A 72,089-nucleotide genomic window follows, 5' to 3' on the forward strand; every position below is an offset into this window, starting at 1 on the left:
CAGATGCTAATTCTATTATATCATGTATGCCAGGATATTAGGAGACACAAAGGTCATTAGATCGTGTCTTCCTGTTTTTGTTCAATAAACAAAGGCATATACTCCGAAAACATTTGTGAAATGTTGAACTCAATCACGCCTGTGCCCCACTGAAATTCCCAATACACATCCCACACATTTCAATGTTTATTAACCCCTTCATGCTAAAGATATTTAATGCCCTAATGACAGATTGTAATTTTATCAGATTTTTTTGTGTACATAAATACATAGTTTTTTTGGGGGGGGGGTTGGCACAAATGACACTGATTTTTATTTTCAAAACTTTGGGTTGGTGTCAGCTGAAGGTTTTCTTTTTTAATTTCATATTTCTATGATATAAGGTCTTTAGGTATATTTTTTGCACAGTCATGTGAAAAAGAAAGTACACCCTCTTTGAATTCTAAGGTTTTAGATATCAGGACATAATAATCATCTGTTCCTTAGCAAGGGACACATGGCTTCTCCATTTTGGCTTTATTTTTGTTGAATAAATCATGACAATGTGTAATATGTCATGTATTGTTGTTCCTCTGAGGTTGTGTTTTCCTATTTTTTAGACATTCTAAGGGGCAGAAGATTGTTGTGTCTTGATATGTAAAACCATAGAATTCAAAGAGTGGTGTACTTTAATTTTCACATGACGACTATGTATAAATGTAGCACAGTTTTTTTTACTAGAGATCCTTATCCGATCGTTGCAGACATTAGGTAACTTTCATGTAACCAAACACTACGCCTTGTCATGGACCTCACTTTTAACATTTAAATGTTGTTGTTTATTTTTATTTCTTTACTACGTTTAAATATTTTTAAGAAGGAGAAACTCTGCTGGTTCCCGTACTGATGACCAGCCAGCAGGGGGCAACTATCACATACAGGAATACTGTGATCTTTGCCTGAAGACAAATAATTTTTAATTGCCTGTATTTTAACAGACTGATGATTCACTGGACTGGTTACAATATAATACATTATAAATAGGAGATACCTAGGCACAGCTACATGTGTATTATTAAAATGTAACATGAATGGTATCCTAGGCTGACATCTAAACTTTGTTTTATATAATTCCACCTGTAAAATGCATTTTGTGAAGATTCAACTTTATACTTACCTAAGCAGTCAGTATCAGTATGTGTTTGTAGCACCAGATCTAAGAAGGTAAACTTTAACAGCAATCTATATGGCTAGATCCAGTAGTAGCCTATTTGCACATAACCTGTACTAACCGTATCCGATTGTGTTTCAATTTAAGGTTTAAAAATTCCAGGAAATTGTGAGCTGGTGGTGGGTGGAGAACCTCAATGTTGGGCTGAAGGACAGTGTCTTCTGTTTGATGACTCCTTCCTGCACACTGCTTTTCATGAAGGTAGGTTGACATTTCTATCAAAACATACCACTCTGTGACAGTACTGTCCAAGAAATCCCCTCAAGGAATCTGACTGTAGTACTTAGTCATTCTTTTTTTATCAAAAACATAAACATTACAATATGGCACAGATTAATTTTTTTTTTAAAGTGTCATTAAAAAGCAGATGTGTCAAGACAAACCAAAAGCAATATTGATAAAAATCTGTTGATATTTTTTTTTCTATGCATTTGCAGAGCGCTTTGAGATTTATTGAATCTTACAATTATGATTGGCTTTTGCAACCTTATTGATGTGTGAATAATGAATACACTATCCTGTGGGTTTAAATGCTTATTTGCGTCCTTTATTTCTTAGGTTCGCAAGAAGATGGTCCTCGAGTGATATTCATGGTTGACCTGTGGCACCCCAATGTGGCAGCAGCTGAACGCCAAGCCTTGGATTCCATATTTGCTCCTGGACGCTGAGCCACTCTTGCAGCGAAACATCAATGTTCATTGAAAATTGCCTCAAAAGAAAAAGCTTGTCTCTAACAAAACCCATTCTTTGTATATGAATCACATCTTACTTTATCTATTTAATCATTGGCTTCTCCATAGGTTTATATTGTAGATTTGATGTGAACGGGGAGAATATTCATCAACTTAAAATCCTCTTGCACTCTACAGAGGGGAGCATGTGATGTGAAAGCTGAGGACCTATAGCACCATATCAACTATAAACAGCACAAACCAGTCTTCAGCTCAAAGGCTTAATAATGAGATGACCCTCTGAGAAATAAGGATGCAGAAGGCTAATTCAGGGAATGGCTGGCTTTCCACCACACTTCTCTCTTTTTTGTTCTTCCTTTCATAAATAAAAATTGAGGATTGTATTATCTCATGTTACAGCTAATGCCATATTCTTAATACCCATTCTTAACTGAAATGCAACCCTATTATATAGTATGTGTCATATTGCTACTGTATATTTACAATACTCTGAAATTAAAAAAGGAAGTGACAGAAAGCAATGTATTATTGACTTGCACAATATGATGTCTTCTTCATCAAGTTCATGTCAACACCTGATCGCCCATACAGAATCACGTTCTGGCTTAGTCATACTTGAGGTGGTTATGCCTTAGTTATACATGGGAGTCATATTGGAGAAGTTTCACTTAATCAAGACTTTCAGTCAAGTCTTTTACCAAGCAAGCTTCCTTATTGCATTCTATGACATATGTACTGGGTTTAGCCATGTCTCTTGAATGCATTTGCTGCAGAAAAAAATATAAAAACGTTTTGGAACGTTCTTCAGTAGTCCAGCTTTCTAAGGAGACTTCTTTTTGAACTGATGTATAAGAACACTTCTAAACAGGTCTTTAGGTTTATCTTTAGATGCATAAGTACTCACTCTGTATTTGTGGGCATTGGAAGGGCTTGGTCAAGGTTACTTTTTAAGGAATTTCAGAGATATATTTATCTGACCAAAGCTTTGTCTTTTATTTTTTTTATTATTATTATTATTATAAATTCTGTTTTGTTTGTTTAAGGGGACATTTCCAATTTGTCTGTCCGGGCTCCAAATTTAAGGAACTCTGTTTTTGGTGGTTGTAAAGCAGCCATTTTGTCTTTAATGTGGAAATCAATCCCTTTTGTTGTCTTGTACTTTCTCAGTGCAATAGACCCCATTTTGTTCTGTAATAAAAGAAAAAAATATGTCTACAACAAACAATGTGTATTTTTTATTTGTATTTTTGGGTTGAGGTGTATATATACCACAATAGATTTATGTAGGGCAAAATGTTAAGGATGCTACATGGTAAATGACTGTAAAGATTGTGAATATGCAAGTTATCTAAGGAAACATGATTTAAAGCAGATGTTTAATTTTCAAAGGAGAGGAGAAAAATTAAACAATAGATCATAATCTAAACCTAGAAGATCGAGTACTAGATGTAGTGTAAACAATTTTTACTGAGAAGGCAGTAGACAGACCCACACTGGGCAAATGCTCGGTGGGCCACTGGCTATGGGATCTGCCACTGTAGTAGCAGATCGGGTGCTGCAGCAAGCAGTCAGCAGCTGGATATGCCTGGCCGCGTGCTGTATGAGCATAAAAACTACACCTACCTCATCAGCTGGCTGCTTGCCTTAAAGTGCCAGGGCCACCTCATCAAGCCCTGTCAGTAGGTAGTGTAAGTGTTTGAGGCTGATTGATAAAGTGATGGAATTTAAACATGCGTGGAATAGGTGTAAGACGAGACCAAGGACTGATTAAATTCTTAGTCTTTACAACTGGAAAAACAGGCAGACTAGATGGGCTTAACAGTTAACCACCATCAGTCTATGTGGTCTATTCATTAATGGGAGAGTGGCATCCAGCACTTCAGGTATAACATTTGATTACATCTACCATCTGATACGAGAAAAGACAGACACACGTAGTAGCAGTAATTTAGGTTGGGGGGAAAAAAAGACCATCAAGTTCAGCTCAGCTCTTCCTGCTGGAGAAACCTTACAGTGTTGGCTCTTCATAATGAATGATGATGAGAGGTGAAACTCTCCCTGTTCAATCTCATTAGCTACATATGTAGATCTACCTAAGTTAGGTTTTACCGTGGAGATGTTTTGTGAAATGCGTATGTTTGCGTTTTTTTTGTCTGTTTAACATGCTAGGCTAATATTTTTTAATTAACTTAGGCATTATGTGCATTATGCTTAAGATTTTATGGTAGATAACGTTTGTGCAAACGAATGCTAAATTATCAAATCCTGCTGCTTAGCTAAACACTTTTAGCATAGACAAGTATAGCTATATGTATATATAAGTGTGCAATCTTTAGACTATGCATTGGGCCAACCTAGAAAAAGATGGAGAGTCACGATAGTTGGTAGACTAATATATTGAGGTCATCAATATGTCTTAAGTCCAGTTTCATTAAACTGTGATATTTTGGAGACCCCGCTTCTGCGCTAACTGCACTCTTATGCCAAGAGTACAATACCGGTATTTGTCAAGCAAGTACTTTGAATCCAATGGGAGTACTTTCTGTGGATATACTCAGTGGGTCTCTCTAGACCCCTTGGAAAGCTCATGCTAGCCAGTGCTGGAGCTAGCTGTCGGAGAATATAGCTCACGATGAGCTTGAGGTGGATTAATAATGCAAATACAATTAGGGGAGTTTGATAAACCCATCCATGCGTATACACTGGGGGGAAAAAAACATTAATTTAAAGCTGACACTTAGCATTAGCAAATTATAGCTGGAGTGTCCCTTTAAGGATGCATTAGCTTAATTTATGAGATGTTTATTTTTATTATTGTCTTTGGAACATGCATCAAAAATTGCACGGTGTACTTGCATATGAAGTTACCAGCGCAAAAATAAAAACTCACACAAGGCATTTCTATAGATCACTTATGAAACTGATTAATGAGAACAATTTTATTGCAATTCTTTTACTTAATTGCACAAATTTTGTTTTTAAAAAAATCAAGTAGCGCAAATTAAACACCAGCTCAGACCGTATATTAATAAGTTGTATGAAGGGGGTGCTCAAGCTCAAGTGGAGCATCCACTCCAACCATAAAGCAAATCAAAAAGTGAAACGCTGACACTCTATGAGGATGAAATAATCAAACAGTTCATAAATAAGAATTCCTTTATTTGGATTCTTGATCCAGTATTTAAAAGTTCAAAAAGTATCCAAAGTATATAACAAAAAAAAGGTCTAGACTTTACATTATTGTACCAATGTAAAAAAAAAAAAAAAAAGGATTTGTTAAAATGACAATGCATATTAATAGTATTAAAACATTTTATTAATTTCCACCTCAATTAAAAATACAAGATAATCTACATAAATATTTACAATTTTTCAAAAAGTGCACAGTTATACATTATTTTTCAGGTACCACCAGACACAATATTTACATCCTTAAAAATACAGCATGTAGTGACTTTTTTTTTTTTGGCTGAAATGCAAGATTTATTTCTGGTAACATAAAGCAACAGCCTCTTCCTGCGTAATATAGGACATTTTTAACTCCGCCCTAACTAAATATTCCATTACTCCCTCTTTAAAGGTAGGGAGTCTTGCCTCTACTGGAGGCTTATACCGTAGATGTACTACTCTTTCACTAAAGTTGCGCCTTCAAACGTTCACTGTTAAATTAACATTTTATGTCAGAACACAGGAGCTAGAACGTGAAGCCTTGTTCCGAAGAACTAACGATAGAAGTGGTCAAGCACTATTTTATTGAAAGTGCAGTTGATATATGAAATAATCAACCAACAGAGGTTCAAGTTGAAGTGGAAATGCAACAGAAATCTAATTTTGATATATATATATATATATATATACAGTTTTCCTGGGAAAAATATGGTGGGCATTATATTATACAACTCCCCCAAATGTTACACAGTCCCATTCTACCTGTGATCAGTAGGTGGTACTGCTTTTTTTACATTATTCCAGTACCCAAAGTCAATTTTTATTTATAGTGAAGCACTATAAAAGGGTAGCGAAGAAGAGAGATCCCATGTAGATCACACGGTACGTGGTACCCATTCTGGATGCAGTACAACCCAAGGGTTAACTCCGTCACTTCTTCTTCATGTATCATGTTTCCGGTTTCTACCTCCTTCAGCATTGGCAATAGGAACCTTACATCTAGTACAAGATCGGTGATTTTATCCCTCCTCAACGGTATAAAACTGAAAAAAATAAAATACAAATTAAGAATTGTGACCCCCGATAGCACGACTGATCTATACAAAAAAAAACGGAATGCTTTTATGGTAACGTATTTGGATTTGGCGAAGGGATGAGCAATTACTCACTTTTGGCAGTAGTTTAAAACATTTGTGCTCTAGACAAAAAGGTGTAATAGATGGGATACATTATCATTCTACAAATACACATTCTGAATAATGGGACGGTACAAAGAACAAAAAGTAAAGCAGCAAATACATTCATTACAGTACACACAGTAAAGATGTGGAATCCACTACCCACATACGCTGTGCTATAAAATCCAATGGATGCATTTAAATACGGAATGGGTTATGTTTTATTTTGTCAAAGAAGGATACCCAGGGACATAAGTGGTTATAAGGACATTTTGGAGTCAAGAATGATGCTTTCCCCTTTTTGAGGCACAATAGGAAATTGATTCAATATGTGTGTTGTACTTTCTTCTGGATCAAAGCAGGGTTGAACTTTATGGACTTGTGTCTTTTTTCAACCAAGATTATTGTTACTTTTATACGCCTGTCTTCTCTCTTCAGATCATAGAATAGAGGTAAGTCGGTTGTTTTAAAACAATAATACAAAAGAACCTAATTGAAAATGTTATACCTGAAGTGTTGGACACCATCAGTCGTCAAGACAGGAATCACGGTGAGCTGGTCCGAGGCAGGAACCTCCAAGTGCAGTTCAGCTTGGACAACGGTAGCAGTGAGGACTTCAGGGTCCAAGAAAAATTCCACCATGTATCCTTCATCACCTGCACCAAAGCAAACAGAAGCATCTGTTACACATACTGTAACATATAACTACACTTAGCAGCACGTTTCCCTGCATACATATATATATATATATATTTGTGGTACTGTCCACCGGGAAGAACTTTAGGAAGGAACGGTCATGTTAAAAAAAAAATGACCGCTCCTTCTTTGTTGCATCCTTATGTTTTTAGCCACCGATAAGCAAAGAGAAATATGTTTTAATGATGTAATTGTAACAGTAAAAGTTTTCTTGAGGTTGAAGAGCAAATATTCACAGGTTTTAAATTTCAAATGTTTTCACACAAAAAAACCAGTGGCAATTCCTCCACATTGCTTTTCGTCCTTACTGAATTGCCCTTGAAAATCTGTACTAATAGGACCACTGGAAAGTCGGTAAATGAATAGGGAGTTGCCAGGTACGTTTAATCATCTATAATTATTTATAACAATTTATTACCTGGTGAATTATGTATGAATGTATCTAAGAAAAAAGGGCCACACGTCTTCAATATGACCTACATTAAGTCCTTAATATGAACAAACACTTGTTTTTTCAGCAAGCATAGGTTGCCAGAGGCCTTGAAAAAATCAAGTTGAACTTAGTATTATTTCTCCCTCCTAATAATGTCTGCTATGTTTACCATTTAAATTTTTTTTCAAATGAATTAAACCTTTATTTTACTTGCAATACAATGGGTTTTTTTTCTAAAATCCGTGTTTTTTTGTTGCAGGGATGTCATTTTTATTGTAAGAATTATAAAAGCCAACATTCACTTACCTACATCCAGTGTCCCTTGGAGTCCTCTTACAAGGTTGCAATTGAAGCCAAGTTTACAGCACTTGTAGACCCTGTTCATGTATTGAACTAGGTTGTAATGAGGAGATATTGGCCTCAGAGGACCTGTGAAGACTTTCAACTGGTATGTGGTGGAGGGTTCCTGGCTGTAAATTGTGTCTTGCCCCCTTGTCCATGCTTGGCTCAGGTGGTTGCACCGGGATCTTTGGTGCTTTGGAGGATTTTGTTCATTTGGCCACTTGCCAGCCCCGAGGGTCTCAGATAGACTTTCCACCTTTTCTAAAGGTTGACTCTCATTCTTGATCTTCTTGATTAAATTGATTGCGTCATCTGTCCTCTCTGGGTTGTTCCTCGCTGACGTGTGTATGTTGATTCTAGAATTCAAAGTCCAAGAAACCTGAAAAAGCAGGCATACCCATAGCCAAACTGTACTCATCTCTCCTCTTCTTGCAAATAACCCTTAGTGATTTGAGCTTCAACAGTCTGGCTTTAAATACCCAAATCCACATTTCCCCTTCAAAAGCCCCCTTCTCAGAATGTTTCAGAATCCATTGAATGGAAAAAATGTCCTTTCATGTTGTAGGAGATGATGGTGTCAAATCTCTGAACAATGTGTTTCCCTCCTGCTGAGATAATGACCTCTGTTTGCACAGAGACCATTATGTTAATGAGAATCCTAAGCTATTTACTAAAGCCACAATACATGAAAGAGATCAAAATAAAGCTAAATGACACTCAGAACATTATTCAACATCAATATTCCAAATATTTGGTTTAATATCACATATTTTAATAGCACTGGTACATGCAATTAATCAGCATTCAAATAAATGTTTAGCTTACAAGATAAAAGGGGGGGGGGGTAAATTAGGTTCTGTTAGGTTCCTAGCACATCTGGTGCAAGGTGGCTAAAGTGGAGCATTCAGCAATAACATCCTGTCAGTTGCTATGGAGACTGCTCCATTTAGCTGTTTGAACCCGAATTGATTTACACATGTATACATATTGTTTAGATGCCATGGCACGGATTCTTTTCGGTAAAAGTGTGGATTCCACTCACCCATTTTTAAATATTTAGACACTGAAACGATTTAAGGCTTTGATTATTCTCTCTTTGATTGATATATTCACATTCTCTTGCGGGACCCTTACACATGTTCTTACAACGATCTGATGTGTGCCATGGACTGGATGCAGCTGTATTCACTACAGTAGTCTTCACGACCTGCTTAGCTTGCAGTTTCCCTGCCTAATTATCTAGTACGGAAAACCAGTCTTAATTATACCACAACACGTTTATCTGAAACTCATATTGAATAAATATACCCTTTCTAGAGTTCAAGGATCCATTTCCAATTAGGGGTAGGCGCTGGGGGCATTGTCTACAGCTTCTTGGTGGACAAGTGGGTTAATGACCGCTAATGACTTCTGTATTGCTAGAGTAAGCGGTGTGTTTGTTATCCTATGGCTGGCTTGTTTCAGGTCAAAAATGTGCGTACATTTTCATGGATGTCCAATGTTGTGAAACACTGCTATTAACAATCTAAAAGGAAAAAGAAAACATATGGTGCCATACATATAACATAGTGTGTTTATTAGACACATATTAAAGTGTTGCTATTACTCAGCTTAATTCTATCAACCACAGAAAGAATGGAAGGCAGGCTGAGTTAGTCGGGAGACCAGATCAAATCCTCACTTTTCTCAAGAAATTGGCTATTTTCTAGTACTCTTGTTTTAATCACTAAAGAGGAAGTTTGCAGGAGATTTGGCATTTTGGATCCATAAATTCGCTCTGTGTTGCGAAATGGCCATCCCTAAATTTCCCTGCAAGGATGACAGAGCTGGCCCTGCGTAATGCATTGTTCATTCAGTGAGGTTGCTTGAGAAATCTTGGTTTAATTTTTCTTACATTCCGTATACAGATTCATCTAAGATGTTCTTGGAGGAGAAGCTTGCTGGGGGAGATACCAGGTAGATGAAACTGCATCCCGTCTGCCACTTACCTCTTTAGTTAATAAGCCCCCTTGTGTTTGTGTACTTCAGAAGCATGCAATTACTACTTGGAGATCTTGATACTATCAACAAATTGACATCAAACATCTTAATCTTTCCTTCAATGTGGGAGAGGTGTGAACAATGTAATCATAAAGGCAATGCTGCTTTGACCTCTCAGGGACGGAAGTGGTTAAACATGGCAAATGTGCATTTTAATAGATTTCGGTGGGGAGTCGCAATTAGTTTTGATCAAGAGAGGCAGGGAATAAATTAGCAAACAATAGATGCTCTTAATGTCCAAGTGATTAAGTTTGAAGGTGAACGTGTCACCATTTACACCTACTTTGTAATCCTGTCACAGTTACAATGCCGGTCAAAGTTAAGAAAGGGCAAGAAAAAAAAATTGATTTGAGTTGTGATTTCTCTTAATCTCAGTGGAATCGACTTCTAATGATAATACGTCAACCGATGGAGGATTGTGAGCATCTTACCATTTAAAATAAATACTATCTTATGGAACAAGCCTTTCTAGCACCATTGTGTTGTACTCTGTATAACACACTTAAAAAATGTTCTTTTACATAAAAAAATCATATACAGTTAAATTAATACCGTAGATGTGATTAAGGTTATCATCTTCAAATAATTAAAGGAGGGGAAGACTATTAGGGGTAACATCTTATGTCATCATATATTGTATAAACGATAATGAATGGGATTTACATAGGTTATAATAAATTCTGCCATGACAAATCTAATATTTAAACCTTTGACACCATAGTTTTTTTCTATTTTATCTGTTACAAAAATCCCTAAAATCAATCATTTACACTATTTTTTTTAATTTTTTTTTTACAATCATGAGCTATGTCCTATATTTATTCCATACACATGGTCCATCTCTGTAACGTCAAAATGATGTTTTCAGAGAGCGCTAACTTTTTTGGAGTTTGCAATCAAAAGTTCTTTGAGATGCAAAGGGTTTTTGGGGATGATAAAAAAACTTAATTTAGTGGGTTATTTTGGAGAAGTCTGACAATTTTGTGACACTTGTGGCTTTTATGTCTGTATATCACGTATACACAGACATATATCAATTATGAAAATGCCAGTTTCTGCGATTCTGAGATAAAATCTATATCTCCACAGATAAAACAAAAGACTGGGTTCATTGACCCAGTGGTCTTCAAGAGCTGAGCATTTTAAAACCCCTAAAAGAAGAGAAACGGATCACTTCTGTCAGGAAAAGCTCACTTTATATTCTTATTTATCAAGTTAGCATCACAACCAAATAAGTTATTATTACTCTTAAATACTGCTTCACCATGGGGTTTATTCACTAAAGGAGGAGTTTTCAGGAGAATTGAGCTTCACGTCACTGACTTCACCTCACATTACGAAGGACCGTCTCAGCTCATCTTGCAGAGACATCGGGCAAAACATACTCAAATAAAGCAAGGCCAGGCTTTTTTGGTGTAGAAGTTGCAATAAAAGTGCACATCAATAAGCAGAAATTTCAATAACACGTCCCAAAACATGAGTATTTAAATAAAAAAAATAAAAAAAGGATATATTTGTGACGCTGGGTCCATCAACACAGCTTAGGGGGGCTTGAATTAGAACACATGTACCATATGTGTTTACCATGTTCTCGGGACCTGCATGATTATCCTTTCCCATGAACTTATCCAAATCCAATTGTTACGTTTCTGATTGGTCCAGGTATGCTTTGTGAAGATGGGTGAGGAGAAGGTGGAGACGTTTGATGAAATAATGCCTCAATCTCAGGTGTCCCAAACAATACACAGGCTAACCAAAATGTACGAGCTAAGGACTGTTTTCATAAAAAAAAAGAAAAAAAGCTTAGTTATGCCTAAAAGTCGTAACGGTGACAGTTTCACTTTAAGCAAAGATGGATGAATGCACATACCTTAATCTGCCTCCTGGACATTAAATGCCAAACAAAGCGTTCATGATGTTATTTTAATGACAGCAGCAATGATGACATTTTAACAAGCACTTAAGGCACAAATTGGTCCATCGATTAAAAAAAATAATAATAAAAAAAAAAAAAATCTAAATAACTATAGAGTCCACCAAGACTTTTTGTTGTTGTGGATAAACAGCACAAAAGAAGCACAGATGATTTATAGATACTCCAGCCCCACGTTTATAGATTTTTATATTCCAGCCAAGTCAGTAGGTCCCTATACCTTAAAGTCTATAGACATGCAGCCATAATACATGCAGACGAGGCAGCGGGTTACAGTAAGTTAAAGCCGTGCTTGAGGAGTTTCTGTTTTGCTCTGCCGGGTAGAAGGAAGGCCGTGTCCTGCGGGTCTGGAATCCCAGAATTCCTAAACGGAGGCCCCAGTTGCTGAAAGTACGTTTGATGGACCACACTCTGACAGGCATAGAGGGCAGACGAGGCGTTTCTGGGAAGGTTGCCAGAGCAAAAGGAAAACGTCAGAATTTTATTTAAGTGTATTTGCATAATAACAAGTATAACATTTTAAAACCATAATAAACTAACTACATAAATTAAGTACCAGGACACACATTCAAAGGGAGAATAGCCCATAATCTAAAACTATGGCTTAAATATGATATTAGAAAATAGTTCACTGATGGGATGGTAAACTAGTGAAAAGGTTAATAGAGTGACACATGCATGGGGCAGGGATAAGGCTATCCTGACTATAAGGCAAGAACAAGGACCAAATAAAGGTTGAGTTTTTTTCACTGCAACCGCTAGAAGAATGGGCAGACTAGATGTGCTGAACAAATTATTTGCTTGTGTGTTTCTTCTTTCGGTGAATGGTTCAGCCGCTGTAGAAGGATGCGGATCTCGTTACAGGATCAAGGAGATCTTAATCAGCGCATAAAAAGGATCCCGAGTGAGACCGCGCTCTTGACTTTGGGAAAAGAATGTGAAATCATGTAACGTGAAACACTCTTAGACGACCAAAGCAAAACGAAAAAGACGACCAAAGCAAAACTCTGCATTATTTTTGTTAATTAAAAATAAACACTTTTTATTCTTTGTTCTTTACAATAGATTCTCCTCCTACAGTTACGCCAGGACTATGACACCCATTTTACTAAAAGCTTTTGGAACTTTTGAATGTAACATTTAACACATACTGTTTACAGTAATGTTTAAAATGGATAACTCACTCTAGTTCTAAACACAATGACCGCCATATAATTATGAACGCCTTTCAAATAGAAACAAGGGGAAACGCTTAATATTAACTGTTATAATCAGATCCAGCTACAGAACATTCCCAAGAACAGCCAAAAAATGAACAAATAACTAGTCATGTCACTGAGGAAATGTCAGTTTTATTTCTTTAATATTGGTTTTCTAGTGAGTACGCACTCACCTTACAGTCATTTCCTGAAGAGATTGATGACAACTGAAGTCAGAGTGGATTAGGGTAGCAGCTCGAAGGAAAAGCCGGTCATGTGTGTTTGAGACAGACGGCAGGTTATCTGGCGAAAAAGAGGGTGACAACATGAGTACAGACATTTGGTCAGGAAAACTTGCTGACATGAACCAAAAAAACGCAACAAAACAACGTAACGGATATTATAATCCGCCGATATATATATATATATATATTTATTTATTTTTTTTACACTTTTTACAATAAAAGTGAATTTCAGAGATTCATAAAAGACCAATGGTTCAAAAAGGTTCATTTATTTATTTTTTTATGAAATTGTCTGCCATTTACAAGTGTTAACTCACACGGGGAGATGATATTTCTATTAACTGAAAAAGAAAACTAACGTATTTATTTATTTGGCACTCTGGGATAAACGCATTAAAGGACAACTGAACAAAAAAACCCCCCCAAAAAAACAACAACAAAAAAACCTCATTGAATCAGATATAATTCCCACATTTGGCATTAAACAAGATAGAGTATTTGATTTGCTGCCACCTAGTGTAACATGAAAATACACAGTATGTACTAAAACAAATAAGACAATGCCATAAATATGCATTTGCCTTAACTTCAATTTTAATACAGTCAGAGCCACAATTGCAAGTGATACTTCAAAGACTGTGGGTGATATATATTTATCTCCCCCCCCCCCCCTTCAACCGCTTTATAGATCATAAACTTGCAAGAGCAGGACCCTTTATATACAACATATGTATATGTCATTATTGCTACAGAACCTAGTGTTGCTCTACAAATAAACATAATGTAAAAAGGGAATCCAATGCAAATAATGAAGAACAATCTATAGAGTACCAGTAAGAATATTCTGAATTGAGTCATAATGAGTGAAGTTGTAGGCCGTCTTTGTGACATTGTTATTTTCTGCAGGCATGGTTTCTTTTAGATGAACTTCCAGTCCATTGAGTGAAGCCAAGGTGCTGTCATACTAAAGGTAACCAAAAATACAGACATTAAAAAAGGGAGATTTGTTAGTCTCAGTCTTTGTTTCATGCACAATGGTTATAGGATATAAAGTATGAGGTTTCCTCGCAGTAGAGTAACCAGATGTCATTGAGCAAGAATACTATAGAAGTGCTCTGCACAAGGGAGAGCCGGGGGCATTGTGCTACATTAACTATAGGACAGAACCCCTAAAAAAAATACATTGTTAGGTGCCAACGTCTGCAACAACCTGATGAATTGTGGTCAGACCTGAAATGAATTTTAGGGGTTGCATGCAACAACGAGGAGCGGGATTATTAAAAAAAAAAAAAAAAAAAAAAAAAGTTTCGATTTACCACATCCTGAATGGATTCTTTGTTGTACTTGAAAGGCCATTCTGCCATTAGAGAAAGCACCAAGCCTTTAATATTGTGGACGTATAAAACCATCTGTACCAGTTTGGCACTGCTAGCTGAAGGGGAAGGGTCAAGGGTTAGCGTCCAATCTGTGATGCTGGATGCCTTAGCGGTGAGATTAACATTAGTGCTTTCTGAGGATGGAGGTATCAGTTCTGAGGTTCTGGTATCCTTCTCATTGGCTTCTGATTCTGCATCTGTAGCATCTGTTAAATCACTAATATTATCTTTAAATCGTGTGCTATAGTCACATTCTAACTGTTTTTCAGGAGTGACAGTATAAGAGATATCTGGGCATATGGCAGCAAATTGATGGAAGCCGTCTTCACTGATGTCCATGCTGGAGCACAAAGAACCTTGGCTGCCTTTCTTTAATTCTGTTGTAGAATCACATGTTACAAAACTCCCAGTGGACCGACGCTCACTTCTTATTTCATAATCACTCTCGGTAATGGGTAGACCTTCATTCTGCTCCAAAACTCGGAGCAACAAATTATCAGAGGTATCGTCGGGGAAAACTTTCGGAGGACTGTCCTCAGTTAACGTAACTTGATCAACTTCATCGGCAGGATCACATTTACTTAAAGCGTTCAATGATGAACTTCGTAAAGGAGTGTCTGGCAAAGGCCCGACTAACGACTCTTCTAGAGGCACACCTCCAGTATCCAACTCTTGCCTTGTGACACAAGCCAAAGCTGGTTCTGCTGAAAATTCGGACTTTTGAGAAGCCGCCTTCCCTCTTTCCTTCTCTAGTACCATGTCGTCAGAGCTATTAGACCGATTATTGTGTCCTTCTTCACTGAGACAATGAGAGGCACTTGAAGTCTTTCTTGAAAAAGTAGGTAACCTATGACCACACGATACATACGGTATTAGCAATATGTGTGCACGTAAACAACTGCAATATCACATTTAACCGATTAAACAGGGCACCCACAAGAATGTATTGTAGAATTTGTGAGTAAACAATAACGTACAGATCACATGCGCAGGAACATGGGTGTCTGACTGGCTACAAGAATGAGGGACAAAGAAGAGAGAATACGAACCCCTTTTTCAACAGACTGATCAGGCAAATTGCATATGCACCACTATGTAACTTCTACATCATATAATATTTTAACTTTTGCTGGAACCGTTTGCTTTGTTTATTCAGATAGAAGCATTCTAGTACCAAAGGGACACCATATTAATTGAAATCCTGTAACGAGGAGAATAGGATGGTGACAGGGGTGATCTGCCTGCATTACCTCGTCATCCACTGGGTAGGGTATTGGCGAAGCGCAACTGCTTCCTTCTCCATTATGTACACAGGGAGCATGCAGACATTATCTGGTAAAACGGGATCTGATAACAAAACAGCCGGTCATTGTAAGGAGCAGTGAACACTTCGAGATAAACACCCTGCATTAATGCTAGTATCCTGCTACATCATAGTCCATTCAAGTCCTACATGCTTGGCTCCTACAACCCCTGCCATGATAACACAGGACAAAGTATTCCAGCCCACATGGTCAGCAGAAACAGGTTATTTTTATAAGGTTACACTATGGAGCTGAAGATCAGAATTCAATACTCGCACATTCTAAGAAACACAAAACCTAATTGTCCATATTTTCTATCAGCTTTAAGAACTCTAAGACTCTTGCATTGTCTTATGTGCAGAATAGCCTTATGCCCCTACAGCTTAAGATCCTTCTATGAATTTTTATATATATATATATATATATATATATATATATATATATATATATATATTTTTTTTTATTATTTTATTTTTATTTTTTTCAAGGGGCTAGACTAAACTAGAATTGACAGACTAGAGGAAATGGGATACAGAGAAACATAAGGTATGTGTTAACCTCTACCACTTATGCTGAAGGGCAGTTTCAATTTATTAACTATCCTCATGGTAAAATCATTATCTATAATGTGTCTAACCCAGCCTCAAAAGACCTACACTGGACATGGAAGTTGCAAAGTAGTGATGACAGATTAAATTCTATAATTATGACATAAAAGCACATATATATTTTGGGGCGTAGAACATATCTTATCTCATGATAAGGTTTGGCGTCAACCTAAACTGTTGAACACAAATACAAATTTAGAAATGAAAAGCATTTTAAAAGTTATTATTTGTTTTAAATCCTTGCATAGCCTTCCTTTAATGTGCAAATAGATTAACAAGATACTTGCATTAGCTATGATCTTACCGCTACTTTGGAAACTGACAACTGAAGGTGGCTGAAAAAAAGAATGGAAATAAATTATATTGCAGCAAAAATATTAAGCGGAAAAACAAAAAACACACAAAATAAGCCACACCAGGTCTGCATGGTTATCATTTGCATTCGACCCATGAGTCCTGAAAGTTCTTTGTTGAAGAACCACTAATATTAGCGTGTAACATTTTTGCATAGGCTACTGTATGGTTACAAATGTATTATTGAGTGATATGAAAGCAAACGAAATACTGCTGCTATCTAAATGTTCTTTCATGCATTTTTTGTGCCACTGTTTGAGTTGAGATGTACACAGCCACATGGCTTGCCAAAAAGGTTGATGGGATTACTCTTTCTAAACTAATTGAATAGGGTAACAATGAAACTGCACAGAGATGTCCCAAATGTTGTTTTCAGTTTAGAACAATGCCTCTCTGAAGGTGGCTCAGTAATCACGGATATAGGCCAGTAATGAGGTGATCAGATTTATAGAGAACGCACAAAGCCCAAAGAGAAAACAGCACAATGACAAGAAAGGAGATGCAAATGAAAGGGTGGTAATTCCATTAGCCGTGAAATACACATCAAAGATGTGAAGACGTTACCAAGATAAAAAGGATAGGAGATTTCATTATGAGGCTTTCTGCACTTTGAACCTGGCAATGCCACTCTTTGTAAAACATATTCAAATTCACGATGGGGAGTACCACCTAAATATACAGCGCCCTGCAATAGTATTCCCCTAAACAACTGTCTTTTATTAATAAGTATAACATTTTTCTTTTGTGTTCACATTTTTTTTGGGGGGGGGTTGCATGTCTGTTTTTTTATGACTTTTTAATTGAAAAATATGTATCTTGATGGACCTTTTTCTTCAGGAACTAAAAAGACCTCAGTGGAGCTGGAACACCAAAGATTTGATTCTTTTGGTTGTCCTTCAGTGCTCTTGGATCTCCTTGAATACTTCAGAGGTTCCTCTGTTCAAGAGAGGCCAAGAAGATTCGGCCCTCCCGCAGGGGGGGCTGCATTTTCTTTTGGGGAGTGTGGCCCTAAATATGAAGATTGATCTGGTGATATACTACAGTTCCTCTGAACACTTTCTTATCCCTTCTGCTTCTTTATGAGAAACGGATGGCACTTGCACCTCGGGCTCCATAAAATTAAAATACATAAAAAATGGTACAGTTTAATTGTGTTCTGTATTTTAATACGTGAACTCAATTAAGATTAATATAAGGTGACATTTTATATATATTTTATTTTAAAAAACCCTAAATATATGTTGCTTGACTTAACCCCTAGTGTGCAAGTTATATATATGTCAATTTAACATACTACACTGCTTTTTGGTTATTTTTGAATGTTTACTTTTTTCTTTTTATAATTATTAATTCTATTAAGAATGAAAGAAAAAAAATATCTGGAAGCAATAGCACACAGGCTAATTTAGCATAGAGAGCTGTAAATGTAATACACGGGAAGACCAACAAATAAGCATTTAGTATTATTTTGATGTTCTGTGGGGTTAATAATAGCGTAATAGCTGAGCTTTTAAACAAATCTGTTTAATACTCACCCTTCGGACATAGCCAATCCTCTGAATTAGAATTTTGGATGTAAGCGTGGGGGGCAGCTGTGTACTCACTATCCTAGAGTTAATGAAAAGGTAAATACTTGAGACCACATGTTTTCACGGAAGAAAAAAAGCATGAAGGTGAAACTTGACCGCATGGTAAAGAGTTTAAAAAAGGCTAATACTAATGTGGAAGGATGACAAGGGATTAGCTAGAAAACAGAAGAGAAGCATTACAAAAATGTGATTTGAAACTAGATAGTTGTAGAGATTATCTAAGTGAACATAACAAGTCGGTACATCCAGCTGGGACCGCTCAAGCTTACAGCATTCAGAGCAGTCTAATTATGGGGAAACAGCTTAGTGGCAAAATGTCATGATCACATGACAATGCTATAAAGACTAGTTAAAATCTGATAACAAGAATAAAGTTATATATATATATATATATATATATATATATATTGAATTTAAGATAAACTGTGAGATCACTTTAAGGACTTTAAGAATATGGCCACAAGCGTCAGACACTCAATAATAAATCAAAATATGTGCTGTGAGAGCTGCTGTAACAGTGCTGGGTACAGACCACAACCTCATCCATCAACTCTGAACCTGTAAATTAATAGCAGCAGCCAGAAATCCATATCAACGTTCATCGCGTTCCTATTTTTACTTATAGGGGGTTGATGACAATTGTCAAAACCCTTGTACGATCACCTGCAGGGATGCTGTGTGGCTTGCTGGGATAGACCAGCCACTTCTCAATGAGGCTACTGCCAACTCACTGACACAGAGGTCTAAAACTCTACCTGTACTGAATTAGGTGCCCTTTTACAGAGTGACACTGAACCTGCAGATGACAGCTTTCACATAACCACTAAACAAAATAGGTATGAAAACACACTTCGGGACATTAATATAAAAAAAAAAAAAAAAAAAAAAAAAAAATCTTCTGGCAAACTTACCGATTTTTATACAAAATACAACCAGCAAGTACATGAGGAAAGCGTTGACAGGTTTGCAAAATAAGTGTTGCCTTTAACAAAAGTAATGGATCTACCTGAAAACAAGAAAAAACAACAGAAAAAGGTATTTACTGTATACTACTTATACGTCAAAAATTTAATAATGAAAGCATATCCGACATTCAGAAGTGTGTATACATATTTCCATTTTTGAGATAGAATTTGACCGCCAATGAGAACCACTCTTCCCATCTAGTTTGCCCATTTTTCCTGATGTAAAGACTCCAAACTTAATGAGTCCTTGGTCTTGTCTTAAATTCAGGATAGCCTTATACCTATCCAACGCAAGGTTAAATCACTTTGCGGTGTTAACCGCTACCACTTCTGCTAGGCTATTCCACTTATCTACTACCCTGTCAAAACCCTGCATTATTTGCATAATGCAGCCAATGAGGTTCTAACAGGGTAATTCCATAAAAGTAGCACATTAGTAAAATGTAATTGTGTTAATTAAGGAGATAATGAAGTAAAAGACTGTCGTATACTAGCTTTCCACGTTCGGACCGAAGTACAGCGCGGGCAGTGGAGTAAATGGGACAATGTTTGCTTCACAGAGGATACGTCGTCATACCTTGGTTTTGTCTACGTGAATCAAAGCGTTGAAGATTCTGTGCAGGTCAGTGGTGTTGCTCTGAATGTGGTCTATGTAAATGTTCCATTCCTCGCTTAAGTCGCTGTGAGGATATATCTGGGGAGGCAATGGTTAAAGCGTATGGATTCATTTTTTACTACACCCAAACTGCCTTCCAGTAATGCGATATGCCACAGTGGCAAGGAACATTGAACGGACAGAACAGATTTTACAAGCAGAACAACAAAATACGTTTTTCTAAAATAATGCGTAATGCAGATATGTATATCCATCTAAAACATATTATAATATATGCGATAAAGGATCATGTTACGCAGGGGCTAGTTAAAAGCATATTAATATTTTTAGATATGAAGTAATATAACACCCACCCTCTGAGTACTTTTGAACTATACTGATATGTTAAAAAATATATAAAAATTACTCGTCTGGCTCCTTTTACTGCATTTTTTGTAAAAACTTGACATTTCTTTGCAGAGAATCAAAACGTAACTGAATAAAAACCCGTTACAGTTCAAGTCACCATGTTTTCGTGTACATCTAGGTTTCTAGGACAGTTTACCAATCTTATGTAAACATTTGAGGGCCACACACACACACACTAAAGCTGCTAAATTCAAACCAGAATGCGAAATATCACAAGTTCACGTCACTCATTTGGTTTGTAACCAGCACTATATTATAATATACCGCATTACTAGCCAACTCTGATATTAAGTACCCTGTAAGCTCTCCATAAAGGTCCATTATAAAACCGGAAAAGTCCAATTAGATCCTCCAAATAGCGTTTGCAGCTGATGTCACTGATATCTACAGAACATCCGAGAGCCTTGAATAGAAAAGATGACATCGTAAAACAAAAACGAGGACGTGAAGGACATATCTATATTACGTAATGGCAGCAGCCAGTAAAACACTTACCCACAGGTAGTCCCCGTGCACCTGAATAGCAAATTTCAGTTTCCTCAGTCGCATAAGTCTGGGGGGAGAGTTGGTGATCTCAGTCATGCAACGGACAACGCCTGCAATTTGGCCACACAGTAACTCTTGCTGGTCGATGATGGTCTACAATATAGAGGTCAAGGGGTTATATTTAAAACAAATACCAGTATAAGAGTAATAAGCAAGTCAAGAAGTGGCTTGAGAAAATGTGAGTTTAAGTCTTCAAAATGACTACAAGGACCTCTGTAGAGGCACGCAAGCAAGACTCGTGCACCTTCGAGCCACTGCATTTAAGGCCATGGAGATTTTACATTTGAAATAATAGTATGGTGCGCTGAGGATTTTTCCAATTACCTTTTTAGTCACTTATTTACCGGTAGATACTTTTTTTTTTTACCTGTGGAGGGTGAAAATAATTAATTCCAGCTCTAGTGCGATCACTTTCCCCCTTAACTTTTGAACCATCGTAGAGAAAAAAATAGTTCAACCTAGAAAAGAGAAATATTTAAACAGGTTTCAAAAGAACAGGAAAAACTCTGGGGGGGGGGGGGAAACAGAAAACCTTTCTGAAACTGAGCAGACTGTATCATTTGTTGCATTGAGGGGACGAAATGATTAACATTCTGTTGTCTGTTCCACAAAATACCACCACATATTGGGTTTTCTCAAGCAATTGGCTTGAATAAACGAATTTTCTTCTATACCGAATTTCACCATTTGCTAGCTATTAGAAGATTAAGCCATTAGTTTGTCGCGTCGCGCATTCCAGTGAATGCACAATCCAAAGAACACATCGATGTCTTAACAAAAGAAAGTAATGCATCTAGCTGTAAAGTGTCAGCAATATTAAAGGTAAAGTCCTACGGGACTTTGGATCAACCCAATCACTTATACAAAGGGAATACCCCTGAAATTAAGCTTAGTAATTATTGCCAACAATATTAAAACATAAAACTTTTACTTTTTAACAATTAGCGTTGTTTGCTATCTATAACAAATACATCTAACAACAAGCACGGTAAAGCAAATGTAACGCCACGCGTATTAAAATAATAATTATTTCGTTGATACTACATAGACAATCTCATTATAATGTTTTATGCGAGCGGTTAAGTGAGGAAAACAAAATAATTTCATAAATTAAAAATAATTGCACCTTCTAATAATATAGCAGTGAATACGACTTGAAGATCTAACTTCAGCACAACCTAAAAATGGGAATATTTGGTGTGCAAAAAACTGGGCTAATGAAGTCATCTACCATTAGCTTTATATGCAGGCACCTACCATCATATATAATAAATGGTGGATAAAAGCTAAAAATACAGAAGCAGCCCCTACTCAAGAAACCTCTGGGTCTTATATACTTTGGATGAATGTGCACTGATAAGAAAATTACTGTTGGACAAAGAATTTGCTGAAGTTACTCTCGCCAGTTAATGCAATTATTTAAAAACAAAACAAATAATCAAAAAATAATTAAATAGTTTTTTTTTTTTTTTGCAACAAACATTGGCCACGTGGAAAGAAGTATTTACATAGAAGGAATACGTACCATGATGATGGTCTGAGCTCAGCAGAAGCTGCAGATGCCATGGGATTACCACACTGTGAATCTCTCCGAAAATATCACATCCATAAATAGCCTCACAGCAACGTCATCCTTGTTACGCAATCACCTGGAAAAGTAAACAGAATACAAAACAAGAATAAACACATCGGTGGCAATGGTTACCATAAACATAAAACATGTGCACGTTAAATTATCAGTCATTGTTCACAGGTTTTGTTGGCAAGAAAGATAATGTAGGGATTATAAACTTAATTCTTAATTTGATAATGGCAATAATGATTTAGCAAATAGCCACACCTTGCAGAGCAAAGAAGTGGAGGGGAAACACTTATTAGCCAAAGTTTTTATCTTGGTAATGGCTTCAAACTATTTTAGTGCTACATGTGCAGCAAATGCATCCCTCTTATGTGTTATAGAAGCACCAAATGCAAAATGCACATAACTACATCAACATTAGTTCGTCACTTTATCAGGTGATAATCATCGCACAATGGTGCCTACCTTGAGAGAGCGAGAAAGAAAGAGCGCAAGAAAGAAAGCGTGCGAAGAAGAAAGAGCGAGAAAGACAGACAGATGATGATCTATATTGCAACTAAGGTAATAGATCAGACATATATCTAGTCAGTTACTATAAAAGACATTACCTACATAAATTGTCCAAAATAAATCCTTTATCAAATGTATTTCCTAGATGGAATTGCTTCTTGCGAGTGAGGTCAGAAACAGAAGAAGAGGATCACAAAACAATCACAAGACATTTCTCGTGATAGTTACCCTCCCCCCACATATTTCTGCCAATGTATGTAGTGTCTGATTTGATCCACTAGGTGGCGCATGTGTACCTAAATAGAGTAACATATATAGCACATGCTGAATTGCGTTCATTGTGTTTAGTTATGTGTAGTATATCTAAATCAACTGATCCTACACAGCCTGGCTACTTGGAGTTGTGGTTTGAACTCCCTCGCTTTACTATTCATTCTGAAGGGCAGACACTGGCACATTTCTCTAGTAAGAAGGGCTGTATTATCCAATGAGCGGGGAGGCTTCAAAGAAATGGCACTGATTTAAAACTATACATTATACAGGGCCAAAAAGTTATTCTTGCAGCAGAAGCTCCCCTTCATAATGTAGGGTGACAGTAAGAAGATGAAACACAGCTTAGTGAATAAACCCCTCGACGACATATTTAGATACAAAACAATATATACTAAGTCTGGCTTGTCACCATAAGACTGGAGCAATCATAGAAACAAATAGTTCCCTTTTATGCACTGAACAGTTTATATATATATATATATATATATATATATATATATATATGTGTGTGTGTGTGTGTGTAATATATATATATATATATATATATATATATATATATATATATTACACACACACATATATATATATATATATATATATACATGCAGCAACATAAATGTAATATCAATATGAAAAAGAAAAATACAGGATGGCAAGATGTTTTTTTGAGGAAACACTACTTTATATGAAGTACTTTACGGAGAAGGGGAGAATATAGCTAAAGAAGATCCTCATAGCTGCTCATCGGGTAAACATTTAATGTTACTGATCCCTCTCCCACTCAGTAAACACATACTCGCTTCAAAGGCACTGTATACAGCACTGTATAACACTAGCACCCACGTGGGTAACAAACAGTATGATTACCCGCTGGCTGAGTATTGGCCGTGCCTCCTACCATGGAGGTTAACACGTCACTGCCGTACCTGTCTTTGCAGCTAATAAGCGAAACTACCTACTTCCGCCTTTCGCACATTCAAAACAAAGAGCGCATGAAATATACGTACGTCTGCCACCGATGACGTAAGGCATGCGAATGCTCGTGGGGTAATAAAGCTTTCCAAGTTATTTTTTTTATTTTATTTAAAAAATACAAGTACGTGGAATAGAGGCTTGGAACGCATATAGCGCCTCGGAAGTATTTAAAGCGCACAAAAAAGACCATGTGAGAATTCTTTTGGAACGGATGAGTGAATAGAGCTCCGGGCCCGGTTGAAATAGTCTTTTATGAGCGATAAATCCTCTGAGAGGTCAGTAATGGAATCATTTTCCTTTGCTGTCTTATCCTTACCTCCCAAACGTCCCACGTCAGGAGGGACAGTCCCTAATCGGCTTCCAAATCCCTCTTTCCTCCTTATATGTCCCTCTTCTCTGGTTTTATATATTACGGTCTCTAAATAAAATACAGTATTCCCGTTCGCAGTTATACATATAAACAGTACAACATGAACAATATAAGTACATATCATGGGGCCACTAAGTTACATAAAAAGGCAAGATAAACCACCTTCCCCCATAGCAACGTCTCAACCGCACACCTAAAACAAGTCTCTCTCTTTCGTATACTCATAAGAAAAATGCTTTTTTGGTCTGTTCCAGGTAATATTAGCTTTATTATTATTATTATATCTTTTATAGCACCAACAAGTTGTGCAGCACTTCTTTCTATACGTATATTCAAGGGGTGCGCCAAAACACCCTAGAACAAACAGACTAAGATAAACCGGTCACCCCTAAAGGAGGCAGGCATGTTACGCTATTTTACTCCTCAGGACGCAAGGGGTTAACTGTAATTTAAATTCATTTATTTCATCCACACAAACGAAATATTGGGTTTTTTTCAGGACAATAAGTGATTTTCTCATTTAAGTACCGTATAATTTAGTAGGGGAGGGGGGAACCCAAAACAAAATAAATGGGTACATTTGATTTTGACTTTGAGAATGACACTTTGTCATTGATTTAACTATGCATTATGCGGGGCCATCCCAGCTCTTCCTGCGGCAGAGGGTCGCTGGGGTTGCCTTTTCTTTTTGTGTAAAGTGAATTGAATAAACCCAATTTTGCTGAGCGTAGTGTAAATAAACATCAATACTGTTTTTTTGTTGTTTGTTTTTGCTCACATACCATTACTATTGTTACTTATAGCCTAGATCACTTCTCTTGTGGTTGTAGAATCCATATTTAACTTCTGCAGGATGGAACAGGCTGAATGGCAGGTGGTCAGAAAGAAAAAATCAACAAAAAATCAAAAAGTGAATCCAAGAGAGCAGACCGTTTTGAAGACAGAAATATATCTTTGTGATACAGTTCAAGAGAGGAAAAATGTGATTCAGAAACTGTATTCCACAATGTGAGTATACTCATAGCCAATAGCCCCTGGGACTGTCATTAACTATCATTGATTTGTCTCAGGAATGATAACAGAAATAATGCCATCTCCCCTCTCATGAAAAGTGACACCTTTCAATATTCCTTTGGATTTACAAGGACTTTTTAATACCATTGCATAGATAAGGGCATTTACCATTTTGCCGCTGGAGACTTTAATATTTTAATTGTTTTCAAGTTACTTAAGGAACACATTTGCTACCACAGCTCAATCAATTTTCATATGACATGTTACCTGCAATGTTACAGAGCTTAACATGATAACTGTAAAAAATACTCCAAAAGTGGTTGGCAGTCCCCAATCCACCAGTGGTTAGAAACATATCATTTGACAGCAGATAAGATCCATCTTGCCCATTTAATCTCACTGTTTCTTTTTCTGCTTTAAAGACTCAAACAATCAGTTATTGTTCTTGTCTTAGATTTAGGATAGCAAATGCCAATCCCATGCATATGGGGCTCTTATATGTTTTAACATGAAATGTTTTGCTTATCAAATGAAACCATATTTTGTGCCATCTACAACAGGGAGGACCTGCAACTGTCTGAATTTTGGAAGACTTGTCAAGGTGAGTGCAAAGATGACCAGTGTGTGTGATTTTTCCATCTTTTCTTGTATGGTATGAGCTGCTAAAAATATTATATGTACTAAAGTTGAATCAATTCTGAGAATATAATTAGAACAACAGAAGAAAAAATGGTAAGTTGGTTAAAGTTTCTATTTGTGCCATTTTGTTTTAAATCTTGTTATAAAGTAAAAACATAAGAGATTGAAAGTCCCACAATGCATTTTTAGTATTGTTACTGGGGTGACATAGTTCTGATTGTTATAACGAGCTGAATGAATTTGTGATATTGTGGTCTGGCTTAACACAAACATGATTTCATACCGTGTTGGCCTTAGTTTATATTCTTTTTCTGAAGTATTTGAAACTAGCAGATTTATGGTGTACAGGGTTGACGGTGAGGACAGATGGGAAACATTTCTAAACTAGAACCAGGCTTTGGGGGTGTATACACTAACCTGGATGTTTGTAGGGGAGTTGAACGTTTCTGGTCTATGATACCACAGCGCATTATGGAGGACTAAGCTTCTCTTTCAAAGACGGAGTTCATAGCATGTATGATAAATCAGGAGCCCTGTACCCTGTCCCACAAAGTGAAGGCCTCCATATAAGATGTATTACACTTTTTATAGTTTTAAATGAAAATTGAAAATAAATGTAACGTTTCGCAGATGCTGTAGAATGTTTCTTTATGCATATTGAGCTAGAAATGCAAAAAAATATATATATATTCATTCCCGCCCCTCATTCCTACCGAAGTTTCTCTGTATTTATCTTTTCTAAGAATATGGGAGGTGTTTGCTCCGAATGTAAAGTAGGATGTAAAACATATTTTAAATGGTTAAGTATGCTTTTTATTATATCTCTTTGAAAATATGGAATGGATTTTGGATACTTAGTATATAGCTGTATGATCTGAGTTGTTAACGTCTGTTTCGTGCTGCCCTCTAGTGTTATAAAGTATAGATGGCATATAAAAAAAGAACACTTGAATTGGCCAACAAGTTATAACTATTAGCAAAGTCCTGCAAGTGTCATTTTTAAACCTTACTTCCTTTAGAGTGGGTTCAGCGTGTACCACCTTTGGCTTCTGAAGAATATGATTCCAACCGAGGTGTAGTGTGCAGCCTGTCTCCTGACATTATCCAGGAAGGAGTCATCCAGAGTTTTGACTGTGTGTGTTATGGCCTTGGAAACTTCAGTTCCTGTATAATATCTCGGCACCAACTGGCTTTTTTACTTTTGTTCCTAGAACAGTTTAAGGTAAAAAAATACACAAATAGTCTGTTTACTATAGAATAAGTCTAACCCCATTGTTTGCGTAAAGAAGCACTTGATATCATATGCACTTGATAACTCACATAGTACTTTAATATGCATTCTTCTATGGTGGGCTTGTCAGGGACACTAAACTGTCCGTTTAAATAAGAGGTGGCACATGGAAAGAAAGCAAATTGTTCTTAGAGATGCCAGACTTTTGTATTGAAGCAGAGATCCAGCTGTAAGACACACTTTTAATGAATTTTTTGTTTGTTTTTAATTAGATGCCAAGAAACCAGTCTTATGTTTTTGATCCTTTATTTTCTCAAATGGAAGTATCTGTACTTCAGCAGCTTGGTTTGACTGTCCTTTTAGACAATGAAGTAAGTAGAACATTTTTTTATTTATTTATAAGTACTATAAATAGTACTTAAATTGTATGATCCAAGGAAATTACATGCAACATCTTCCCATTTATGCACCAAGCCCCATTTTTTCCTCTTGGGGCAGATAAGCTAAAGACTAGACCAAAAACACATTTTTCCCTTGGTTTTTGTTCCATTATTTTCCCGACAACGAATTTTGTTTCATGCCCTTTCAGTTTCGGACAAAATTCTGAAGGCCTTTTTCCATTCAAACTAAATTTGTTGTTATCCTCATTCATTCTCTCATGCTCACTCACACTTTCTCTCTCAATGTCTCCCTACCTTCTCCACTGACCACTTTCATGTCCCCATATCCTTTTCCCTGCAAATCTGTCTACATTGTTGTTGCCTCTTGGGGCACTCCCACAAAAGGGGCAGAGCCACAGGGACAGCCTCTTCTCCTTCCCTCCAATGGTGGGAAAGGGTGTGCCCAGAGGCTCTGCCCTTTCGCAAAGTTCACTTCATGGGGAAGCGGACAAATAAGACACAGGCAGAAACAGAGAAAGGAAGAATACATAAGAACAAGAAAAGTAAAGTGAGCGAAAAGAGAGAAAGCGTGAGCGAAAAACAACAAAATTCAAAGATATTTCACTCCGCTTCATTTTGGTTTCTTTTGTTAGTGGTCACTCCTCGTTTTCGAACATAAGCTTTCGTTAGAATTGAAATTCTTATGAATCCGAATGCACTACGTGCAAGTCTACAAAACGGTCTTTTCATTGTGTTTTCATTACTTAAAATAGCTAAGTACATAAAATAAAAGCACGGTGTTAAATGCATTTGCTAAAGTCAGTGGGTAAAAAAAAAACTGTTTAAATAGAATATTTAAAAAAATATTTAAAACTCTGTAATTCAAATATAGACTTCTAAAACGGTTTACAGATTGTAGTTTGTAAGACTGCTGCTCATACTTGTCTCGCTACATCCTGTTTTTAGGAGGGGAAACGTGTGGTCCATAAACCCACTGTGTTCTATATGCTGCATTGTGGTAAGGCCCTATATAACAATCTGCTCTGGTGCAATTGGTCACAGGAGGCTTTGTCCAACATGATCATCATTGGCAATAGTTTCAAAAGCATCGAAGAAAGGTAAATTATTAAAAACTGCACATAGTATCAAAATAATAATTTCCGGACTAACCATCTGAAACGTACAATAATAATCTCACAATCGCACAACTCTCTTCTCCTTCTCTACTAGTATATTTTAATGTGTGGTGTCTTTTTAATTTTGTATGTCCACTTTAGTAATAGTAATCCGCTGGTGCTCTCTAAATAATGCAATTTATCCCCATTTAGATGCCTCTTCTATAAAAATGTATCTGGGCCAGGCAAAAATGGATGCATGTTAACACATCATATAACCGATTCAGGAAATATCTATGGACTGAATTAATGAAGTGTTTTATTTTATCATTTTTATTATTGTTTTTTTTTTATCTTTTGTATTGTAGATTATTGTCCAGAATCTTACAGAGAGACTACATGTATATCCATCAGGTAGGATGACAAGAATAATGCTTACTTCCCTTAGAAAATTATATAGAAGGTTTTATGTCTGAATAATATCTCCTGATGGTTTTTGGTTTGTTTATGGAATTAGGTATTAGTGCATTGCACAGCAGATGACCCAGAAAAAACATTTGGCATCTTATATGCCTGTTAGTGGCGGGTACACTATGGAACTGAGCAGATATAATCTGTCCTTCCTTTTTTTTACAATAGGGTTTACAAATTGTTGAAGAAACTCCATTTCCGGAAAGCTGCCAGTACAATGATGTGTTTAATGACACTTCCATCCATTATTTCCCAATGCAAAAGCTCAGAACTTTGCCTGCAGATGTGTGGCTGCTACAAGAAGAACCTCAGTACCATGAATGTGAAGATCTAGAGATCATAAGAAACCAAAAAACATAACTGTATATCTTCTATATGTAACACTGGCCCAGTCCAGCTAATTTAAAGCTCTGGGTATTAACTTTGGAAGTCCCCAGGTATTAAGATAAAGATATTCCATATCTCTGCAAGACGTGATTTTTCTCGAAAATGGTTGTGGTGCACAATAAGTCTTTTTTGAGAGCATAATGTTCTTTGCAGAGGAAAGAAGGCATGTGGAGAAGCCAAGCAAGTTTATCATGATAAGAAGGCACATGTACAGTATGCATTTGTTATCTTACTAAATTGTATCGCAAAGTACACAAGAGACTAATGCACATTACGAGCAGTAGAACTAAACGTAGAAATAAACGACATATTCTTAGGTGGATAAACATCATGGTAGGCCATTGCTTGAGGTGAAGAGCAATGTCATAGCATTTTTCTTGTAAAGATTCCTGACAGAACATGTATGTACATATTTATATATAGATATACATAATTAGGAAGAGTTGATCTATTGGAGAAAATAGCATCTTTTCTGTCACTTTTTAAAATTGGACTATCATTAAAAAAAATATATATATATATTTTTAACCGTGTTAATTAAAATATTATAATATAATAAATGTTGCATTAGTAAAATTAGTTAAAGTGCTAATGAACTGTGCATATTTATAAGAGTAAACAATAAATGTAGAAAAGATCCACATCAACAATCCTGTAAATAACTGCTCCACATTGGTATTTATATTTATGCCGATATAACAGGAATGAAATCCTAATATATCTATATGGTATGTCCGCATATGGGTCTTAAAGTGTCCTAGTGGTTATCTAAATAAGTGCTTTGTAATAAAATATATTTGTGACAATTTCTTTGGTTCAGAAATAATTGAACCTTGCCCTCATTAACTGTATAAATGATGGACTTGGACCTTCTCGAAGTGGGGGGACCTTTTGCCTTCCCCTTTGCCTTTAGGCCCTAAAAATTGCTCGGAAATTCTATTAAGAGATTTAGTAGCTGCTGCAATCAGGGAACATGGGTAACGTTAGTGTCTATTAAAGTGGAATTCCCACAATACTTTTTATATCCTTTAGCTATGCTATGGTTTTAAAGGAAATATTACTTATATGTATGTTTCATTTAAGTACCTATCTACCCACGATCCTCTACTTATGAAGCTTGATCTTGCCTCTTGGAAACTTCTTGGAGATCTGAATGTGGCACCGATATGTCCGATGTATGCTTCAAGTAACAAAACCTACTTTGCTAGGTACCCTATTAATGTTTAGGCACGTGTACCCCAAATAAGAGCTTCGTTGAGTTTCCCAGAGAAAACACCTGAATCAGTAGTTTATCATTTAATACAGGCCTGATAGTGGATCAATAGATTAATGAAGACCATATTTTGATATTTATTAAATGACACTCAAAAATCCAAAATATGCATAGAAAAAGTAAAAAAAAAAAGTAAAAAATAGCAGTAGAAAAAAATATGAATTATAATGCTAAATGAAACATTTCTAGAAAAGTAAAGCAGCCATTTTTTATTGTATTTCTTTTGATCACTTTTGATGTTTCTTTTGCCAGAGCAGCATGTGAGGCACAGGTGAGAAGACATTGGTGTTTATGTATACAAAGAGACTGCGGGGTAAATGGACTAATCAGCATTAACCCCTTTATGCCAAAGCTCACAGGCTCACAATGCATTGTTTTTAATGGGTTTAAGGTCAATCCATTGTCCTTAAGTGGTTAATATTACCAATGGTTGCTATAGTGATTAAACCACTTTTCAAACTTTGCACTTTTTATACATAAACCCAAGTGGATTAGTGAGACCACATTTATGCTAATAGAGCATTTACCTAGCTAAGAGGTGCTCCGTGTGATAATAAAAATATGAAAATATAATACAATACAATATAAAAACCCAAGCATATGCAACTGTTACAGTTATAAAAGTAATTTGGCATTATTTAATACAAGCTCACAATGCATTGTCATTAATGGGTTTAAGGACAACCTGTTATCCTTAAGGGGTTTATTTTCCTCCTGAGAAAGGTAGACAAACTAGCTTGCTTGGGCATTATGAGAATTAAATATGAGTAATGTTTCATGTATTAGTAAACTTTGTGACATGCAGAAAGAAGTGCATACTTTATGAAATGGTATATACCCTCACAGCCCAATTGAACGTGCCCAAGAGAGCCCCTATTCTAGCTTGTTGATGTAGTGCGAAGGAGGTGAGGGGCTCCAAAGGACCCCAACTTTGTAAAGAACTGTGATAGGTAATCACGGATAATGCAAAAAAACCAATCATTGTTATGAACATGTGGAACATCTTTCCAGCAGATATTTATATTATCACAATAAACTCCTTAGCCACTCCCTGCAATAATAATAGTAAGGCTTACATTTCCAAATTCAAAGTAAACACTTCCAATCATAAATCACCGACATTCCATCGGACTTGGACTACAAAACCCAGAATAGTCAGGTACACCAAGTTGGTTTCTTGAAGATCTGTATTTCTAAAAATTTACCCCACCAACTTCAATATATACATGTCATTAACAAAGTGCTTTTGTAACTGTCCCTTGAAGCAACAGTTATAAAAGTTGCCGCATTGTGGTTTTCAACAAAACATATATTTTTTTCAAATATTCTTGAAAATAGCAAAGTATATAAAAACAAGCATTTCCTATTGTTTAGAAAGCATAGAAATTCACCATTAAAAAGCCAACTGATAATTCTGATTGTTCTGTGCTAAATGTATATTTTTTCCAATCAGCTCTATTAATATCTAAAATATAGAAACCTGTTTAAACAAATAACCATCCCAAGATACAACAAGGAAGCTCGGTCTCCTGAAGCCTTCCTGGTAAGCAAGATTGTAATTGTAAACGCATTGCTCTTTGATGCAAAATCTGTCCCACTAACTCAAGAGCAGTTGTGATTGGCAATGCAATATCTCAAGGAGAGGTCAATGTTGATCATTATGCCTTCTCTGCTTCTTAGTTATATGTTCCTTCTATTACTCTGAAACATCATCTTTTTTTCATACATAATCCTTATGTTTGTCAGCTGCATCCTCCATCTGCTCCTAAAAAATACCCTCACTTTGTTTTAGGCTCCTCATCTACAGCCTTTCATTGTTCTTTTGGAACATCTTTCTTTTGCCCTTCAGCAGTGTCCTCCTTCTGTTCACCAACAGCATCCTTATGCTCCTCAGCAGTTTCCTCCTTCGGTTCTTCTCCCTCTTCCTTCTTCTGCTTCTCAACTATGGCTTCTACCTGCTCCACAGAGATATTCTCCTTCTGCTTTTCCAAGGCATCCTCTTTCTCAGCAGCTGTTTCTGTTGTCTCCTCGCTAATGCCCTTTTGCCCCTCAGCAGCATCCTCATTCTGTGCTGTATCACCTTCTACCTGCACTTCTGATGTATCTGCTTCCTGCTGCTCTGCTGGCAGCGCAGGATCTTGTTCTAGCTGTTGCTCTATAGAATCTAGAGAATCCCGGTTCTCTAATTGTTTTGTGTTGACACTGCCATTTACCTCACGAAGGCTGTAAATTAAAAAAGAAGTCAAAATGAGCAACTTCTGCTTGCCATATAGAAAAATATATTTTAATATCACAAGTCACTTTTCAGCTCACCTTAGATTGATCCGAACGATGCCATTGAGAAGGTTCAGATGCTGCAACAATACATCAACTCCAGGAGGCACAATCTAGATGACGGAAACAAGTCACGCGTCACTATTCACAGCACGAAGATAGACAGGCAGATAGAGATAGCCAAGATCTTACTCTCATATGTACATTTGTGTTCTGTATTTAACTAGGCCTTACATTGTTTCTGATGTTTTCAGAAACCCTAAAAGCATAATAGTATCTATATAATATAACCTTTTCAAATAAGAGAAATTGCCCTTTTAAAGGCATCCTGAACATCTGCGATCAAAAGTGTTGAAAGGGATAGTGTACTTTCCATCTGTACACCAACACCATCTGTAATATACCAGCATTGTTTTAGATACACCATACATCCGACACTGAGTATTACATTTGAGATTACAACTAAAGACGCTGTCAGAGGCAAAAGGCCCAAAGCTAATTTATATTTGTTATGTTGTTTGCAAAACAGTTTGTCAAATAGAACTAGTTAGAAGAATGTTACATTTCTTTTGATATTTCTATTGATGACACATATTCATTTAAGAACTTTTTGTTCTTTATTAGAAACCATTGCATTTTGTCAGTGTATTTATTTCCTAGCATTTTCTGTTTTTATTTTTTTTCCCATTAGGTGAAGAAGCTGCCTTTTGCAGCTCTCTGTTGCCTGTAGTGAAAAGTCGATGCTCCCTCCCATGCCATAGTAAAAAAAAAAAATACCTTGACCAATTATATTCCCGGTTCTATTATCCTGAATATTACAAAATCTCCTTTAAAAAAAAAAGATCAATATTCAGGAATTATTATTTAACTTACATTACCATTGCGGCTAAGGACTGCTTTTTTGATAAATGTGCTAAGTTTACAAAGTAGTCAACTGCAGTGATCCTTTATTCAAATAGTATATTGACACTAAGTAGCAGATGACAGATATTGGGATATCTAATGACTATATAAGTGACTTTTATTCAATGTATTCGTTCACAAGTGTCATAAAGACTGCAAGTATGTCTTGTGTTGTAAGGTAAGTTGTAGAACTTTATTGTAAAGTATTATTTATTTATTCATTCCCTATGCACCGAGGTTTATATTTGTATATTCTTTTTTATGTTTGAGTCGTATATAAATGCTCTAACACACCCAGATAAGAAGTTATGACACAGAAATGGCTATATTACTTATGTTTTTGCCCTTGTTTTGACATCAAGTGTTCAGTGCACATGAAACAGTTTTGGGTGCATTAGGTAGGAATGGAAAGTATATATGGTGTTTATCAGATTTGGTTGGGCTTGTCATTTACCATGTACTATTTTTCAACCACAGGAAGGCAATAAAGAGTTTTAATTTACTAAGCAAGATTCACTCTTTTATTATACTTGACATCGTAAGTGCCCAATAAATAACAGAAAAGTACTGTGGTGTGGTTGGCAGTAGAACTCTCTCGCAAATGAGGGAATCGTACAACATATGCAAGTAAAGTAAGCAGAACGTTCAGTTTTTGACATGAAAATTCTAGGTTGGATAATACAGCCAAATTCCAAATCTCATCACACAAGTAGTAGATACCTGGACATGAGGTAAGGAGGCAATGGATCCGTTTTTGTAGATCTCATTCATTGTCCTCTGAAGGTTCACAGCCTGTTGTGTAACATGCTTCAAGAATGTAGAGCTCTCTTTGGTACGTTCATGGGAATCACCCAGCTGGAATAGACATTTGAGCAAAATATGTTATATTCACCTCATTTTTTAATGTGTCTTCTAGATATGTGCAGATAACCTATTTTACTAGTAAATTACAACAAATTAAACTTTGAGTTGGACATTAACAATTCAACATTATTATTGTTTTATTCAATAAAGAGCATCCATAGTGCTACCTACCAAAGCTTTGTATATTGTGTATGTTTCCTTTTCATGCTGCATTGCCGTTCTGAATTCCGCCTTAGATGTGTAGGCCAGGGCTATCAAGTGATGACTGCAGGAGAGGAACAAACCAGTGATCGCATGACATCATGACAAGATTTCTTCGTCTATCTACTAAGTTGGGCAGACTCATATGGGGACTATCGCATATATTTGTGACTATTTTGTTGGGTTGGGCATCTTCTATTCCAGTATATCCCAATTGAACGATAATTGTTCCACTTTGTCATATCACACCCATGTGCAACGTATTTTTCAAGATACCTTGTTCCTCAAAAAGAAGGCTGTGCTGCTGAAAAGCTGGACCAACTGGTTTTATTATATAGGTTGCCCATAAAATGGGAAATAAAACAAAGATATAAAGAATAGCTGAGCAGCTGCATGATAAAAACCCCAACTGGCGTGAAAATGTTTTGCTTCGGTCACTGACCCAGCCAGCTGTGTTATGTCAGACCAAGAAATTCAAAACCTTTCCGTGGGGACTTTGTATCACCTGCTCCTGCCTATCTGTTTGCACGTTCTTATCTCAACAGAGGTGTGTGCCAACAGCAGGGCACTACACATTCTATATGTATCATGATAATGGATATGTCTGTACTGGTCCCAGTGTAGATTAAGTATTTAGTGGAATGTAATACCTTATAGTGGATCAACTGTCACATAAGCCTTCAATACCTCTAGGTTCTCTTCTTTAGATGAGTGTCCTCTCTATTTGAAAATGGACCTCAGAGGTCTTGAAAGCTTATGTAACGACATAGGTATGACCTTTAGAAAATGTATCATAAACTTCTGTTTCTTGTTTTTTTTTTTGTTTATTTTTTTTAGGGAGGATTAATTTCAAATGTTTGTTCTTAAACTCTTAAATGAAACATTGTTTTATGGTGAAGACTTTCACATTACATGATTTCTCAATTGCATTAGCGTTCTTTAAATAACGAAACACCTTAAATTAAGATAAACACAGTATTAGACAATGTATATATATATATATATATATATATATATATATTTCTAGAGCACAAACATGTAAGTTAGAGTAAAAGTAAAGATCATGAGAAATGTGGCTCACATAGAATTTAACCCTTTATAGGTTTTTTGGGCTCTACTTCATAGTACATACATAGAACCTTAGAATTTAATAGCAGATAAGAACCATTCAGCCCATCTATTTTGCCCATTTGTCTTGATATAAAGACTCTAACTTTAATCAATTCTTGGTCTGACCTGATTCAGCATGACCATATGCGGTCGCCCAATATAGTAATAGAAATAAAGCGCAAAAACACTGACTACTCACTAGTCACTCGTGACATTTTATTTTTTCCACCACTTCCATCCTGAGCCTACATACCACTAATGACTGTTAATGGTTTTTATTCAATTGCTCAAAAAGATTAGACTTTAAAAAGGTGAACTAACAATGTGCATTTAAGAGAAATATGAGGTGATTAGCCCTCAAAAACTCGATTCAGATAGAACTAATCACGGGAAGGATATTCCACAAATCAACATGGGAAAAAAAGTGTAACAATTAATTACCTTAATGCAACATCGAGTGACTTGTTTCCATAAAACTTCTTATTGGTCTCCAGGGCTTTCTCTAGAAACCTTAGGGATAAGTCACACTCAAGTACAGCCTGGAGTACCACACCAATATTGCTCTGTAAGAACAAGATAATACTATATTATTGTGTTTACAATTATAGTTCAACCTACCCAAGGCACAAACACATTGCAATACAGTAAAACCTCATTTTATATATATTTATATATATATCAAGCTTCTAAACACTATCTTTGGTGATTTACTTACATCTAAAGTAGCCATGGTCGGGTGATCCTCTCCGGCTATCATCAGCATTAAGTACCTAGCCCGGTACAGAAGTTTCAAAGCTACTGGCAGCTGTCCACTGCCAAAGCAGTAAAGAGCAAGAAGAACCTAATGAATTAAAGATATCGATAACATAAACAACACTAAAAATTACCATGGTTCACTTCAAAAAGAAGAAATTGTGAAATAACTGAATTGACTTAAAGGGGGCATATTCACCAAAGTGTGCCAAGAAAATAGAAGATCTTCCTTAACTTTCCTCTTTCTTCTTCAGACTCTACCTTTCCTTTTCGATGTCCTGTCTGACTGCCCTAACTATTATGTATTATTAAGACTCTACTTTATATTCAATTACTATACATAACTACTTAAAATAAACCTTTAAAAAATATATATATATAAAAAAATATATATATTGTGTTATTTGTTATGCACATGCAGTTCCCCTATGTCTTTTAATTGTGCTCGTGTGTTGATTGATGTACTTCAAAAATGACTAATACCATTAAGGCTAAAAAATGTCCCAAAGGCAAATAAGATGTCTAAAAACTTCATGAGAAAGATTTCTATGAAAAATTGGGTGGTTTTATAGTAATACCAATGTTGTGTTAAAACGGACACTTACAACACAGTGTTTTACTTCATTCCTCACTGCTATATTACATCATATAATAACTGACAATGTAAAAAATGACATACGTAATCCTGAATTGTGCTTGTGCTGTCATATCCCAGGGTCCTCTCTGTCATTATGAGAGCTTTCTGCTGGTTATCCAGCGCCTGATGGCAAACAAGAAATCGTAAAAGTAATTCACTGAAACATTATCACGATTATATAAACAATTTTATATTTAGAAACATGATTATTTAACAATTATATTTAGAAACAATTTTATATTTAGAAACATGAATATATAACAATTATATTTAGAAACATGAATGTATAACAATTATATTTAGAAACTATTTTATAACAATTATATTTAGAAACAGTTTAGAAACAATTTTCCTGGAAAGCTAGTTTTTTTTATAATTTTTAATTAAATATTTGATTTAAAATAACTACAATTCTACTTTCTCTGGGTACTTTAATACAGAGAACAGTAAATATTCCTTTTTATGCAAAAATTGTATTCTTTTGGAACTAAGTAGCTAATGCTGGCGTGTAAGTCACTCACCTCAGCGACATCTCCCAAAATGAACTTGACTCTTGCAAGAAGACGCAGACATAATGCAATCTCAGGATGTATAGCACCATATACACTGTTAAACTGGACCAAAGCTTCGTTCAGGAAGACTATACCTTCTTTCAGACCACCTACATAGTACAAATAATAGTTATTTTAACATGTACCCAGTGCCTCCATTGATAATTGAACATTTGAAAGGGTTAAATGTCCTCTATCCCGACCAAAGTGTAAAATGTAGAAGAAGCAAGTGTAGACTTGTGAAGGAAAATATGCGGTGTCCTAGTTCCTACCTTGCTGGATGGTGACCTGGGCTTTGTTAAAAAGCTCTCTCGCCTCCTTGGCCCTGACGCTTATATGTTTGACCACGGGAAACATATTTAGAATATCCTCCTCTGTCAGAGCCGGCTTATGACGGCTTTCAAAATTGTATTCACGCAAAAGAATCTAAAAGGCAAGGAATGAGAAATCATTTGAAAAATCAAGATAAATTTACCAAAATAACACTTTGTGGGGAGGTAGAAAACGTTCTCCTTTGAACCAAAAAAGGAATGTCGTTTTTCTTCTCCAGTAAGCTGTGACCATATACACAAACCTGCACATGCTTTTTATATGCAAGTCAAGTTCATATGCCGTATATATGCAATATCTATAAGCTCTTGCACATGTACCTAGAGTAATGTATGACGCATATCTCTCAAAGAGTCCTATATACTTTTTGCAGGAAAGGCCCTGTATAATTTAACATAAAAATTGAATACATGTGCCTTGGGGATAATTAATTTATGGCATTACAAAGTCTCCGGGATATGCAGTTTAATAACATAACACTCTTTAGAATAAAGAATTATAATTTTCATCAATTTGTGAATAAAACATTTATATAAATGTTATCTATGAAACATTGGAGGGATCACTGGTCACCGACTAAATCCATTCTGCATATTTCTTAATGGTTTATAACAGAGAGCACTTCTAACACCCTGTACTTTTAATAAAAGTCACAAGAATGTAATTGCATTTCTCCTTGTATTTGCAGTTTCTTCTGACGCGTTCCACAAGCTTCAAGCCCCAGGGCCCAAGCGTATAAAAGGACATACACAATAAACTACTTATTTTTGCTTTCCGAGACCACGTCTATCTATTTCCTGTAAATTACATTTTAAAAATGTATTTTCAAGGTCTATATCGTTAACCCTGTACTGTTCATTGTTTGTATTATGAAACAAAATCAGCATCAGCATTTTCACAGATAAAAGTTTAAGGAGCATGTAATGGAATACTTTATAGTGAAAATGATTTTTTTGGGATAGTTACATTTTTTTTCCCTTCCCTAGGTTGGGAATTTCTGATACACGGACTGTACTTTCAGATGATGTTGCAATTAGATAGAAAATGTGTTGACGTCTCAAATTACTATTCATATATAGCACCGTTTCTCAAGTGTGGCCACCAACTCGGTAGCGTGTGGCCACCTTAAATTATGCCAGTTGTGCAGACCGTGACATCAGGTTATTTTGTTATTAGTTATTAGTTGTATAATTGTATATTATGCACCTGTAATTTGCTAGTGTGGCTAACAAACTCAGCTGTGGTCCTATTGGTGGCCACCAGAAAACCATCATAAGAAACAAGTATAGATACAGACCAGACCTGCCACGCACCGTTATTAGTGCAAAAATGTACTACTGTAGCATAGTGCTGTCTGCACACCCGCAGACACCCACATGGATGTCATTTCTCAGCCAAGCATTTTGGTGCTTGGTCTACTAGGCTCATAAGTTACCTGTGTTCCAGTTTTCACGCAGAACTCTCGGAGAAGGGTAACTTTCTGCACATTCAACTTCTCAGCAAGTTGGTCCACAGAGTCACTGAAACACAGACCAGGGAGAAATGTTACAGAGGAACAATCTAAAGGAAAATGGAGTAAAATGCACACAATGAACACATACAGAAACGCCTGGGCTAATTAAACAGAATAACACAGAAAAAAGGAAATCACACTGCTGAGGATACACATAGTTCTCTAGACGGGGACAATGCCGTTTATCTCAGCCATATGCCATGATTTTTTCTCAACTAAGCCATATCTCATCGCAGACAGCCTCAACCCAACCTCAATAAATCTGCTATAGGATTAAGGGGCAAAAGTGTGGGAAATCAATGTTCCAAAGCATATCGTCAAATTCCCAAGTTTATAGCAAGTATTTTAGGCTGACATGACACCCCAAAAATAACCTGGTGATCGTTTTCTATACTGCACCTTAAAAAATATTAAAGATGCATTCTGTCCAGAAACCATGTTGACTATTAATTCATAGATTCTATGCCGTGCTGGAAAAAGTTTATATACATCATTTACCAAGCACTTCATAAGTTATCTATAAAAAGAAGCATTCTCGGAGGGAGTAGTATCTTACAATGACAGAGTAAAATCAAAAATCTCCTTGGCCTTCTGGGCGATCTGTTTCCAAAGATCAGCTGGAGTCATAATGGTCCATGCTGTGCTGTCTCCATTCTCAAGCGGCCGAAACTTCTTCTTGCCCTTCTTTCTGCGAGAATGCAGCTCATCGGGGGGCAAGTGAGCCACTGGGTTAGAATAGGAGCTCAGGAAACAATTAAGGAAATGACTCACTGCAGCCGACAAGGCAGACATTTCCACACCCTGGCCATAATAATAATGATGATAAAAAATAGTTAATATTGCAGTGCAAGAATGAGCAGGAGAATAATCAGTTAGTTGAAACCCATGCATCATTCTTCATATGTTAAATAACAATCCTGCTGACCACATACTTTTGTTACATTTCACTTATTATTATTTTTTATTGTTTTATATAGCGCCATCAAATTCCGTAGCGCTGTACAATGGGTAGACAGGACATAACAAGTAGTATGTATTGAGGCAATGAAAGACTGACCCAAGTGAAAAAAAAATAAAAAGAATGTTAAAATGTATATATGTATATCATTTTGTATCCCTTCAAAGATAAATGAACATTTCCATGACACATCATCATGTTTGATTGACATGTTAGTACATGTCATATTTATCTTAGCCAGTCATAGCAAGGATCAATGGAAAATAAACCAAAGGACTGGAAAGCCTAGAACACCATGAACAAACATGTACTCTCTACCTGAATTAAAATGCCAAATAAATAAGATTTCTATTGGCACGTTTAAATGGTTGAGGATCACCCTGCCCTTACCTGAAGGTAGTTGCGAAGAATGAGTTTGGTTGAACGAGTAACTATTTCCAGGATTACTAGTCTCTGTAAGGGAAATAAAGTGTGGTTAGGATTTTTTTTAAGGTCCAGTTGAGTTTCCATTATTTCTTAAATTCAGAAAAGGGTGGAACATTCTTCCATGAGGCCTTTAAATGATATTCCTCAAGTTCAGCTTGTGACATGAAGCAACCACGTCAGATAAGCTATCACATATAAGCCATTTATATAAACTGTATCTCACTTTCTTGTACACAAAAATATTTGAAAAAAAAAATGTTATACACCTGTTTGGGAAAAGAATAATATATGTAAATGTGTCACTTCACCAAACACAATGGTCCTTACATAAACATGGTCCAAGGACTGGCGATCCTCCATCTGACTGATCATTTCAGCAATTGTCCCCAGATACCGGACATTAATCCCATGAGCATGTATCGCCTCTGTAAGCGTTTTACCATCCAAGGGGACAACGACATGATCCAAACAACTTTTTATCTGTTAGTGACAGAGAAAAATAGGTCAATGAAGATCTAGGACTAAGCGCTGTATACAAGATAAAATATACATTTATTGCAAATTACATACTGCAGAAATATTTTTTTGGAATTCAATCATTTTTAAATAATGGCATCTGTATGTGACCTGTTGTAAAACATAATGCATGTTTGTTTTCTAGAAAATATAATGTAATAAAATATATATTCAGCAAGGAAATAAATACATTTACTAAGAGTGTAATATTTGTTACTCAAGATGGTATTTTATTCAAGTCTTGTCAGTGAGTTGATAAACCCCTTTTCCATTTTCCTTCATTAGCCACTGCCAGGATCAAAGGTAATTTTTCAGTATCTTATTCATGAAACTGATATTTTGTTTAAAACTTAAAAAAAAAAACAACTTACAAAATTTGGAATTTGCACAGACAAGAGGAACGAGGCAGCTTCCCTCAGTAATCTTTTCTGCAATTCATTGGCTTGGATTTGGGACTCTGGAAACCTCACAACTAAATAAGACAAAAGAAAGAGATTGTTTCAATATCTAAAACTAATAAAAATACTTTGCATGCTTTTTTATTTGGGTTTACCCGAAAATTCTAATCAGCTATTTCATTAAGTGTTTCTGGTAATTAGTTTTGGTATTGTACCGTCCTAAGCTGTTTTTGTAGCGTAAAACAAATTTTGGGGTAATTGCCCTGTTTCTACATTGTATGAAGGGGCTAGTAAGTAAACCTTACTTAGCAACAATTAATCGATTTCACTTATTGTGTTTTTGCTGTAGTTATTACATCACGGAAAGATGGAAAATTTGAAGTCTCATTAAGGAGAGCTGTAAATCTCACCGAAACCAAACTAAAATAAATTATATTTTTCCGTTTTTAAGTTTGCAGATGTCTTGAGCAAAACAAGATTTTTCACATTTATTTATGTCTTAGAAACTAAATAAGCTAAGTTGATCGATTGTAGTCACTTCATTACCATCTGATACAAATGTACGCTGTAACTAGTTGGCAATGTGCAAAAAATAGGGTAAAATCAGTTTCTATTGATTTTTATATGCCTAGAGTGCATATTCCACTAAAGGTGAAGTTTTATATACTTTCTTCCTCTAGTGTAATATTACATTATTTGTACTATTCAAAATAGGTTGAGAAGATTATTGATAAGGGACATTTTGATTATTAAGTCATTTTTTAAATGTTTGGGTGCTGGCCTGCTTCCATTAGAAAGCGCACTGGAAATTAGGACTATTTACAACGCATCCACTATGTCCTGGGCAGAGCCGGCCTTAGGTGAACTGGCGCCCTGTGCGGACTACTCCTCTGACGCACCCCCCATCCCGAAAAAGGAGAGGAAAAAAAATCTTGTCACAAAACGCCCCTTTCTATCACCTTTGCCCCTTCTCACTATCTACCACCTCTGCGCCTTCTCACTGCCTTCCCCCCCTATGCCCCTTCTCACTGCTCATTATCCTTACTAACCTTGTTGAGTCCTGCAGTGGGAGCTGGAGGCGCCCGTCTTCCCCCTCTGCCACGATGCGCGCTTCACAGCTGAGCGCCGGAATATGACATCATATTTCGGTGCTCAGCATGAAACGCCGGCACCGCAACTGAGTCACGGAGAGTGAGGGGCGCCGAGCGGTTGCTAAAAACTTCACGAGCGACTTAAATTAAAACATTGGGGTTTTTTTGTTTTAACTTTATTTAACATCCTCCATGTTAAATAAAGTTAAAAAAAACTTTATTTAACATGGAGGATGTTAAATAAACTTAAAAACCCCCCCGATGTTTTAATTTAAGTCTCGGGCAGGCGCCCCTGTTGCCATGGCACCCTGTGCGGCCGTACAGGTCGCACACCCCTAAGGCCGGCCCTGGTCCTGGGTATAGATATCTGATTATTTGATTGCTACGCACAACATAGCAGAATAACTACGCACAATACTCTTCCGTAAATTATTATTCCTGCCGTCGCAATCTAAAATGGAACTTACCAGATGAGTAGACATCTGAATTAAAACGGATATCAAAAATGTAATCCACGACAGAACCGACTTCTCGACAGGCTTCTCTGATAACATCCGCTCCCTGCGGCTCAACTAAAAGAAAAGTGACACGCGATGATTTATGTTTCCAAATACTCTGTTTCAACAATTACAATGGTAATGACCTACCGTGCGCGGTACAGCCGTGAGCTGCCATTAATAATTTTACACCCATTACAGAAATTTTCAACAGCTTTATAAATCATGTTGTTTTTCACTAGAAATACCCTACAATATTAGAAGCCATTGCGCCCATTTGCAAACCCAAACACAACAACACATAGCATATCCCTTTTTGAAATAGAAGCCCAATGTTCCAGCACTAAGTTATACTTCTCAGGCAAATGGTTAACCCCTTAATGACAAAGCCCATACACGTACGGGCTCAAAATGCATTGTTTTCAATGGGTTTAGGGACTGCACATTGTCCTTAAGGGGTTAAAGTCTGGGAGCCATAGCTCCTACAGTTTTACAAATCATAAAGTACATTACTAAAATATGCATAGATTTATCAGCTTAAGCTGACAACAATATTGTAATTTATTCAAGTAATAGTTTTTCATTCTTCTGTAGCGCAGAGGCTTCGGGGACGGTTAAGCTATATTGCACTAAAATCAATTATGCGAGACAAATTTACCCATCTTTATTAAATTCCGATTCTAGCGATGTTGGCAAAAAAAAATTTGATAAAATTTAGCGATACATTTTCATTCTCAGGCAATTCAATTTATCGCTGGCAATAGCCATTTCTTTCTACAGTTTCATTTCCTTCAATCAGTACATAATGGAAACTTACCACCATTCGCATTTTCTTCATTCCACTTTACGTCTCCCTTCTTCGTCTTTTCCATGATGATCTTCATAAACTGAGCATATCTGTAAGAGTTACAGAATATTTATAAGAGTTCTAATTAAGAGGTTGTATTGTGGCAACCCATTAATGGCTATAAATGATAGTTCTTCCTAAATGAATAGAAAATGTAAACTAGATTGTGGTCCAATTTTAATTAACGCTCCACATCAACGATAATATGAATACACTGAGCTATTTTTTTTTATTTTGAGAAATCTTTTATTATATTAGCTCACAGCAATAAATATGTGTTTCTAATTACATTTTATCTAATAGATAAAATATATATATGCAAAAAAATGATAATAACACAAGTAAGACTGTGTAACAGGCAATTAGTGATAATCTTATTATGAATGTCCCCATAAATTTTCAATTTCAGTTGAAATCCATTGTATAACAATTGGTCAGATTAATTTTCAATGTGAAAATGTTTGTTAATGTATTCAAGTATGTTAACAGGACTTATGTATGGCCTGACAACTCTATAATGGATAATTGCATGGATTTATAAAAATGATAGATCCAAAATATAAGCATGGGGTAAAAAATATTTCTGCATTCTTTGGCTATGAAAATGTACAGTTTGGAAATAAGAAACTTACTTGTACTGAACAAAATATTCAATCAGTTCTGGACGTAAGCTGCATAGTTGGTGGCGATAATGTTTAGGAAATCGGAATATGGATTCCTTTTGTGTGCATTCTTCTTTCGGCAGAAGGAAATTATCATCAGGTGGGAAGGTACGAAGGAGATCTAGTATGTAGTAGCGTCCATCATTACCCACAATCCCTTTGCACTCCACAGATGAACAAAGATTAACTTCTTCATCCTTTTCATTCAACACAACGTGTCTCATAATTCTTAATGGTTTACTGGCTTTCTGAAGCAAGGTGAGGTACTTAACATTTGATGAAACGGTTTTACCAAAGTCAATTGAACCATAGATTACACCTTGGTCTTCCTTGCGGTCTAAAATCCCTGGTATGATTGACTGTGCAGTTACTCTGTATCCTCTATAATCCAGAACTACAGTTCCCAATACATACAGCTCCTCAATGTCCAAGTCACTGTAGGCTTGAACTCCTTTGAGGTCATGGCTGGCAGCAACATGGGCGGCATGATCTCCACCTAGGTCCTTGTAGTGATCCCTCACATCAAAACCAAAGCTGAAGAAGATGTTATTCCAAATGTACATCTGCATTTTGGTCTCTTCGCCAGGGTTAATAGCCATGACATTACCATCAATGACTGCCATAGCTCCTCTTGTGCATGCACCAACAAAATCAGAGTTTATCTATAACAACGCAAATAGACAAAATAATGTTAACTATTGTTACTGTGAACCCATGAAATCTAAAGAAAAATACATATTATTTCATTCTTCCACAAGATGACAGTATGCCAGATATCTAAGTGAGCCTAGAAAATGCATGAACTAAGCTAGTCTTTATTGCCTTGGTTTTCTTGTATTTATAGTATGTGTTTCTTGTAAAAATTTGCTTTAAATGTTAAGAAAATGGATAAGAGTGTTCAAGGTATCTTTAAAAGTCAGAAAAAACGTGTGTGTGTGCGCGCTCATATGTTGTTACCTTAAAGTTGGCTCTTTGGCGCAACAGTTGATCTGCAGGGAGTTCTCTCGGAAGCTCTCTTGTTGTCTGTAACTCTTCATTCCAGTCTCTGGTCTTCAGATAGAAGAAGATATTTGTTATTAGCCAGTTAATTAGTTATACGAACTAGTAGATATATTCACAATGCATTTCAGGGGATAGAATGGATTTAGTGTTTTAGTGGCAAATTCTATATCTAGCATTTTAATCGTTTTTCAGAGAGAAAATATAATGTTTATTCCTGTATTACCGTATTTGCTCGATTATAAGACGAGGTTTTTTTCAGAGCAAATGCTCTGAAAAATACCCCTCGTCTTCTAATCGGGGTCGTCTTCTAATCAGACCTCAAATAGAGGTCTGATTATGAGACTAAGATCCAGATCCCCCGCACCGCTGCAGGGGACCTGGATCCTCCTGTCTCCCCCCCCCCACACTTACTTACCGGTGCTTCCTGCTGTATTGCCGGGGCAGCGGGTTGACGTCTACGCGATCCGCGTAGACAACGTCCGCTGCAGCCGGAAGGAGGTGTGGCTAGCAGCGGGGGTTGTCTGCGTCCGTCGCGGATACCTTCCCCGACTGTCAGAAATCAGAGTTCCCCGCACAGGTGCCGGAACTCTGATCTCTGACAGCCGGGAAAGGTATCCGCGACGGATGCAGACAACCCCCCGCTGCCAACTCCATCTCCTTCCAGCTGCAGCGGAAGGAGACGTCAACCCGCTGCCCCGGCAATACAGCAGGAATTTGGAAGCACCGGTAAGTGTGTGTGCGTGTGTGTGTTAAATGGGGGACATAGGGCATTTCTGGAATGCCTTATACCCCTATATGCCACTCTGGCACTTAGGGGGTTAAAAGGCATATTATGGGGCAGAGTGGCATATAGGGAGTTATAAGGCATTTCAGGAAGCAGAGTGGCGTTAAGGGGGCATTTAATAGAGCACTCTGGCTCCTGAAATGCCTTATAGAGTGCTCTATACAATGCCTTTTAACTCCCTTAATGCCACTGCCTCCTGGAATGCCTTATACCTCCCTATATGCCACTCTGCCCCATAATATGCATTTTAACCCCCTAAATGCCAGAATGGGATATAGGGGTATAAGGCATTTCTGGAGGCAGAGTGGCACATAGGGGGTCAAAAGGCATACCATGGGGCACAGTGGCATATAGAGGGTTAAAAGGCATATCATGGGCCACAGTGCCATATTGGTGTGGCAAGCCTGGGGGCAGATGTGCGTAACTGGGGGACAGGTTGGAAAATACAAGGAAATAAAAACAAAAAAAATATTTTTCTCAATCATAGCTTTTATTTAAAAAAATAGTTTACATGAATTAACATTTACTGGTAAAACTTTTTTCCTTTAGGGTCGTCTTATATTCAGGCTTTTTCTTTTTTTCCTAAGTTAATATTCAGATTTTGGGGGGTCGTCTTATAATCAGGGTCGTCTTATAATCGAGCAAATACGGTATATACAATGAAATCAGTGAGATTTCTTAAAACACATCTCATTGATTGAGCTATTCATTATGCTGGAGTTGGCACTTTATGATACAAAGCTCACTCAGTTGGTAATGTATCAGCAAACACAAACTGAACTGTCCCTCTACTAACCCCCCCTTTAGAAAAATGTTCTGTTAACTTATACAGAGTCAAAAAAAGACACAAAATGTGAAGCTTTGCCACTATCAGGATAGTAGTTAAAATAGAATTTGAGGCCAGCACCTCTGTAAATGTCAACATCCTGCATTTGACCCACAGTACCTGTCCCGGAATGTGTTCTTCATAGCCAAGCCGTGAGTTGTATGCATCCTCTGCTCTGACACAGTCGATGATATGGTTGGTGTTTGGTGCGACCCAACTGTAAACCTGATACGGTGTTGCTATCCTCTCCAGTGGATGTCGATGCACCCTGTGTATAGCATTTTATATTGTCAGTTTGATCACAATAAGTAAAACTCATACCTGGAAACTTCTGGGCCCCGGCTACCCATAGCTTACCCTTGCGGGATGCAGCCAGGAGTGCCTGCTGCTGCTGGTGGGTGGTCCCGTTTATATTGGGGGCAATCCTGTTGACATTGGGGGCGTTCCCGCCAATGTCAGTGGGCATACCTGCTGACATCTTGGGAAACACCCCCATTTAAGGGGGAAATGGGCAAAAAAAGTGGGGCGTGCCAAGATCCTGCTCCCGGGACCCGGAGGATTTGGGTGTTGACCTGGAGAACCGGTGTTCCTCGGTCAAACCCGGAGAGTTCCCAGGTATGAAAATAACTATACCCATTTGTATTTCTTGTTCTGTTAAACTGAGAAGTCCCACTTTGTTATGCCCATGGCAATAAAAGAAGAAAAGGCCACACTAATCAAAATATATAGATGCCAAAATTCTCCAAAAGAAATGACATCACTCCTCCATTCAATGTTCAATAAAAGGGAACCACTTTTATCATAACTTAATTAACATATTAAAGGTACCCACAGTGTGTGCTTTCTATTCGGTAATCACTGTAAATGGTTTGAAGATATTTTGCCTTAATATCTGAATGAATTCATAATAATCATCAGCTTAATTGGGGAGATTACTTAAAATAAATGAATAATTCTACAAATCCAGGAAGTTAAAATGGCTTTTTAATTTAGTATACCAAAAAGGTGGGTTTTTAATGTGCTAATTTTAATCTGTAAACACCATTACATAGGCTTATTTAGTGTATAAAAAAACTAAATGAAAAATGGGGTAAACATGGTAAAATTGTACACCCATTTCCATTTCATATGAAGGCTACAATGTTTTCTAAAACTAATTGCTAAATCCCTGTTCCATCTTCCATTCCCTTCTATCTAGCAATATTAATTTATTTGATGGAAAAGATTTTTTAAAATACTAAATTCAGCAAGACTAGATTCATTGTTAATAATTACTGCTGGGAAGATTTAATATCGCTATTGTAATTTATTCAGACCTCATTCAGCAATTGCATTGCTGGAGAAGATGTATTATATTAATATTACTACTGTAATTTATTTATTCAGCCATGGAAAAGATTATCACTTGATTGTCAGCACAATGTCAGATGGACAGAGACGACACGTTAATTATAATTTATGATTTTGCAAACAATATATATAGCTTGTTTGCAAAATATATATATATATATATATATGTAGCCCTGACTATTTGATATTACATTATGAGTGTTATTTTTATAGTTTACCTTTTCTTTTGTAGCGCCGAGAAATTCTTCTTGAAGGCTGGGCTAGCCTGATTTAACAGTTCCACAATACTGTGACTCAAGTGGCTTGGAGAAGCTGGTTTGGGATTGAACACTTCTGCAGTGGACCTATAAATCAAACACAAAGTTAAAACATAAGAAAGATTCCATTGACACATAAACACCAAGCCATGGCAGGGACGACACTTACTGATTAATGTAAAATCCCCGGTTGGAAGCAGTGATGTTTATGTAGTGGTCTTCCAAAGTTATGACATTCAAGTACATTAGGTCTCCATGCATTTTGCGATTGCCAGGTGGAGGATTCCAGCCGCTCATCATCAAGGATTTCAGGCACCGGGGTGGCTGTAAATAACAAAGATTAAATAGTGTTAACATGTACAGAGGTGGCAGAGGGGATGTGTTCATGGACGGTGTTGCAAATGTTTTCTGCCACTTATTGCTGCTTCAAGCAGCCAACCAGTTGCTAGAATGGACCATGGACCATGGCAGAAGAGGGCAGCTGCAGAAGCAGGGCAGTCTCTTCTGTGATTCATTTAGTTCTTTTCAGTTTTGGAAGAATGCATATGAAAGAAGTCACTGAGTTCTTTAATATGCATTCTTCTTCACAGGGGGTGTGGGTAATATTGCAATACTGTCATTTTATTTATTCTAAAACCGTAGCTTTTTGAAAATGATTTACTGGTTGAGCAAGACTTATTATGCAATGTTTGTTCGTTGGATAGCTTTTTTTTTTTTTCTTCTTCTTTTTTTACAATCTCGGCTGCGAGAATAATATGAATTATTCTTTCAGATGAAAGAAAGTAACATGTTTGTGAAATGGAAAGACCTTGACATTTACATTTACAATGTGATATTTCTACGCAGCAGTTGACTTTACATTGCTATTGTGCGTATGAGCTAAAAAGTTTTTGCTACTGGAAGGATAATGGCATATATTACAAGTCAAAACTATACGATTATTAGTGAATTTCTGCTGATGACATCACGGACATACCTTGTTGTCCAAAGTTAGTGGTTGAAGTGGCTGTAAGGGACGCTCTGTACTCCCAGGAAGAATATATTCTGGAGGAGAGCAATCAATGGCTTCCAGACTTTGTTCTGCCGAGGAGCGTTTTTTCTTCTTGCCATTGTTTTCATGTCCAAGAGAATCTAGAATGGAAGACACCCACCACAAATTCTGTTTAAGATAAACAGTCAATGAGAAACAGTATAGTCAAGGCCAACGTAAAGACCCCTAGATGGGTCTATTCCTTTCACGTTAAATAGAGGCCATGATTTATGTTTACAGAAAAGGTTGTTGCTATAAACTATTTAAATGTCTAGTTCCATTAGATAATTAAGAACCCTTTTCTACATTTTTGAAATACGGAAATACTTAGTAATTGACATATAAAGGCCAATTCTGTTGATTGTGGATCTGAATTGACAGTTTTAGTTCCATGGTGCACTATATATACCTCCAATATCATCCTCTGAGATGCTGTTCAGGAAGGACAAAGAGCTACAGTCCACACCATTATAGGCATCAGTGAGATCCAAACTTTTCAACAGGTCCCGGAAATGGCGGATATGGATTCGAGCCTCTCTGATTGTGTATGGTTCTAACAAAACAAAAAACATTCTCAATAAGTCGCAAACATGTTTCTTTGATAGCACTCAGAAGGTGACATCAAAATGCAAAGCATTATATATTGGTCTAACTTATATAGCAGAACCATATGTTAAAGAAAACATAGGCAATCATACCATTGGCTCCAGTCTGACAATATCATAAAATGTAAGCAAACAAGATGGTTTTTGGTGATGATCAACTTTAAATTAAGAAAGCATTTTAACATGAAGAACACATTAAAGTATTTCTCAATTGTTTTATTGTCCTAGAGAACGTGTCTAGAATTAGATATATCTCATCTTGGTTGTCATGTCTTGTTAGATGTTCCACAGACATTTCTCACCTTCCACCACTTTCAAAATGGACCCTTCTTTTATTCCTTCTACTGATTTAAGTTCAGAGAAGTTATCCAGCACATTGCCTTCAAACTGTAGTGAAAAGCATGTTCTGTGACATGAATCTTCATGTTCCATGAGCACCTGGATTATCTCCTGAACCAGCTCTTTGGGAGACACCTGTGAGCATAAATTTACAACACATGAACCAACAACAATTAATCCACATCAGTACTGGCGTAACCCAACTTCATTTTTGGAACGTGGGAACTAATATGGAGTACTGTATTATTATGTTTACCATGAAATCATTACTCCCCTACAGTGTTTGTGGCAGATAATCAGAGTCCGCAAAATCTCAAAAGCAAATCCATATGTGACACATTAAAAACATGAAACATAATAATTATGAATGAATAATTTTTAGACAATGGATTACTAGGTTTCTTAAGTATAAAAAGTGCATTATTTTTTTTCTTTTGGAGCATTAAATATGAATTATTTGATTATTATTTGATGTATAAAATGCCTTTGAGTTTGTTCCAAACAAATACTCACTCTGATCTTCGGGAATCATACAGGACAGAACACACTTTCTCACCTGTATGTCAACCATATCCCCTCCAGGCAGCTGAATTTTTAGATCAAACACATCAGGAGCGCTGTGCCCTTTGGTCTCATCCACTGCAGTCACCTCTGCTAGCTCCTTCCCACTAGTCACACTTGTGCCTTCTGTAATCAAATGGTATATATACTCAGGAGATGGCAGCATGACCAGGACTGGTAGTGTGTAGGTCAAAAGTGCAGAATATACATTTATGTTTTATTCTACTGAAGTACAAATGCAAATCTAGAAAAGTATGGATACAGTAGCAGAATTAGTAATGGACACATGTCTTTTAAAACTAAGCAAAGGTCCAGAAGGGAACTGAAAATGTCAGTAACATTGTTTGGCCTACCTGAAATAAGGCATTTGACATGATCTGAGTGTTAAATAATTTTCTGTATTATAAATATATATATATATATAATTTAATAAAACAGAGAGCCACTTTAGCTACGTAAAAAAAGCCCTATATTCTACAAGATATTGTAATGTGTAATAGTGCAGAGCTTTCAGTGTGTTTAATATATTTATTCATACACATTTTCCACTATAGAATTCCACTGGAATATTTCAAATCTGGTGATGTGATCTCCAGAACTGGACAGATTACCCCAGTAGTAAAACCAAATTGGAAGCCTTATATCTGCTAAACTGGTGCTAACACACCGGGCTGTGACCATGATATTTGCCGTGACTGTGCCTACTGGTGCCTGATAATATCTAGCAATGATAAGAAATCTAAGAACTGTTAATAGAAAAGGCCATCTAGAGTTCTATTAGTTTGCCTTAGTCTTTTAATTCTAGTTTTGTTGTGTCCTTTGAATGTACGTACTAAAAAGTATGTTGCTACATAAACTGTTGATTCTATATAAATAAATATTCATAATTATTATTTATTTATATTATAAATTATTTATTTATATTATTATTATTATTTTAGGTATATGAAATTCCAAATGGGAATTACACTGGTGATAAGAGGCAGGTATGAACCACTGACTTGTAGAAGTACAGTCGTGCTCCTATGTAACCAGTGGATTTACTCCCCAGTTTTCTAGTCTTGGGACCTTCTTGTTAAGTAAATGGGAAAAAATGAGTCATTTTATTTTTTTCTGCAGTACAGCATTGACATCACGGTGATCTAAAATTGTAAAAGTAGATCAAACAGCCTTTTTTCCCCAAAGAGCAGTTTGGGAATTAATGAAATGTGCATATCTCAAAATGTAAGAATTCATTTCCCTGGAAGCGATTTAATTTGTTATAATAGAGAAGTTACATTGTATTAGTTTGTATAAATTAAAATACATATCATAAAGCATTCTGTCTCCTTCAAATTAATCACATTTGTATAAATGAAAGAAAATGGTATATTGCACACTAAGAATCCAGAAATGTATGTAATTGAAAATATATATATATATATTTTTTTCCAATTAAATTGGAATTTAAAGTTTGAAAATTCATAATATAAAATATACTTTTTTTTCTTTAATAACCACATCTTGACCTCAAGGTAAAGTATAACCACGATCAATGTTTGCAGAACGCTTGACACATTCCAAGAGTTACCCCCTTAAGGTGAATATTTTCTTAGAGTTATCATATTGTAACGCTTGCTTATAACGACCAGCAGCAAAGTATGTTGCAGACTCAAAGCTTTTCTGCTCAGGTAGCCTCCAAAATCCAGTTTCACAGCTTGGAAACTAACTGTTCAAACATGTTTCTGACATCAGTAATGTTATCCTTTGGAAACAAAAACTGTAAATATTTTTTACATTTTTCACATGTTTTTAAGACATCAGGCATAACAAACAAACTAACAAACACATATTCTTCAAATGTTAATGCTCTAGTTTATAGTGTTTGTATCATGTAATTTCTGGTGATCTACAAAATCGACAACTCTGTGTAAGAAGTTATTCAATCACATTATTTATTCATTAATTTTAATATGCCGGCAATAGAAAAGTTAACATGGGATGGTACAAGCCTACCTTCTTCTTCTGACTTTGCAGGTATACATATATATATATATATATATATATACAGAGAGAATTACATATTTTATCTATTTGATGTGATTGCCAGTACAAACATGATGTTTTTTTTTAGATGAAGCTCGTATTCTTACATACTCATACTTGTCTTGCTCTCTTGCTAGAACTTGATGACAGCTGTTCAAGGTTCCTTATTTTACATATCTGCTCTAATCTGTGTCTCCAAGGTTAAAGAGCCAACACATAATTTAGGAAGCATGCACAAGCAGATATTATATTTTGGAAAGGGGTAGACAAAGGCGGTAGATTGCCTCAACAATGGTTTTAATACACGAGATGAATGGTGGTTCTACGACAGCTGAAGATCAACTTGTTGGCCACCTCTGTCTTAACCCAATGACTGTAACACATTATACCAAACAGTAGTTGTTATGTCATGATGAAGGGCTACCATCTGCAGAGCCGGCCTTAGGTGTTCTGGCGCCCTGTGCGAACTGCTCCTCTGGCGACCCCCCCCTCACTACCCCCCTCTGCCCCTTCAAACTACCCCCCCTCTGCCCCTTCAAACTACCCCCCCTCTGCCCCTTCAAACTACCCCCCCTGCCCCTTCAAACTACCCCCCCTCTGCCCCTTTAAACTACCCCCCCCCTCTGCCCCTTCAAACTACCCCCCCCTCTCCCTACTTCTCCTTATCCTAACTTACCTTGAGGAGTCCTGCCGGCATCTCATGTTGAGCGCCGGAATAGTCCAGCGCTCAACATGAGATGCCGGCACCGCGACGGAGTCACAGAGAGTCAGGGGCGTCGAACGGTTGCTGAGAACTTCACGAGCAACCGCTCGGCGCCCCTGCCCGCGTCATAAATGAAAACATTGGGGTTTTTTTTGTTTGTTTTAACTTTATTTAACATCCTCCATGTTAAATAAAGTTAAAAAAAACTTTATTTAACATGGATTTTAAATAAAGTTAAAAAAACAACAAAACCCCCCCCGATGTTTTAAGCTAGGTCCAGAGGGGGCGGCAGCGGACCCCACGGCGTCGTCGTCGTCGGACCCCGTGTTGTCGTCGGGCGGCGTCGGCGGACCGGGAGGCGGCGCCCCCTGGAGTGTGGCGCCCTGTGCGGTCGCACAGGTCGCACACCCCAAAGGCCGGCCCTGACCATCTGTATTAGTAATCTCCTTCCATCTGAGCTGGAACTAGAGACACAGGTCTTGTGTTTGGAAGAGTTGTGTTGTATTTCAATGGCAGCACTTTTTCTGCCACTGATTTGCTGCTTTAAGCAAAAACGTGACCATGGAGGGGGTCTTGCATTGCAGCTCTGCAGCTTCTCCTAAAAGGTAGTATATTTTTGCCTACAGGTCAAAGTATACATATTAAACCCCTTCATAGTACGTCAATATGCATTTATTGTTGAGGAGGCTACATGGGACATTAGACTGTTACAATGATATAGATAAGTAGAGATGATTATGATTATTTATATAGGTTGATTTACTAAAACTATGAACTGTAGAGTTGGTCACCAATGCACTTTAATTTAGCAATTGGCATAATGTTCGAAGAGCACATACTTAAAAATACATAATGTATCTCGATATTTGAAATCTTCAAGTTATTCCTAAAAATAAAAATCTGGGAAAGATTACTGCATTAAAGTTATGTTTGTACTGATATTTGTTATAGACTTTTTACCTGCACATTCATGACTTAAAACATATTATTTGCTATTTTTCACTGAACCAAGTGGGCTGGTGGAGAACCTGGTCCCAGGTCCCCATTACCAGCACATTTGTTGTGCTCTTCGTTTCCAGACACAGATATACTTCAGCTACCTTCATGCTATAAACTTTTTATGAGCATGGTCAACAACACTTTGTCTCTACGACTGACTTTACCAATAAGTAACCAGAACTCATCGCTGCTGGATTTATTTGCATTTTAACCATATAATGATACAATAATAAATATATAGTCGCTTTTTTTCTCCATCGGTTCAGTTTGACCTAACATGGAGAAGAGGTCAGCAAGCCACCAAGCGCATGCCAAAAAGGAATTAGTCAAAAGGTTAGTGGCAAAGGGGATAGGAAAGGTCACATAAAAAAACAACAGTTGTTGTTAAGGGGATTGTATCACGAAGGGTTTATAAAATGTGTTTAACACACGTCTAAACGTCAAAAATCAAAAACAATACATTAAAGGATTAAGAAGGTCTGGATTAGCCTGAAAAAGCTAAGAAAAGGGTAAAGAATATCATCTAGTCCATTATTATGAAGTATGAAGGGTCAAGTCACCCAGTGATAGGGAAACATTGTTATGGCCTCTTGGATCTCCAGATCATGATTCCATGGCTTACTCAACTAGGAGAACAATCTGTACTGGATGGTTACACTTCCATGAACAATAGTGAACGTAGATACAATTTTCCCATTTCCCAAAGTAACATTTATGTTTACTGAAAATAACCAAAATCACAAGAGACAGGTGTGTAAATCAACCATTAAAAAGTCATGGACATGTGATATAGGCATGTTAAGTGAACACATACCTGTGTATCTTACACATGTATTCTGTGTAATTAACTCAATTTGTGCCAAGGTGGTAAATTGTGTAATATGCTGCATATTCATATGACTATTAAAGTTTTAAGGACTTTAGTCTGCCACTGAATACACATGCCTTCATAAAATGTGTTTTTGCCAGAATGATGGTGGACAATAAAACATTTATATGGTTTATACAAAAAACACTTTTTTTATTATATGAAAATGCAGAAGGTACTATTATTTATAATAGTATTGATTCATATCTTAATATGTTATTCTTGTCATTTATACTTTATCTATTAAGCTTTCTTACAAATAGTGACATCTAATAATAAAATTAGAACAAAAATACATTTTAGTAATTAAATACTGTAAAAGTTCTTCTACATAACCTTGGAAGTTTGTAGGATTAATTACAAAGATGTTAGTACATTGCAGCATCTATACATCTGTATGTATGGTGCATGGTATATAGATGGTTCACCATAGGGGGCTAAGGAGTAAGTCTAAAGGTGACCTTGGTGATTATGTACACACAACACACTCACACACACTCAAACATACACACACACACGTGTTAAGTGATCACAAGCTGTAAACTTTACTGAAGTTTCCATTAAGAATTTAGATTGATGTATCAGGTTGCCTTTGGCTTGCAAACGCTAGCCATCACACAATTACCTAATCTACACATGACCATTGTACATTTCTGATATGTGTATTGTGTTAAAATTATTTAGAAACTCTCTTATTGACTGTTTAGATACCAGCAGAGAGTGAGGCTCACTTCTCTCCGGCATTAGAATAGTTATAATGAGTCAATGACCATTCTGCACAAGAATGAAGAACATTTAGAAACTTTCAAAACTTCTAACGCATGTATATATATTCACACATGAAAAGATCTGTAGTCTGGTATACAGAACATAGAGATAATGATAGCATTCCAGCAGGGTTAATTGGTGCTATCCATCTACAGTATAGGCTAGGTTTACCTGTTCACATATAATCAATAATTCATTATTAAAGGGGCCTCATTCTCACCTTGCCCTAAACCGTCCATTGCTTTTTCCGTCTGCCGATCTGCTTGCAGTGAGAGCCCGGCTGCCTGGCCCTCTGTCTCGCTGACCATTATTACCGGATCTGCCTGTCGGTTCTAGCTGCTATCGGCGTCTATTGAACAGATTAAAAGCACCCGGTTGCAATGCAGCGAGGGCTCAGTATAGCGAGCTATGCACAGAGGTTAGCCCGTCGCCGCCTACCTAGGAGGAGGGTCATTATTCCATATATGGCCATCCTTTCCATATATGGTTAGAGTAAATCTCTCTCAGCCAATGAGAGCTCGGAGGTGTGCCACACTAGCATGCTTTACAACTCCATTCACAGCTGAAGGCCACTGTGTGGTATATAGAGGTGACTTAGAATACGCAGCAAGGACACGAGAGCTCAGACAAACGGAAATATAAAGCAAAGTAGGTCAGGGGGGGAATAAGCAGAAAGAGCAGTCATGGCTTAGGCAATAACAGACTATACATGTGACCAGAAGTATGAAGTATATAAGGGCACTTTAGTTAATAAATGTAATTATCGTTGCATTACTGTATACCCTTATATGGTATATTGCCATACTTTATTGTTCCAAAACAAAGGTTCGCGGCCAGGAAATCTGATGAAAGCTGTCCAGTGTATTGAACAGTTTGTAGAATTGTAAGCTTGAGAGCATGGCCCGCTATGGGTTTGTCCTAGTCTAGTTTTGTCATACCCTTTGAATATACACCAATAAGCCATAACATTACAACCACCTGCCTAATATTGTGTAGGCCCCCCTTTTTAACCTCCAAAACAGCCCTGAACCCTCCGATGCATGGACTCCACCAGACCCCTAAAGATGTGCTGTGGTATCTGGTACCAAGACGTTAGCAACAGATCCTGTTAGCCCTGTAAGTTGTGAGTTGGGGCCTCCATGCATCCCGGTGCCATGTGTTCTCCTGGTGATGTAAAAGAAAAAGTGATTAATCAGACCAGGCCACCTTCTTTCATTGCTCTGTGGTCCAGTTCTTATGCTCACATGTACATTATAGTGACTTTTGGCAGTAGACAGGGGTCAGCATTGGCACCTTGACCGGTCTGCAGCTACGCAGCCCCATACGCAACAAACTGCTATACACTGTGTGTTCTGACAACTCTCTATCAGAACCAGGATTAACTTTTTTCAACAATTTGAGCTAGAGTGGCGCGTCTATTGGATTTCACCTCCCCGTGCATCAATGAGCCTTGGCTGCCCATGACTCTGTTACCGGTTCACCACTTTTCCTGCCTTGAACCACTTTTGATAGATACTGACTACTGCACAGCAGCAACACCCCACAAGAGCTGCAGTTTTGGAGATGCTCTGACCCAGTCGTCTCGCCATCACAATTTGGCCCTTGTCGAAGTCACTCAGATCCTTACGCTTGCCCATTTTTCCTGCTTCTAACACATCAACTTTGAGGATGAAATGTTCACTTGCTGCTTAATATATCCCACTCACTGACAGGTGCCATGATAACAAGATTATCAGAGTTATTTACTTCATCTCTCAGTGGTCATAATGTTATGGCTGATCGGTGTAAGTATCGTAAGAAGTGCTGTGTAAACTGGTGGCGTTACATAAATAAAATAATGATAATCTGAATAGAACAGAGTGAAAGGCCTGCTGTGTCACAAAAATATCATGGATTAATCAAGAACAACAAGTTAACCTACTTGCAGAGTACACAGTGCAAACAGTTCATGATGCAAGAGTTTGTAATTTATGATGTATCAGCACAGTGCTATCACTGGCAAATAATCCAACAGAATTTCTCATGACCAGAGGAAGATCCAAAATCATGAGATTGAAAGGCACGAAGGCTATAGGACTTCAGACAAGGTATATTAAAGTGATACCCAGGGCAGGGAGACTTCAGTAGGTACAAACTGCTGTGACGGGTGTTGTGATGGATATAGCTTTTTGAAGTTGAATATCTAAAGTGAATAGATGAAGAGGAGCTCATTATACGCAATGAACTTAAATATATAAATACAAAAAAACATAGGGATTGGATAAATGTGTGCTATATTCCCACAACTATGTTCCCTTCATGCTTCGATGACATAGATCAACAGAAGAGTATCTTAATTGAAGCATTGCCAGTTCAGTGTATATGTATAGTCACCAAGGGTGCATTTCTCCACTGGCGGTTTGGTTGACCACTGAACCCCTCAGCACAGGTAAAATAAGATAGATTACCAGCATCCACATAGGGTATGACTTTAGACATGCGGCACAGTTTTTCTTATAAAAACTTTAGGCAAAATGATACATATTTGTTTAATATTTGAATGTATTGTTAAAAAATCAGACATGACTTTGTTCCTTTAACCTACTTATGTTGTGCACTCCGCCTAAATGCTTTCACATTAACCTAAGGCAGCACCTTATAAGCAATTTCCACGTGTCTCTATGTGTAGGTTGTTTAACTAAACTGCTTGTGTATAGATAGGTATGCAGTTTGGATATAACAGTACACTGTATTTTATATTTTCAACTTTAAAGTGGCTTCAATTCACAGGAGTGTAGAGAATCTCCCTAAATGCTTATGTTAAAACACATGTTTACATATGCTCCATGGCACAGACACAGGTAATGTCCTTGATACTGTTTGGAGAACACGTTGTTGATGTGAAGGACAATACCCTACAAAGTTAATGCTTATGACTGCTGCGTTCACGTGTTCTATAGGCCTCAGATAACACGAATAAGGCCTTTCTTCAGATGGGAAAATAATAGATTTCTTCTTCTTTATTACAAGGTTCCGTCTTGCATCATGGCCCGTCTCTCTAGAGGCTCAGGCGACCCCTGAGACCACTTGTTCCTGTCTCATGCCGGTTCAGAATTGTTCGGAAAGGGCCCATTCGGAACAAATTTGAACTGACCATAGGAGACAGGGCCACAGCGGGGTCAAGTGTAAGTGTCTTTATGTATACCATTTGTGGAAAATAATATCAGACAGACAAGCTGTTTGGGGGCAATGATGGCTCAAACAAGCTGATTGAGGGCAATGATGGCACAAACCAGCTGTTTGGACAGCACAGGCAGAGTGTTTGGGGGTTCGGATGGAACTGAGTGGGGGTTCGGAGTGCAAAAGTGGCACTCACAAAGTGGTGTCACCCCTGGTTCCTGTCTCCTCTTATTGGTTAAAAATTGTTTAGAAAGGATCCTTCAACCTGGACCAGTGCAGTTCACACTGGGGGGCATGAACCTATCAGGTCACATTTTTGTCACGTGTCATATCATGTCACAGTGTGCGAGCAGCAAGACAGGAAGCTGCAGGAGCGGTGAGGTAAGCAGGGACAGGAGGGAGGTACAGGGCCGGCCCAAGGCAAAATGCCGCCTGGGGCGAATTTTAAAATTCCGCCCGCCCCCCCTTATCTACCCTTCCTCTCCCTCCGTCCCTGCCGCCCCCCCCTTATCTAGCCTTCCTCTCCCTCCGTCCCTTCCGCCCCCCCCCCCATTATCTACCCTTCCTCCCCCCCACGCCTTGTACTTACCTTTCAGCAGTCCTGCGGCGAGTCTCCCTGTTCGGTCTCGGTGCCGGCTTGTAATGCTGAGCGCCGGAAATCTTCCGGCACTCAGCATTACAAGCCGGCACCGAGACCGAACAGGAAGACTCGCCGCAGAGGAGGAAGAGAGGGGCGCCGAGCGGGCACTGACAGCTTGGTAAGCGAAAACCACTCGGCGCCCCTTTCTCTCTCTTTCGCTTTTAAAAAAATATATATATATTATCGGGTGGTGGGCAGAGTGGCTGTATATATCGGGTGGAGGGCAGAGTGGCAGCATATCTCGGGGGGGGGCAGAGTGGCAGCATATCTATTCTACGTTTTTTTAAACTAATTTTTCCTTAAAAAAGCACCTAACTTTAAGGGTGCGGCCTATATCCAATACGGTACATACACATTTATATATATATATATATATATATATATATATACAGAAATAACTGTCAGTGAGACTAAGAAAGTTACTGGCTCATGCATGTTATATCTTGAACACAAACAGCAAATATCTGTGAGTAAGGTTTTTTGGTAGAATCATCTTTATGTAAAAGCTTGGACATGCTTGTTTTCAGAGGTGTTATGTTTCAAGCACCTGTTTGGTTTCTCAATTTACCTTCCAGGTTGTTTCATGTATCTTCATTTGGTGTAAAGCGTTCAGCACATTCTTGGCCTTTTGCATAAACCAATCACTGTACCCAAATTGTGACATTTCTTTAAGACCGAATCAGATAGTTAAGTATTGTTGTTAAGGAAATTGTTTAACAATTTGAGGGCGGTAGATAAATGGAACACCTTCCCATCAGAAGTGGTAGAGGATAATACAGTAAGGGAATTTAACCCCTTCGCGACCTTTGCCGGTTCAGGACCGTCATAACAAGAAGGTCACTAAATGACCTTTGACGGTCCTGAACCGTCAAAAAATTAAATAAGCTTAGAAAGTGATCAAGGATCACTTTCTTCGCTTAAACGGCCTTGCTGCAATGCCTCGATGTCGAGGCATTCAGCAAGGCCGAGATCGGCATCGGGGGCCATGTCTGGCCCCTCCCCGGGGCGTCAACAGCCGCCATACATTGTATGGCGGCGGACGCCCGTTTTAAAAGCGTTTAGGAGGCGATCAACGATCGCCTCCTAAACTTAAATGGTGTCGCTGGAATGCCTCGATCAGGAGGCATCCAGCGACACCAAACACTTACCTCTGGGTGGGCTGTGACCGCTCCGGAGAGCGGTCACAGCCGCCGCTGCCGGTGATCTTCGCCATCAAGCAAGATGGCGGCGGCCCGGGAAATAAAACAATAAAGACGAAAAAGTTTGCTAGAGGGTCTCCAGACCCTCTAGAGAACTGGCTCCACTTGCTGGTTGAATACAGGTACTGCATTCAACCATGCAAGTCAATGGAGCCCAGCTTTCTAATCACTATGTGATTAGTAAAATATTAAAAAAAAATAAAAATAAATAAAAAATGGAAAAAAAAATTAAAAAAAAATGTGCTAACATTTAAAAATAATTATGCAGTGATGTCACTAGATGAACCATCCAGTACCAGCAAAATGTGTAAAAAAAAATATAAAAAAAGTATTAAAAAAATAAAATAAAATTAAAAAATAAAGTTTATTATTTTGAGCAAGTGCTAAAAATTCTCAAAAATCTCAACAAAGAGTTAAAATAAAAGCACTTCAAATACCCAAGGGGTGTCTAATATATAAAAAAAATGGCTGATGGGGTAAATTGGAGTGGCCTAGCTCAAATATAGGGCATAGGTACAGACTGACCAAAATGGAGAAAAAAAGCGCACTTCCCAAATGTGGCATTTTAAATCTGAAACAACCCGACAAACCCATGCATGTCGGGTATCACTGCACTCAGGAGATGTTCCTGAACACACATTGGGGTGTTGTTTGACAGTGACATATACCAGCACCTGTATATCTATAACTAAAGTACAATTTGTGTGGAAAAAAAAATAAAAAAAATTACTATTACAAAGTTTGACAAAGTGTAGTTGTATAATTGGTGCATGGAAAGGGTTAAAATAACAGCATTTGGAATACCCTGGGGTGTCTAGTTTTCAAAAATATATGGTTTGAATGGGTTAAATTGAGTTAACCGGCTTCAAAGATGTTCCAAAGAGGAGATGGAGGCAGACTGAGCAGATTTGTTAAAAAAGATTTGGAAATCATAAAACGCTGCTTGTACTTATTGCCCTATAACTTACAAAAAACAGCAAAAAAACATAAAAACATTGGGTATTTCTAAACTCAGGACAAGTAGTAGAATCTATTTAGCTAGTTTTTTTACTTGCTTTTTTAGGTGAGTAAAAGATTTTTCAAATAAAAGTCATAAAATGTGTTTTTTTTTCAATTTTTCACCATGTTTTTTTTATTTTTTTTATAGTAAATAAGATGATACGATCAAAATAATGGTATCTGAAGAAAGCCCATCTTGTCCTGAAAAAAACAATATATAACTTATGTGGGTACACTAAATGGGTGAGGAGAAAATTACAGCTGAACACAAGCACCACAAAAGTGTCAAAACAGCCTCGGTCCCACAGGGTACAAAACGAAAAATTAGCCCGGTCCTTAAGGGGTTAAACATGCACGATATAGGCATAAAGATATACTGAATCTAAGACGAGATCAAGGATTGATTAAGAGCAGTGGTCGTCAAGGTGTCGCAGCAACCTAATCTAATCCTGCAATGTGGCCTTTTTAAAGACAGCCTTCTCTCTCTGTCATTTATAGGACCCAGGAGGCGAGAAGTACACAAGGTGGGTTTTTATGGGGAGCATGTAGGGTTAAAGGAAATTGTACTTATTGAATTAAAACTTAATACATTTACTTGAGTGTTCTGATTTCTGTAGGTAGAACACTTAGGCATTTTGGAATGTTAATATCCCATCATCCCCAGCAGCTACAAAAAAGTTAAGAAGTTTAACCCTTAAACAAAGCATTGAGGAAGCAAGCTGAATTTTTAATTTGTTGGCAGAAAAAAAGTGAGACACAAACTTCACAGCAGTATTTAATATCTTACAAGGTTTAGCTAGTGAAAAGGTGAGTTCAGACACAGACCTCTTTGCTTTCTTGGCTAGTGGGTTCCAACCGGAACCCACTAAAGAGGCAGAAATCCATCTTTGCCATAGCAGAAAAGAGACCAAGATATGCAAGAAGTGCTATGACATCATAAGAATGTCAAATCTGTGTTACTTTCACACACACTTTGTATATTAACAGATTAAAATATAACATGAAATTACATTTTTGAAAAGAAAAAAAACCCAAACATTTTCAGTTACAGGAAATGCTACACTGACAAGGAAGGAAAAAAATCTTTAAAAGCAATTAAACATCCCTAAAGAGGAAAAGCAATTCCTCCAGACACACAAACTAGTTTACAGCCTACATCCTAAACTGCCTACCTGGTGCCTAACAAAAATGAATGCTTCCTGACCCTTTGAAAAGTTGATTGGTTACTTTCCCCTGGATGTAAGAGGGGTCCATAGATTCACACAGTCAAGAACTGAAGATGTGTTGTGCTTGCCCGAGAGCAAGAACTGACAGATCCCCAAACCCTTCCTCTGAAGATGTCATCAGACTAGATAACTCAGGCTGGACTCCTCCTCAGCCAACAAAGAGAGAAGTGTATGTAAGTATGGTTGTGTGTGTAAGTATGTCATTATGTGTGCAAGTAAATATGTGTATATATGATTGTGTGTGCTAGTATGTTAGTGTACGTATGATGGTATATGTGAGCATATTTCTTGTGCCTGCGTGTAAGAGGAGCCATTTTTTGTTACGCCACTCAACAAAATATACTACAAGGACTGCTTCGTTCTGCAGCCCTGTACATATCATTCTGTTTACCAGATGACTTCCCATAGACGTAGCGGTGTTTTACTAGCAATGTCACAAGATTCACATTACCGAGAGATGCTCGGTAAGCAAAAACAAGAAAATCATGATTTGAGTTTGAATTATGACCCCAGATTTTATATGTAATTACATATGATATAAGGTTTCATATCTTTAATAATGTGCTATACAAAGGCTTATTTGTAAGAGACAGTGTTTTTGAATTATACTGAAAATATTAACCTAGGATTAAAGCAAAAAAAAAAACAAAAAAACATTGGAAAGAAAATATAAGAATATCAACATTTATGCATTAAGTTAATAAATTAGACAATAAAGCTTCCTGACAAAGTTGGCACTTTATTAAAATTGTTTAATGACCAAAAAGAAAACAAAATGACAGTCATATATTAAAAATTTAAATAAAACTTTAAAAAGGTACATACAAAATGAATTCAGTTTAACACTTCTATGGTAAAGGGTATACACATCCTCTTTATCTAATTTGCTTAATACATATAGGACACAATTATTAGGCCATTAAAAGCACTGGGGATCCTTGTTACTGTTACTAAAAATAAAATTTTTATTGCCTTTATTCCATTCCGTCTATTTGAATAAATGCTAATTGTGAAGGCAAACTTTTTTTTTTATGTTAGACTTGCAATTTAGTCCCTTAAATAGATGATCAGGAGATACTAAGTAGAACAAATTAAAACAAAACAACCTTTAAATTTGTCCTTCGCTTAGGGTCTAGTGCATTAAATGCAGTATAAAATGCTTTGTCTTACGATATAAAATACTTGGCCACAACAAATCTGAATTCAATTACTTGTAAAAACAGATTACATCCTTTTCTACTACAAGTTCGGAAGAATTTAAGAGGTCAACAATCACTGGCAGATTTTAAAGATCCCAGCATACAAACAAGTGCAAATACATTCGCTCTGGACAGTCACAGTTTGGCAACATTTGGCAAGCAATATGCTTGGGTATCTGGTTTCCTTTCACAGCTGCAAGGATTTTCTTCTTTCTTGTTAATGAAAAGTAATTTGGTCCCTGGGAAACAACAGGAAGAGAAACAGCTGAGTTTCCAAAAATATACAAATAGTTTAAGCACTATATTATATTGTTACCTAATGGTAAAGCAACAAATAGCTTAAAAGTAAATACATTTTCCAACCCACAGTAATGTACAAATAGCTGTTTCCATTCTGTACAGAAGTCACAACGAACTAGGTAAATGCCCCGTATGATGTAATTCGTTTAATTTTTATGGTATACGCGAGAGTATTTGTACAGTTAGAGAAAAACTGCATCGGGTAGGAATTCATTATATCCCATGGGATTTAAGTATTACAGTTTAATTTATACTTATCAACATGGTTGATCAGTGCTGTTCCTTGAAACCCAGCTAAAGATAAACATGGGCTAATCACCATGCATCAGACCTTGCTGTGTGGGAGACATGACTGAACAAGCTAGAAACTAAGACCAAATATAAGGTAATATGGTTCTATTATCTCCGTATAAAATAAAATACATAATAAATAATAGAGATTCTTATTTGCAGAGCGTTAATGCATTTATGGGAATCAATCAGTTAAAACTACTGTATGCACAAGTGACTCCATTACCTCAGCTTTTCAAAGAATTGCATTGAAGTTTCAGAAATTAGCCAGAATTACAGAAAGAAGGGGGATTTGTAAGTTCCTTGAGGCAATCCACCTTCCAGGTGCAGTGAAGACAAGCATCCAGTAAGGCCAGTACTGGTGTGCTTTCAGCTGATACCCTGGAGCGAATGTACAGCTGCAGATCGTTGCAAGCTTTGTGGAAGGCTCCAGAATATGAGATGAGCCGAGATACACTTTAGAACTTGCCTTTATCATGTCTCACAGTAAAACTGGTTCTCAGAAAGTCTTGTGTCTCATGAAAGACCCATGAAAAAAACAAGCAACGAGCCTTGTGTTTGGGCTTATCCCCCCAAATCCACAGCTCTTGACCTCTTTAGCTTATGCCCCTGTAAACAAGCTCTCCCTACGAATCTCACATGCTCAGTAAAACAACAAATGGGGAAATGACCACCCTTACGTAGAATAGGGCAGGAAAAAAAAAAAAAAAAAAAAAAGAGGGTCTGGGGGTTTTATTTTCCTTCCCTATCTGCATAGGTGGAAATGGTCATAATTTGGTTGTTTTTTTAAATAATAAAGAAGAAAACAGCTTAGGCAGCCACAGTGTGCGCTGGTACCCTTTAAGGTTGGTTATAAAGAAGTACTCAGTTTTTGTTACACTACATTGTTATAATCTGTTTTTAAGGGCGTATAACTCATTGGTAATTATCTAACCTGTCTCATTTGTTGCATATATACATTTAACAGATTTTGCTACATCACTACTACCCAGTTGTGGCTCCTATTTAAACAATTTAGACAAACATTTTTGTTCCTGATAGCTTCAGGCTACTGTTGTGGTAACAGAAACAAATTGCTACATTAGTTATGATTTTAAAAATAAAGGTACATGTTGCCTTTAAGGTTTGAAAACGATTTGTTCCAAATGAGGTTGGATAACAGAGTTTTGCTTCTAAAATCACGTAGTCTTACCTGAATTTAAAGTCACCAGTGAGAGGAATTATTCTGATGGGTCTGCAAAAAATACACATCAATCAGTAAACATTGACAATGACAGCTGCCATGTGAATGCAAGCAATAGCTATCATCATCATGCAGAGCTATGCAAAATAAGCTTTACATTAGAATATTGATAGGATTCAAATTAAAACTGCATTTGCAATGAGTTTACATGACATAAAAAGAATGTGTTCCCAGTTTGAATTATATATTTACAAACCAACAAAACAAACCTGAATATGTCCCTTTAGACTGTTTGGGGTTTTAAAATCTCCTTTCATAACCTACAAAAAAAAAAAGATAACATTTTAAGGGTTTTGAGCAAAGATATTTAGAGAGTCACAATCTATAAACAAAAGAGAAGAAAACTTATGTATACATTGAAAAAAAGGAATCCAGAAAAAGATGTGTGTGTGTCCCACCCCTCCCAAAAGGTACTGTTCCGCAAACAACATTAACTGAGCTCCCAATATATTAAGCAAACAAACCGTACCACAGGGCTTCACAATCTCCAGTCGCCATGGCAACTAGAAAATGCTTCCTGCGGACAAGGAGGTGAAAACTGACCAGGGCTGCCATTGTGAATCCGGCACCCAATGCTTTCCTGTGGGGGCGCAGTGAGGCGGGTTATGTGACCTCCTCACGGCAACGGCTTAACAGGAGCCCACAGGAAAGCCTAGGGTGCCAGATTCAGGATTGCAGAAGATAGGCAAAGGCATGGCAGGTCTCCACAAGGTGAGAGGGGGAGTAGTGTATGAGAGTATGAATACGGTAGTGCCAGAGTCAATGTGTATGTGTATATATGTATAGTGCTGGAGCCAGTGTCTGTAAATGTAGTGCCAGAGTCAGTATGTCTACTGTATTGTAGTGCCAGATCCAGTTGTATGTGTGCATAGTGTTATTTAAAAACATTCACTCTATGCATAGTGTTAGCCAGGGCATGTGTGTATGTTATTGTTGTAGTGTGTGCAAGAGGGTGGTGTTAGCATGTATGGTGTATGTTACAGTATAGCATTAGCATGAACGTTTATGTCAGCATTTAGTGTTAGAATGTGTGTAGAATGTTAAAACGCGTGTGTTACTGTAAGGTGTTAGTGAACATAAGATGTTTGCATGTGTCTGTTACTGTATGGTGTGTAAGTGTATGTTAGTGTATGGCAAAGCTGGACAAAGCCCAGGAAGCTGCCCCCCCTTGCTTGGCTACAAGTAGTGCTGAGGCTGGTGCCATATGTGCATGGCACCCAGACGCCTGTGCTGACAATGTGACCCCACGGTATTCGACAAGCAGCAGCAGACAGCTTGCATACAGTCCAGACAGATCTCCATGAGGTAAGAGAGGGTGAGCAGTGTATGTAAGTGTGTGGGTACTGATCTATATGATGATTACATGTTTAAACTCTCTCATATGCTGTGCAGCCGAATATGTTGGCGTTTATAAAGTCCAGGCCCAGGTACACGCCCCAATAAATATTAGAATGAATTTTTGGCAAATTTGTCAAGCTCTGCCTTAGTACATCTGTCATATTCTTTCCTCTTAAGGTTTAATCACACACACAAAGCACAGAAAAACTATATAAACATACTCACTCTGTGGGTGTTGTTGACTACCATGGCATCTGGACTACCATATTTTGGTGGGTTCGCAAAGGGATCATACCCAAGCCTGACAAGCATGGGTGCTATTCGAGGCATGTCTTCTACTATGTCTACCGGAAGCTTTCCAACCCACTTTGACAAAGCCTCTAGATTCACAGGCTTCATTACCTGGTCTGTTGATTTTTCAGTTCTGCAAATGCAATGCAATCTAATTGAAAATTGTGCTGTTTTTATGTGAAAAAGAACTGAGCATGCCGTTATGATCTGTATATAAGTATACACGGTATAAAACAATGTAATACAAAGTCTGTTGATTACCTTGGGCAGTTAGAAAAAAAAGTGTGAACGGAATAAAAATCACCACAGGAAATAAACTGAAGCTGGACTGTTATCCGCACAGTCTGGAGTTTAGTAAAATGTATGTTTATCTTTTTCTTTCAATTACTGTGTCTTACTTCAGTTACTAAGAAAAATAGTTACAAAGGCATGTTGTAATAACCCCATTTAGCTAAAGTCTTTCTTACATCATGTACGCCACACAAAAACGTAGTGATGCCCGATCATATACAGCGCCATCTGGTGGCTCAATGAACCAAGTAGTTTGACTAGCATTAGAACTTTATACATATGCATCTACAATATCAAACCAAAGGTAGCTAAATATATTAAAATCCAAAAAAATACTACCACATCCATATTAATATGAATTGCCTGTGATTTTTTGGTGTACTCTACACCTGAATAAATGAGTGGTAAGCCTCTAATGGATGGTTTAATTGGTATGGGTTCATGCAATTTCATTTACAACCATAAGCACAGTTCGTAGAAACAGAATATTCATATATTATGATTTCTATATTTCTGCCACTTGCACATGATTAAGAGTCCTTCAACATATGAGAGCTTCTAATTTGCAATTACATTGAGAATGTATCATTGTAGCCAAGCTGCTTCCAAGCGTATGACATCATCAAGACTTATCTTGCATATATCCCTTCCTCCTAAATATTATCATGTGTACCACATCTTCATTTGGAGTGGACGTTAGCCTTCAAAAACAAGACCCATTATTGGATGGTTTGTTAACACTATCAATCTATACATCCTAAAACATAAGTGAATTAGCAGGATTGGAAAAAAACATTATCCCAAAATCTATTTGTCCAGATGAAGGATTTTTTATGAAAAATATAAAATATTACATTTCCTCTAATCCATATGGGAGCCAAAGAGGGATTAATTAATGTTTCCTTCTAGTAGAGGCCATCATGAATTCAGGGGCAGGCGGAAAAACTCCTGGAGTTATGCATATGCATACACACCTTTTTGTAATCATTAACACTGCTGCAGTTGCTTTGTGTTCACATTTTGCCAACAGTGGTGTTGCATCAAGTTCCACCAGGAGAGTGCACTAGAGGACAGACCAATTCCTCCATAAAAACATACTAAAACAAAAGGCTCCCTGGCAAGTTGATTGCACATTAAAATTCATGGACACTACCACAAATGTGGCGCAATCATCTAGATCATTATATTTAGCTTCCATGGCACATGGCCTACATTTAGCACCATAACTGCTGCAGGATCTATAGTGGTGGTTTAACAAGGTATGGTGCATGTCTGTGCATCAGCTTTCGAGTCTACAAATAATTCTTATTCTGTTTCTGAATGACTCCTCCCAACATGCTCGGCTACGGACCATACTTGGAAACTTTGATTTGCTCCTGAAGCTCTGGAAATCGCAGCTCGTTACAGGACTATGGGGAAGCCACTGACCTCTGAAGAGGGTGAGGGTTTAACCATGCCTACCTCAGTATGCAGCTAACCACACCTGCCTTAAGCAGCAAGAGGGGGAGATCTTCATGGGACCAGTTCTGAGAAGTTCTCAGATGTGCTGATAACACTTAAAACATCCTAGGCACGATTCAGGTTGAATTTTAAAAATTACACACCTGAAATTTGGACAGTGTGCTACTTAACACATCTAAAGCCATTCTGAGGCTGCTAAACATACCTACAGAAACACATTCTAAGTGTGACTCAATGGGCTTTGCTACTTTTCACACCATCACCAACTAAGAATAAAGAGAACTGTATGCACTACTAGAAAGATAAGTGCACATGCACACAATGTCCCACACAAATAAAATTATGCCATTTGAACCCTACTACTAGGCTAAATTTTAAAAAAAAAACACTATGCAAGCCACAAATTTAACAAAACATAGTCTAGAGTCAATGCTAGAGCTCTACAAACCACGCATCATATCAATACACATTAACTGAACAGGTAGACCCTCAGACACAAAATCTTTTCTGCATTGTTTGCTACCTTATATAATTTTATTATATTTTAGTAATACATGTTACAGAATAGAATGCACATGTATGGATAGTAGCCCTGGACCATTAAATGATACACCTGACAGGATTAAATGGTACTTGATCAAGGTGCTAAAAGTTGTTTACAATTTTCATCCTTGAATTCCAGGGA

The 72,089-nt window shown here is 37.2% G+C and overlaps 5 protein-coding genes across 5 annotated transcripts in view; 2 read left to right on the forward strand and 3 right to left on the reverse strand.

Moving 5' to 3' along the window:
- ASPHD2 (aspartate beta-hydroxylase domain containing 2) overlaps window positions 1-1,878 on the forward strand; it is a 5,476-nt gene extending 3,598 nt beyond the window's left edge. The window contains exons 2-3 of the mRNA XM_089489654.1: window positions 1,298-1,411; window positions 1,769-1,878. Of these exons, the coding sequence (XP_089345780.1) occupies window positions 1,298-1,411; window positions 1,769-1,878 (224 nt within the window). The remainder of the gene's footprint in view (window positions 1-1,297; window positions 1,412-1,768) is intronic.
- A 10,084-nt stretch (window positions 1,879-11,962) lies between these two features.
- On the reverse strand, window positions 11,963-22,468 carry LOC149290218 (BLOC-3 complex member HPS4-like). The gene is made up of 13 exons (XM_089489444.1): window positions 22,428-22,468; window positions 21,270-21,360; window positions 20,852-20,995; window positions 20,652-20,759; window positions 19,910-20,026; window positions 19,279-19,373; window positions 18,314-18,386; window positions 16,729-16,759; window positions 15,763-15,859; window positions 14,453-15,359; window positions 13,968-14,100; window positions 13,086-13,194; window positions 11,963-12,134 (listed from the first exon to the last, which is right to left on the reverse strand). The coding sequence occupies exons 1-13, from the start codon at window positions 22,466-22,468 to the stop codon at window positions 11,963-11,965; spliced, it is 2,118 nt and encodes a 705-aa protein (XP_089345570.1).
- A 4,065-nt stretch (window positions 22,469-26,533) lies between these two features.
- Window positions 26,534-29,819, forward strand: LOC149290219 (SRR1-like protein). The gene is made up of 6 exons (XM_089489445.1): window positions 26,534-26,618; window positions 27,282-27,484; window positions 27,766-27,864; window positions 28,840-28,991; window positions 29,357-29,402; window positions 29,628-29,819. Exons 1-6 carry the CDS (start codon window positions 26,534-26,536, stop codon window positions 29,817-29,819), a joined length of 777 nt encoding a protein of 258 aa, XP_089345571.1.
- A 3,111-nt stretch (window positions 29,820-32,930) lies between these two features.
- Window positions 32,931-58,075, reverse strand: LOC149290220 (clustered mitochondria protein homolog). Its single transcript, XM_089489446.1, has 26 exons — window positions 57,988-58,075; window positions 52,400-52,530; window positions 51,807-51,978; window positions 51,309-51,452; window positions 50,846-51,000; window positions 50,039-50,193; window positions 49,831-49,956; window positions 48,383-48,530; window positions 46,608-46,700; window positions 45,621-46,312; window positions 44,959-45,038; window positions 44,112-44,216; window positions 42,527-42,627; window positions 41,967-42,119; window positions 41,604-41,666; window positions 40,812-41,056; window positions 40,178-40,262; window positions 38,685-38,838; window positions 38,383-38,522; window positions 37,904-37,984; window positions 37,187-37,312; window positions 36,913-37,034; window positions 35,332-35,425; window positions 35,017-35,151; window positions 33,433-33,506; window positions 32,931-33,342 (listed from the first exon to the last, which is right to left on the reverse strand). Exons 1-26 carry the CDS (start codon window positions 58,073-58,075, stop codon window positions 32,931-32,933), a joined length of 4,074 nt encoding a protein of 1,357 aa, XP_089345572.1.
- A 9,909-nt stretch (window positions 58,076-67,984) lies between these two features.
- The window catches only part of LOC149290221 (protein-tyrosine sulfotransferase 2-like), a 6,204-nt gene continuing 2,099 nt past the window's right edge, over window positions 67,985-72,089 (reverse strand). Inside the window, exons 2-4 of the mRNA XM_089489631.1 lie at window positions 69,587-69,785; window positions 68,233-68,283; window positions 67,985-68,014 (exon numbers count right to left, since the gene is read on the reverse strand). Coding sequence (XP_089345757.1) covers window positions 67,985-68,014; window positions 68,233-68,283; window positions 69,587-69,785 — 280 coding nt within the window. The remainder of the gene's footprint in view (window positions 68,015-68,232; window positions 68,284-69,586; window positions 69,786-72,089) is intronic.

Source organism: Sceloporus occidentalis, unplaced genomic scaffold (assembly GCF_023333645.1).
Source record: "Sceloporus occidentalis isolate IW3139 unplaced genomic scaffold, rSceOcc1.0.p SCAF_40, whole genome shotgun sequence".
In the NCBI taxonomy this organism is placed as follows: domain Eukaryota; kingdom Metazoa; phylum Chordata; class Lepidosauria; order Squamata; family Phrynosomatidae; genus Sceloporus; species Sceloporus occidentalis.

Coding starts and splice junctions, on each gene's coding strand:
- LOC149290220 (XM_089489446.1), bottom strand. CDS start 58,075: ATGGTCAGCGAGACAGAGGGCCAGGCAGCCGGGCTCTCACTGCAAGCA. Junction 52,531..57,987: donor AATGGACGGTTTAGGGCAAG/GTGAGAATGAGG, acceptor ATTTGATTACAG/AAGGCACAAGTGTGACTAGT. Junction 33,343..33,432: donor ATCGTTCGGATCAATCTAAG/GTGAGCTGAAAA, acceptor TTTAATTTACAG/CCTTCGTGAGGTAAATGGCA.
- LOC149290218 (XM_089489444.1), bottom strand. CDS start 22,468: ATGGCATCTGCAGCTTCTGCTGAGCTCAGACCATCATCATG. Junction 18,387..19,278: donor TGTATTTTGTATAAAAATCG/GTAAGTTTGCCA, acceptor CATTAACTCTAG/GATAGTGAGTACACAGCTGC. Junction 14,101..14,452: donor AAGAATCCATTCAGGATGTG/GTAAATCGAAAC, acceptor GGTTACCTTTAG/TATGACAGCACCTTGGCTTC.
- LOC149290219 (XM_089489445.1), top strand. CDS start 26,534: ATGATTTCATACCGTGTTGGCCTTAGTTTATATTCTTTTTCTGAAGTA. Junction 27,485..27,765: donor TGTTCCTAGAACAGTTTAAG/GTAAAAAAATAC, acceptor GTTTTTAATTAG/ATGCCAAGAAACCAGTCTTA. Junction 28,992..29,356: donor TTCAAAAGCATCGAAGAAAG/GTAAATTATTAA, acceptor TTTGTATTGTAG/ATTATTGTCCAGAATCTTAC.